We start from the raw sequence: 72,089 nt of genomic DNA on the forward strand, positions 1-72,089 counted from the left end.
CACGTGTTAACAAGGACTAGGTCCTCCTCGGCTCGCTCCAGTTTCCATTTGAGTTCGGAAACTTCTAGAGATTGGGCAGTCGTCGCTAACAACGAAGCATGTTTTAATCTAAATAAAACAGTGTGTTACCACCTGATAATTGATTATTGATCCTCTGCTCGCTTTTCTTTCAAAAACCGAACAGAGTCTCAGGGGCTACTATCTGTGTACAGGCATGTAGTTCACAAAAATGATCAAAAACTTTACATTGTGTACCTCAAAACCTGCGAGCAGGCTAGAGAAGGCTTCATTCAGCCCGCTCTTGGTGGACCGAATCTTCTCTAACACCATGCCCATCAGGGTGCGGTGCTCGTCCAGGATGAGTGCACTTTGAAGTGCACCCGCCATTGTATTTGGCGCCTCCGGATTAGTAGAGGTCACTGCTCCCTCATCGCCCGCAGGAGGTCATTTACTAGACCCAGGGGCCGTGTGGGTCTCCGGTGTAGTCTGCAGCTGGGGGACGGATTGACCGGGGCCCTCGTCGCCGGTCTTCATGAAGACCCCCCCTGCCCTCCGGCAGCCGAGACATTACCCTCTGGCGCCGTTAAATCGCCCCTCCGCGTCTCTTCAAGGCCTCGGGAGGGCCTATGAGACGACACATTGGTGTCATCCGCCCTAGGTGGTGGGGAGGCTAATGGAGGCGACCAACTCTTAGCATCTCCAATGGCAAATCCTCCAAGGACGAAGATAGTGGGGGAAGATCGCGGGCCAGACTAAAAGATAGAACTTAGAGTTACCATCACAGTTCATTAATTGAATAAGTGCGAAAAATACTAGACCACTTACGAGTCGTCTTGGGGCTTAGTCCGGTGCCGGTGCTTCCGGACAACCTCGGCGTATGACTCCGAGTCATCGGGGAGGGTAATTTTGTCCCTCTTTAACGCTTCGGCTTCCAGGTCTTCGAAAGCCGCCCTCTTTTTTCCCCTGCAGGGAGGATCTTCTTCTTCCTCCTCCTCCTCATCACTGTCATCACCCTCGTGAGAGGACTGGGCATTAGCATCTCCAGACATTGCGTCCAAAGTGCTCTCCTCCCTTTTCTTCTTCTCGTCCTTCTCGTCCAAAGTGCGCCTGGTATGGCCCCAGGACCAGCATCCTCATTAGAAGAGGATTGGCTGGGTCTTCGGGGAGCAGAGCCGGACACCGGATCTGCTCCGCCTTCTTAATCCAGACCTGTAAGGGGATGGACTACTTAGAACCTCTCCCTCAGGTTGTTGAAGCCTATTGGTGTTCAGAGTTTTTAGAATTTACCTCGGAAGACGGATGGTTGCAGTCGAGGCCGGTGTCGTCTGAGGACCTTGGCCACGATTTCTACTTCTTAAAAAGAAGCTTCCAGATCCCCTTATGTGTTGTGCCGTAGAACCGTTGTAGGGTCCACGACCCTTCTAGGTTAAACTCCCACATCTTGAGGGGCCGCCTCTGGCAAGGAAGTGCTCGGCGGATTAGCATCACTTTGACTATGTCAGCATGGGTAACGTCCTTCGCTATCATTCTCTTGACGCATTTCTGCATCGGTAGCACCTCAGGGACCGACCCGCAGTCCGGACCCTTGTCGGTCTAGGATGTAAGCCTCAGTGGGGGTCTGGATCTATAGGCTGGTGCGGCTGCCCACTTGGAGCCACGGGGTTCTGTAATATAGAACCATTCTTGTTTCCATATTTTGACGGTGTTCACAAAGACTCCCTTTAGCCAATTGACTTTGGGGAGCTTGCTCACCATGGCGCCACCATAGTCCGCGTGTTGCCCATTGACCACCTTCGGTTTCACATTAAAAATCTTGAGCCATAAGCCGAAGTGTGGAGGGACACAGAGGAAGCCTTCACACACGATGATAAACGCCGAGATGTGAAGGAACGAATTGGGGCCAGATCGTGAAAATCCAAACCGTAGTAGAACATGAGACCCCTTACGAAGGGATGAAGGGAGAATCCAAGTCCATGGAGGAATTGAGGGATAAACACCACCCTCTCACCGGGCTTCGGAGTGGGGATGACCTGCGCCGGATCAGGAAGCCTGTGCTTGATTTCCGTGGTCAAATACCATGCATCCCGCAGCTCCTTGATGTTCTCCTCCGTGATGGAGGAGGGCACCCACTTGCATTGAGAACCTGCCATGGTCGGAGGAGTTGTCGGGAAGGGAAGAGCTTGGAGTTTGGGTGCTAGAGCTCGGGGATGGAGTGGCAAAGAGAATGAGGCGTGGGGTGGAATAGATGGGTTCTATCCACTTATATGGACTACGAATATCAAGCGTACCCCCCTTTTGAGCCTTAAAACTCTCCTGTTCCCAAGGGGTCACACGGACCGCATGGTTAGGTTACCAAAACTCGTATTGATGAGAATCCCGTAATAAGGGGGCACGATCTCTGCTTTGACAAGACATGTCACCAAAGGTTGCGTCTCGAAACGCGAAATGGGAGGCCGAAAGACGGTTTGAAATAATAAAATGGATGGACGTAACATCTCACCGGTGAAATCTTCGGAGGACAGAACTTATCTGTATTCTAATTCAGAGGTATGACTGTTGTACAGAGCTGGATATAGTACTGACGATCAACTGCTTTGGAGAATTCGGAGGAGGAACCCGCCTTGCAACCCCGAAGACAATCTGCGCGCTGGACACATCGTCATTGAAGACTGGTTCAGGGGCTACTGAGGGAGTCCTGGATTATGGGGTCCTCGTGTGTCTGGGCTGAACTAATGGGTCGTGGAGATACAAGACAGAAGACTTTCCCCGTATCCGGATGGGACTCTCCTTAGCGTGGAAGGCAAGCTTAGCATGCGGATATGAAGATTCCTTTCTCTGTAAACCGACTCTATACAATCCTAGCCTCCTCCGGTGTCTATATAAACCGGAGGGTTTAGTCTGTAGAGGCAATCATAATCATACAAGCTAGACAATTAGGGTTTAGCCATTACGATCTCGTCTCGCAGGCGTTCAAGGATATATCACTCGCTTGAGGGTTGCGCTGGCGACGATCGACAAGGAGTTGTGGCCTGAGGATATGCTTCAGAATGACCTCGAGTCAATGATGACTCAGCTCAATGATATCCCAGGTCAGGTGCAAGAATGGAAGAAATCCGCTGCTCGTTGCGGAGCTGACATGCACTACAAAAAAATACACTTCCGTGATGATACATGTTTGTCACAGTAGGTCACATTTTCTGCCATGTATGTACATCCATGACAAATTTATGACAGAATCAAGATAGTCATACATGTGCTATCGTAGAAGTGTTCCATGACATTACCAAAATTATCATCACGGAAGTGTCCACTTCCATGACGATAAATCACGCGTCACATAAGTGCTTTCATCAAGGGTGACCGACACATGGCATCCACCGTAACGGAACGCCGTTAAGCTATCGGGTCCGGTTTTGGATCCGATAAACCGTTAACAGCCCCGACCAATGGGGATTTTCCACGTATAAAATCATCATTGGCTGGAGGAAACACGTGTCAGCTCCGTGTTGGCACAGCTGTCACTCATCCAATGGGCGAGATGCGCCTATGATATGTTAACACGTGGACCAGCCCAAAAGTGGCCCTTCAAGTTTAAATGGGCCGGCCCAACTAAAGGCCCACAAGATTTTGCGGACCATAATGGGACGGCCCAGCTAAAGGCCCACAAGATTTTGCAGGCCATAATGGGCCGGCCCAGGTAAAGGCCCCCAAGATTTTTGCGGGCCATAATGGGCTGACCCAGGTGAAGGGCCACAAGATTTTTGTGGACCATAATGGGCCAGCCCAGCTAAAGGCCCATGAGATTTCGCCAACATTAATGGGCCGGCCCAGCTGTAGGCCCACAAGATTTTGAGGACCCTAGTAGGCCGGCCCATTAACTGGCTGCTATGTTTTGGGCCAAATGCCGGCCCATATTTGATCTGGTCCATTAATGGCCTGCCACGTTCTGGGCCTAATAATGGCCCATGTGAGATTCGACCCGTTAAAAGCCTACCACGTTCTGGGCCAAATTACGGCCCAGATCAGGTTCGACCCTTTAAGAGGCTTTGGGCTAAATTATGGCCCATATCAGATTCGGCCCGTCAACTGCACGCTACGCTTTTGGGCCCATTTGCTAAAGGCCCATTTAGTAATTCAGCCTGATATTAGTTTCGCCTGTTAAGGGCCCGTTTAACATTTTGGCCCTATATTAATTTCGGTTTGTTAAAAGCCCGTCATATAGTTGGGCCTAACTACGGCCCGGTTTGCATCTGGCCTGCTCGCAGCTAATAATCTGATTGGGCCAAACAAGGACCGAGACAATTTTGGCCTGTTATAAGCCCATGATTTGATTGGCACATTCATGGGCCGGAGTCTATTTCGGCTTGCTGCCGGCCCATGAGCTGTTCGGCATGTTTCAGGCCCAACCTACTTTTTAGCCTCCTAAAGGCCCATTGAGTTTTCTTGGAAAAATAGGGCCGGCGGTTTACTCGGCCTATTAAAGGCCTGAATCTACTAGTGGGCAGTTTACATTTAGGCCTGTTAATGGACCAAGATGACGGGGCCCATGATGCGGATCATACATGGTGATTTGCATGACGGCCCGATTATGTACCGTAATTTTACGGTTTGGCTGGTTTACTGCGGAGACACAATATATATACAGTAAAATAACTACAGCATCGTGAATGAGAAAAAAACCTAGACTATACAATAAACAAATTACGGCATATTACATCCACTGGGCATCAAAGTTCGCCACTATGATAATAAAGCACTAGCAGACAACAGATTACATACACTAGGCATCAAAGATCTCCACCAGCGCAACTAAACACGCCGACAAAATAATATACAAAACCGACAACACTTCAATAGAGTTCAAGAAAGGTTAGCCCTGCTCGGGAGCCGTAGCGCAAGCAGCTGAGCAAGCTGGTGAGACTGCACTTGTTTGGCACTTATATCCTCCTCACTCTGAAAGATAAACAAGCAGACAGATGACAGGTTTTGCACATATAAGTATCAATGCTGACAATTCATCACATTTCTTACTGACGAATAAAGTGACACAGTTTAAAATAGCATTAACATAATATGGTATTGTTCAGGTCAAGACACGGTAGGAAATGACAGTGTGAAGGAGTTGGCAGCTTCACGACACCACTGGATTGCAGATTAAGAACTCATAAGTATCAATGGTTAGTGTGCTGTCAATTTATCCCATTTTAGATTGGCAAAATAAGATCACTTGCTCTGTATAGTTTAATTTGCATGGTACGAAGAAGGAACTTGGTTGTACAACTGAAAACTTAAATTTAGAATGACAAACTTTTGTTTATGAACTGGAGTACATAATAAACTTTAAATATGCAATTTGATGCAAACACCAAAAATAAATAGCTGTTGCAGTCATGCCTAACCAAATATACACAACAAAGTTCGAAGGCTTGAGAAGGACAAACTTACATTATTGGTGAAGGCAGGCTCTATAAATCCCTTGTCCATGCTGATGGGGGGGGGGGAATTCTAGAAGTTTACCACAGAATCTTCTTCATAAGCATTGCCTTTATTCTACATTTTGTTAAGAGTAAATATAGATGTGACTATAAGAAAAATGGAGAATATTTAAGATAATATGAAGAGTGATGCTACATAACCAAGTAGATATAAGTACGGCGATACAGGCAAAAGGTACAACCAAGAGCAATGCAGAGCTAAACTTCTTCTGTACCATCGGTGTTATCCAACCTTATGGTAAGAGTAAATAGATCTTATGTGTAGAAAATGGAGGGCAAAGGAAAATAAGCTGCAGAGTGATGGTACATGAACAACTACATGTCAATATAAGTACACTGATAAAGGACAGCAGGTACTTACAAGAACAATGCAGAGCTAAAAAACTTCATTGGCATTGGATATATTCTACACTAATGTAACCATTCATATAGATCAGATAATTTGGAGCGAACAATTGATAAGGAAGCTATCATGCATACTACTGTCACATAATGAACCAGGTATGTATGCAAGTACAGTGATACAGGACAACAGGTACTAACAAGAGCAAAGCAGCGGGCATCATATTTGCGATATCCTGTAGTTCTTTTCAAACCGAAATTCTTTTTCGAGCATATTTCCTGCAGAAAAGATCCATAAGGCACATGAGGAAAAGTAGAAGTTCAAATTGTCATGCGATATCATATACAATACCTCATCCTTAGAACGAGAAGAGTGCATAACAAGGTTTTTCCATTCAATGTCTTCTAAATTTAGCACAGGAGACTTCACCAGAAATTCGTTTACAGACTTGCCATCAAAGTGTGATTTCCTCAGGTAACACCGATACTTCCACAATGCTTCCTTGAAAAGCGCAAGCAAGCTTTGCTCGTCATGACTATCCAGATTGACCCTCGCCTACTTACAACAATGTAATGTAAATCATTGATGTGTTCAATCAGTTGAAAACAGGAAAATAATCACCATGAATAATAGCACTTACACGTAAGTGGGACAGGAAGATGTGAAAATGGTGTTTGTTTTCACTATAATCTCCCCATGATGGGAATATATGCACGTAGTCCCTAACAACATTGAAAGCATTGTCTTTTAAACTGGGAATAACTGGAATGGGGTTCCAATCTACAGGAATTGGCCATCTCTGCAGTTGGGATAGGTCTTCGGCTGGTGGACTTGCTGTACTTTTTGCTGGAGTGGGATTTTTCTGTGGTACGGCTAGTGCTATGGCAACTGAAATCAGCATACCTTTTGCTGGAGTGTAGGTGCTGTGTGGTGCGGCTAGTGGTGTGGCTAGTGAAGTATGTGTACAGTCTGCTGGAGTCGGTCCTACGTTTTGTGTCACTGGTTGTACAACCAATATAAGTGGGGTGCTATCTGATTTCTCCAGCACAACCATGTTTTTCAAGGACTTTGCTGGTGCTCCTTCAGGTTCGGCAATCACCCCCTTCCTTTTTGATGTATGATGCACAAGAACAACATTTGAGTGGAAAAACATGGTATGATGACAGATGGAATATGTATTGATAATGGATGGGCATGGCATCTCGACATATATGATGAGTAAACTAAGCAGATGGCGGTGCAACAAAGTAGAAGAAATGCAAGACAACATATGCAAGATACGTGCAATCAATAAAACCTTGCCAAATTAGAACAGGCACCTTGATGGGTGAACGGGACAGGCCATCTGCCTTTGACTCATCGAGGTTAGAATAGTCATTAGGATCATATTCTGAACAAGAATCAATAGGTGGTGAGCGTATGAGTTTCATTGCATCCAGAATGGCACTCAATGCCTTGGTGCTAATTTTGTAAGTCATTGTAGTGTTTAGCTTCATTCAAGAGTGGACTGCTGCTAGTGCGACACAAAGCAGCTACACAGATGATAGTGTAGATATAACGGGAAAACCGTAAGCATCAGAGTAAAATCAGCAAAGTGGAACTTGCTGGAATATATGTGCTAGTATTACCGGTACGGCTAGACAGCCTTCGGATACCATCTCTCTTCAACTGAAGGTGCGGTACTGTTAATATCAGTGTAACTCTAAAAGGCGACACAGCTCCCCGCATTTCCTTGCTATTCTTATAGGATTCAAGTGGGCAGGCCACTACAAATCCTATTCCCATGTTTACAAAATCCTACGAATCAAAGAGGTCCGACGAGTTCAAAGTATCCATACCAACCGACCGTATAGACCTCGACACTGCAAATGTCCCTGCTCACATTCACTACAAGGAACATACTGTACTACTATCATACTCTCTCCATTCCAAAATATAAGTCTAGGCAGAGATTTCCACTATGGATCACATACAGATGTATCCAGATACATTTTAGAGTGTAGATTCACTCATTTTGCTCCATATGTAGTCCATGGTGGAATCTATACAAAGAGTTGTATTTAGGAATGGAGAGAGTACTTATTAAAGAAGCACGGAAGAGGAACATGCTAAAGAAGAGCGAGCAGATTTTGGATAATAAAATTTTCATTGCGCAGTGCCCACACATGATGAACCAGAGCGCATTAAGAAAGCAACTCCATGTTGTCTCTCTATATGTGGTGCACGTGCTTTTTCGAAAGTAAAGTAGGAACATTAGCTGACCAATTAAATGTTATTTGTTTTAGTAATATCAGCATCATATCAGATTCGTACTTGAGCAACAAGTTTGGAATTATGAGTGGCACATTTTTTAGCTTGATGGATTCAGGAGTAGTGCTAAGCAGGTACGATGATGGTACTGAATATAAAGGCATGTCTGCATTTGGGCCAGCCGACCATTTTAGGCAGTTGGATGAAGATCCTGCGTCTCCTAACCCTTCTTCTTCCTCGTCTATGATTCTTACCATACAGAACATTGCACGGGCCGCCGGCCGGACCATCGGCCCCCACCACCTGTGTTCCTTCGCCACCCCCACCCCCCACCCCCGCCCCCACCCGCGTCGAGTTTTCTTCGTTCGGCGAGGCCCCACCACCACCACCCAACAACCAAAGTCCCCACCCTAGCCCCTTCATTCACACTGGCCAACTCCGACGAGCTCTGGAAAATCGACTGACCCAATTTTGAAATTTAGTCTACTATGATTTAACTAGTGTGGAATATAAAAGGCAAAAACCATAAGCATTGGGAGTATAGTGTTGAGCATGCCATGGCGGATGTGAAGGTGCAAACCAGACAAAGGCAACTTCACAACCAATGTTTGCTCTCAACTAGCAAGTAAGTGATGGACAAGAAATCAGAGTAAAGCAGTGGCGATCTATTTTCTTGCTACGATAAATAAGTTGAGCAGATACGAAAGAGTACCACCTCTGGTGCGGCGCCGTGTATGCATCTGCTGAGAATTTGATGGTGCTGCGGTAGCGATGGCTGTCGGCGGCGTGGAAGCAGATCAAGGATGGTAGACGGTAGCGGCGGGGCAAGGTGGACGAGACGGTCGTAAGAGCAGCGCTGGCAAGGTGGACGACAGCGGGGATGAAGTGAGAGGACGGGATGAAGGATCCCGGTGCGAAGCCGTGGATAAGAGAGGTCGATCTCTTGTAATGGACGGCAGCGTCGGTGTATCAGCTCCGGCATGGTGGAGGAGGACGGCGGTGGATGGTGTGGCGGACAGAGGAGGCTGGGGCGGAGAGGGTGTTTTGGCGCCCACGGAGTACGAATGGGGAAATGGAGGTGGAGAGGAAGGGGGAACCATGTCTTCAGGGCGCGCTTGTCGCAAATGCGAGGAAATTTACAAACTTAGCCCCCGTTTCAAATTTCCTACATCACAGCAATATTAGTCGGTTGGTGATACGACGGTAATCTCGCATACACCGAATATTTGCCGACGAGAGTTTGTTTTTGGCACCCACCGTGTATGAATCGGGGAGGGACTCGATTTCGGCCGAGGACAAACTGTGTTTTGGCGCCCACCGTGTATGAATCCGGGTGAGAGGCGGTTATATCACGTTCGAGTGAAATTACAAACCTACCCCTATCGAAACCTACAGAAATCAAGCAGATAGGCTTTGCGTGGCAGGGATAGGCAGTAGTAATTTCCATCTCGCAGATTTTGGTTTCGGGTGGTTACTGCGACTTTCCCCGCTTTGTTCAAATTTTGCAGAGTGCACGTTTACCGTGCCAACTCAATTCGAATCCCGTTTGTATTCTATTTTTTCGGGTGGGATCCATTTTCAATTGGAATAAAATTCTATATACATCATTTTTTTAATATATACTGTCAAAAGCACAACAAAGAATTCTGCTCCTTTATATGTATAATATGATTTACAAATACAATTATCTCAAAATCATAAGGTTGAATTCAAAAAATTAAACCAAATTATGTTCTACTAAAATGTGTGGATCAGTAATATCTACATATTAAATAACATAGATGCGCGTGAATTCATATGAGTATGCATGTTTGATAGATCAATTTTGGTTCAAGTATGGATTACATGTATCATCATCTCAAATTCAAATATTTGAATCCCTTTTATGTTCACTCCTTGCATGCCCATCTCTCTCGCATGCATGCTCCTTCATGTAGCTATCACTCTCTTTTCTCCAGCTCACCCGCATGCTCACTTCATGTTTCTCCTATCCTCGCAAACATGGTCTCTCGACGTCTCCCTTGAGAAGTGTCACACTCTCCCTATCATTATACATTACACGGTTTTCATTATCTCTCACGTCTCTACCGTTCTCTTGTATCACTAGGTACCTAAGCTTTCTTTTTCACCGCCACACACAGTCTCCACTCGTCTTTCACTTTTTCTTTATCTCTTTGGGATTCTCTCACACACCCTATATGTCTCAAGATATGAATCATACCACTAAAATTACTCTCTCTCTCTCTCCTGTAGACACAACATTTGTTGCGGTCTCCTTTTCGTCTCCATCCCAGACTAGCATTATTCATTTGTTTACCAATCAGACAAACTCCCCCCCTCTCTCTCTCTCACACACACACAACTCCTGCTTCCACTCCCCTTCCTACTACCACCTCTCTCTCACACACACAAAACTCTCGCTTTCGCACCCCTGTCTCGTATTTCTCTCACAAACATTTATCGACTAGCCTCTAGATAGGTTTATACACCCGCACACTCATGCTTCCACTATCGCATACATGTCTCTCTACCGCTCCTTGTATCTATGTAGATTTTTCTTCCCTTCTTGAGACACGCCCTCTCGATCATGCACACACACGCACTATCACCTCATTTTAAGCTGATACATCTCGCACACACACTCTTTGTGTCTTTGTCACACATGCACTCCGTCCTCCTCCTCTCTCCCTCTCTCTCTCACATGGGATTTTTGCAACAACTAGCAAGATACCAATGCGTTGCACGGAACATGAAGATGCATTTGTATGAGTAGTTTATCTTGTGGAGAAAAGGATGAACAAGGGAAGGCCTTATTTGCAAGTGTGGAGAGGGGTGTGGGTATCTTTTTGCAAAATTGCCATAGTTTCCTTCCTATCTGTCAGATATAGATCGGACGGCCTATATTGCAGGATGGGAGGCACACGATCATCACCGACTATGCTTTTTATAAGAGTAGGGATAAAAAACAGAGTTGGTGATGATGTTGGGCCTACCATCCTGCAATATAGGCCGTCCGATTTATATCTGACGGATAGGAACAAAACTATGGCAATTTACCCGCACTCCTCTCCACATTTGTAGATAAGGCCTTCCCTCATTCATCCTTTTCTCTTACAAGATCTTGATGTTCCGTGCAACGCACGGGCATCTTGCTAGTAAGAGTAGAAATTAGACATATACCACTTCTCGAATCTTGAAACCAACAACATTCCTCCCTTATCTCATCAAAACCGCCAAAGGAATATATTTTGGGTGAAACATAACATTTTTTAGTGATATACGTATTTCAAAACTAGACTTTTTTTTCTATCAAATCGGTGAATATGTATTAATCTACTTAGATTGTGTGGCAACGCATTGGCACATTGCTAGTAGTTATTATAATTTTGTGGACACCAGACAAACGATGGAGTACATATACGAAGAGAAGAGGCGCACGCACGCAGTCGGTCTCTCGTTGTCTCGCACACATGAGTGTTACGTAAAGGCAACGTTAACAAATAAACGCTAAAACCCTAGGTGCACGATTGCCGCATTCATGGGTACGTGGTGGAGCGCACCTTTGTAGAAATAGTCAGCTCGCGTGATAATTTGATCCGTAGGAGTTGATGGTCGGGACCACAGGTGAACGACTTGGAGGCGGTGACTCGCCAGTTGCCATAGATCGAGTAGCCACGTTTAAAATATCATTTTTAGCGAGGTTAAGAGTTCCAATTTTCAATGGCGCATTATAAGTACTAAGTAGTTTTTAGAACGATTGGTATGGAGCGAAAATGGAATTCATAGTACTACCTACTATGTACCTACTTGGCGTATGGTTGTATGGCTTTATGTTGCGAGATGTTGAACCTGGTAGTTCTAGGGAAAATACTATGTTTAGATTTAGATGTTGGTTTTCAGTAATGAAAATCGGAAGGGGGAAACACTTCTTTGATTAAAAAACTACTAACTCCATTCTGGTTTACTAGTCCCCATCGTTTTTTGGGTCATAGTTTGTTCATGAATTTTACTTGTAGAATGTGAATGGAAAATGAGATTTTGTTATACACAAACAAAAAAGGACTGGAGGGAGTGATTTCTCTGACACGGACGCGACCTCTCATAGCGCAGGCATTGAACCGGGGTGCCGGCCAAGAGGGCCCCACTCGCTGCAGGCCCGCTGAACACGCCTCCTCGCTGCATGCAACCGGCATCAGACTGCCCCGCCTGCCCTCATTGAATCCGCGTGTGTGCCGACAACACGTCCTTCCGCGAGCCGGCCGGCATTTTAGAACACAAAAAGTGACCAAAATATAATTAATTACTGATACGTGTCCGTCGTATCTACTTTTCCAAACACTTTTGCCCTTGTTTTGGACTCTAATTTGTATGATTTGAATGGAACTAACTCGGACTGACGCTATTTTCAGCAGAATTACCATGGTGTTATTTATGTGCAGAAACAAACGTTCTCGGAATGACCTTAAACTTCACGGAGCAACTTTTCAGAAAATATGAAAAATACCTGCAAAAGATGAAGGCCAGGGGGCCCACCACCTGTCCATGAGGGTGGGGGCGCGCCCCCCTACCTCGTGGGCCCCCTGTTGCCTCTCCGACTCCAACTCCAACTCCATATATTGTGTTTCGGGGAGAAAAAATCAGAGAGAAGAAATCATCGCGTTTTACGATACGGAGCCACCGCTAAGCCCTAAAACCTCTCGGGAGGGCTGATCTGGAGTCCGTTTGGGGCTCCGGAGAGGGGAATCCATCGCCATCGTTATCATCAACCATCCTCCATCACCAATTTCATGATGCTCACCGCCGTGCGTGAGTAATTCCATTGTAGGCTTGCTGGACGGTGATGGGTTGGATGAGATCTATCATGTAATCGAGTTAGTTTTGTTAGGGTTTGATCCCTAGTGTCCACTATGTTCTGAGATTGATGTTACTATGACTTTGCTATGCTTAATGCTTGTCACTAGGGCCCGAGTGCCATGATTTCAGATCTGAACCTATTATGTTTTCATCAATATATGAGTGTTCTTGATCCTATCTTGCAAGTCTATAGTCACCTATTATGTGTTATGATCCGTTAACCCCAAAGTGACAATAATCGGGATACTTACCGGTGATGACCGTAGTTTGAGGAGTTCATGTATTCACTATGTGTTAATGCTTTGTTCCGGTTCTCTATTAAAAGGAGGCCTTAATATCCCTTAGTTTCCATAAGGACCCCGCTGCCACGGGAGGGTAGGACAAAAGATGTCATGCAAGTTCTTTTCCATAAGCACGTATGACTATATTCGGAATACATGCCTACATTACATATATGAACTGGAGCTAGTTCCGTGTCACCCTAGGTTATGACTGTTACATGATGAACCGCATCCGGCATAATTCTCCATCACCAATCCATTTCCTACAAGCTTCCCATATATTGTTCTCCGCTTATTTACTTTTCCATTGCTATTGCTATCATCACTACAAAATACCAAAAACACTACCTTTGCTATCGTTACCACTACTATCATATTACTTTGCTACTAAACACTTTGCTACAGATATTAAGTTTCCAGGTGTGGTTGAATTGACAACTCAGCTGCTAATACTTGAGAATATTCTTCGGCTCCCCTTTTGTTGAATCAATAAATTTGGGTTGAATACTCTACCCTCGAAAACTGTTGTGATCCCCTATACTTGTGGGTTATCAAGACTATTTTCTGGCGCCGTTGCCGGGGAGCATAGCTCTATTCTTTGAGTCACTCGGGATTTATATCTGCTTATCATTATGAACAACTTGAAAGATCCAAGAACCAAGATCTATCCCTCAACTACGAGGGGAGGTAAGGAACTGCCATCTAGCTCTGCACTTGAATCACCTTCTGTTTTGACTAAGCTTGCGACACCTACACCTGCTTCTGCTATTCGTTCTGATATGTCGCATGTTATTGATGATGCCACATTTGCTATGCATGATACTTATGATGAAACTACTTCTATGCTTGATACTACTGTGCCACTTGGTAAATTTCTTGATGAACAACTTGCTAGAGCTAGAGAAATTGAAAATATTGAATCTGATGATATTGATGAAAGTGATTGTCGGTGTCAAAACCGGCGGATCTCGGGTAGGGGGTCCCGAACTATGTGTCTAGGCCAGATGGTAACAGGAGGCAGGGGAAACGAAGTTTTACCCAGGTTCAGGCCCTCTCGATGGAGGTAAAACCCTATGTCCTGCTTGATTAATATTGATGGTATGGGTATTACAAGAGTTGATCTACCACGAGATCAGAGAGGCTAAACCCTAGAAGCTAGCCTATGGTATGATTGTTGATGTGTATGTTGTCCTACGGACTAAAACCCTCCGGTTTATATAGACACCGGATAGGGTTAGGGTTACATAGAGTCGGTTAAAATGGTAGGAGATCTGAACATCCGTATCGCCAAGCTTGCCTTTCACGCTAAGGAAAGTCCCTTCCGGACACGGGACGAAGTCTTCAATCTTGTATCTTCATAGTCCAGGAGTCCGGCTTGAAGGTATAGTTCGGCTATCCGAACACCCCCTAATCCAGGACTCCCTCAGTAGCCCCCGAACCAGGCTTCAATGACGATGAGTCCGGTGCGCAGATTGTCTTTGGCATTGCAAGGCGGGTTCTCCTCCAAATTCGGTGTACCTGTTCGAATAAAGTCCGATTTCGTGTAGATGTTGCGCTCCTTGGCTTCTACGCCCAATAATGGCCGTTTTCCACGTGTCAAACGAATATGAAAAGTCTGAGTGCTTTTATGTTCACACCCCTAGCTGCGTGAATGAGTTGCCCTTTTTAAGGGGACGAGGATTTAGATCCAATCCACACCTTCTCCCCTCCACGAGTGTTCATCAGAGCGCATTCGACAAAAGTACATTCCACCATGGCCAGCCGCCGCAACTCCTCCTCTCGTCCTTCTAGCCCTAAGCCTGGATATTGGGAGAGATGTTCTACTCTGCACAGCGAGCTAGTGACGCTTCAGACCAAAGGATTTCTCCCCCCGGCCTATATGGTCCCGGTCCGAGCCGGTCTCGCCGTCTACAACGGCGGAGAGCAAGCAGAGAATGCCCCTAATCCATCTAAAGGAGAGCGGGTGTGCCTTGTTCCTTACTTAATAAGGGGGCTCGGATTTCCCATCCACCCTTTTCTCTGGGGGTTGCTGGAGTTCTACGGCCTCCAGCTACATCATCTCACGCCTGCCTCAGTATTGCATATTGCGGGCTTTGTAGCCCTCTGCGAGCTGTTTCTGGGTATCAAAGATCATTTCGAACTATGGAAGGAGCTATTTTGCCTCGTGCCCCGTTCCAAGAAAGGGTCAATGTATCAAGTGGGCGGAGCCGAACTATGGCGCATCGCCGGGACTGGATATCTTTCCGGAACCCCAAAGAAGGCGTTCGAAGACTAGCCCTCGGAATGGTTCTATATAGAAGACGTCCCACTGCCGGATCCTGTCCGGATCGGCCTCCCAGAGTTCGATAGTGCTCCTTTAAAAAAGCCCCTAAGCTGGCGTCCACGGAGCCCTCAATGGGAAAGCGACAGGGACATCGTTTATCTTATGGGCCGAATAAGATTGTTAGCCCATTCCGGACAAACCATGATCAGAGTTATGTCCGAATGCGTCATGCGGGGGGTGCAGCCGCTTCAGTACAGAAGCCACCCCATGTGGGATTTCAACGGGGAGGACGACGCCACCCGCTACGGCCGTAAAGGGCCAGATTCAGTTGCCGCTCTATTAAAGATCTTGTCCACTTTGTACAAGGGGGAAGAGGAGGAATTTCTCCGCGTTAACCCACAGGGTGGATTCTCTATGCACAATCCCCCAAGCTGGGTAAGTGGTCGCTTTTACTTGCTCATCCCTTTAGTGTTCCCATTGTTAAATACTTAGTTTGATGACTTCAACGCAGGAACTGCCCCGGGCCGTAAAGGACATAAGCAGCCCGCCTCCACAACCTGAGGACTCAGGACGGTCTCTCAACCCGGCCTCTCAGGAGGATCCGGACATATCTGTGGAGTTGATTGATGGAGTGTTCTATAAATTGAGCGAGGACAGCGCCTTGGTGGCCATTACGGCCGATTACCCAGGGTTAATCCGAACACCCCAGGTACCTTAGACCGAAGTCCTTGTACCCCGGACAGGGATCCGTCCACGCGTGTTTAATTTCCTGATTGCAACCGAACTTTGCAGGGGAGGTTTCTGAGGCAGAAGGCCGAACCTGCAGCGACAAACCAACCAGGGGCCGCAGGGCCCCATGGGCAGAAAAGAGGTGCAGTTCGGACCAAGGCGTCAACATGAAGGTATGGCGCGCCCCTTTATCCCAGTCGTTATACCTTCTAGGCACACTTGACACTCGTGCCCTTTTCAGGACGAAGAGACCTCGCCGGGCTATATCTGGAGAGGCTGCTAATCGTGCCTCCACCAGCCAGGCTCCAAGGCCTGGACCGGGGGCGGAAGTGAATGCAAGGCGTGTGCCGGACGTTCCTCCGACGGAAGATGCGGACGGGTTATCTGCCACCAACTCAGAGGTGGAAAGTGCCATGAACCACAGGCGTCGCCGGACAATTCTTCGCGACGCTTGCTTCTCCCAAGAGGCATTAGATGCCTTCAATTCGGGAGATGCACACCTCCGTGCCACTCAAAATGGTCTAGCCAGAGCCACGGAGCAATATGTAAAAGACATACGGGTAAGAAATTTTTGATGAATATATATGTAGCAGTAGCCCCCGAGACTGAAAACAGTTAGAATAACTGGTTTAAGGATCATTTGAAATGCAGGTTCTTACAGAAAAGAATTCCCTACTGACCCAGGAGCTGGAAGAGTGCAAAGCCCAACTGGGGGCCGCACTAGCCGCAGCAGGGGAGCCTAAGGAGACCCCCTATGGTAATATTCATTTCGAAAGATAAGTATGTGGTGAAGCACGGCTTGTGTGCGAATCTGACAAATAAAATCGCAGATGGTGCCAGATTGAATCCGGAAAAGCAACACCTTGAACGCCAACTAAAGGCTGGTGAGAGGGTGCTGTTAAAGGTGATGGGGGAGAAGAACGTTCTCCAAGATGCCAACACCTGGCTGGGCGTTGAGCTAAAAGATGTTCGTGCCCAGCTGTCAGACTCCGTGAAGGAGAATCAGCGGCTTCGGCACGACATATTTAGTAAGTGCTTGAGCGAACCTTTTAAAAGAAAGTTCGGTGGTGCCGTTGATTAACAGAGCAATATCCGTAGGTATGTTAACAGGTCGTCCTACAGAGGAGATGCCCGGTTCTATGGGTGACCTTCTTCCCGAGCTCTTGCAATTGCTCATGTGGCCATCCGTCTCCACACCCGAAGGTCTGGGAGAGCTTGCGGAGAAGCTGAGGGGAGCACGGCGGCGATTCCAGTTGTGCAATATATCAGCTTGCCGTCAAGGCGCTAGGGAGGCCTGGGCTATGGTGAAGACGCGATATTCACAGGCCAACCCCAACCATATGGCCGAGTTTGGTCCTGTAGGGCCCGATGGGAAGGAGATCCCTGTGAGCTTAGTATACGTCCAAGTGGAGTTGGCCGCAAAGTATTCCCAGCAGGACTGTAAATTAGACAGCCTGTTAGATGGTATTGAGGAGGAGTACAGTCAGTCAAAATGACTATGTAATTTTAATTGACATTTATAATGCCTTCTAGCCGGATTGTAGATCATTTGTCATGGCCGACCTTTTCTCTTCAGCCTCGTGACCTGACGGTCCGGAGTGTGTCCGAATTCCCATGCGGTTATATAGGAACCGGGGAATGCGTGGAGACCAGGCGTAGGGGTCATTTTGGTGTGAACAGACAAGTGCCCGACTAGTTATGTTATATTACATGGTTAGTAAGAAACATCTTCCAGGGAGAATAGTTCCGTTAGGGGTTCCTTTCCCTGGGAGGCATGCCCTAAAGTGCATGTCCATGCTGCAAAGAGAAACGCAGAAAAAACATCTGGGGGCACGTGGAAAAAATAAAAAAGATCATCTTTAGTTCACCGATCGAATATTCCCTTAAGAACGCTAGCTTTCGGCTTCACCCAGTCTGAGGTACACGTCCGGCTGACCCGGTAGTAACAATCGCAGAGGTGCTCCCTTTACCGCCTAGCCGAACAATCGGGAACATAGGGGTAAGCACAGGAGCCAAGCAACCCAGCTTGGCCAAAACTTAACTCATATCGATGCATATAGTGGTGAATAAAAGGTACATGTGGAAGTTTGACACATGTGTTGGGCGTGAAGCCCGTAGAAGTAAGCTTCTATTGAAAGAAGCCCCCAGGTTTGCTAAGCGCGGATAGCGCGTCACTTTGTGAGCCTCTAAAGGCTATAAGAGGGGTGGAGAGAGAGAAGGAGAGAAATGTACGGCAGAAGGTATATATAAAAAATGGACAGAGTAAGGAGACGAACACGGGATCCGGCGCTAGGCATAGAATCTTCGGAGGCGGGTGACGTTCCATGGGTTCGGCTCGAGTCGGTTATCCGATGCACTTCGCAGGCGGTATGCACCACCAGTCAGGACTTGGTCGATGATGAAGGGACCTTCCCACATGGGCTTGAGTTTGTCCTTTTTCTTGTCCGGCAGGCGTAGAACTAGTTCGCCAACGTTGTAATTTTTGGCCCGTACTTCTCTGCTTTGATATCTTCGAGCCTGCTCTTGATAAAATGCGGAACGGGCCTTTGCCACGTCACGCTCCTCCTCTAATGCGTCCAAACTGTCCTGCCGATCGAGCTCGGCTTCTCTTTCTTCGTACAAGCGCACTCGAGGTGAGTCATGAATTATGTCGCAAGGCAAAACTGCCTCAGCACCGTATACCATGAAGAATGGTGTGTATCCGGTGGTGCGATTCAGCGTGGTCCGCAGCCCCCAGAGTATGGAGTCGATTTCCTCTACCTAGTGCATGTTAGATTCCTTGAGGGACCGCACTAACCTGGGTTGATGCCGCTCATGATAAGACCATTTGCATGTTCGACCTGGCCGTTGGTTTGTGGGTGATAGACGGAAGCATAATCGAGCTTGATGCCCATGTTTTTCCACCAGAGTTTTACCTCGTCGGCCATGAAGTTCATGCCGTTATCGGTGATGATGCTGTGGGGGACGCTGTAACGGTGTACAACCCCGGATATAAAGTCTATCACAGGTCCGGATTCGGCCGTCTTAATAGACTTGGCTTCTATCCATTTGGTGAACTTATCCACCATGACCAGTAAGTATTTGTGCTTGTGGGTTCCGCCTTTAAGCGGTCCAGCCATGTCAAGCCCCCAGACCGCGAAAGGCCAAGTGACGGGGATGGTTTGGAGGGTGGTAGGTGGCATATGGCTTTGGTTTGCAAAGAGCTGGCAACCGGTGCATTTTTGGACTAAGTCCTGGGCATCTGCCCGAGCCGTCAGCCAATAAAAGCCTGTACGGAAGGCCTTGCTTACAAGGGACCGAGCTGCAGCATGATGACCACCGAGTTCGGCATGAATTTCAGCCAGGAGGTCCCGCCCTTCCTCTTCGGAGATGCACCTTTGAAGGACTCCGGTAGTGCTTTTCTTATAAAGCTCTACTTCATGGACTTTGTAGGCTTTGGGTCGCCGCACTATGCAGCGTGCCTCATTTTGGTCCTCGGGGAGTTCCTGCCTAGTAAGGTAGGCGAGGAATGGTTCTGTCCACGGGGCTATGACGGCCATTATTACGTGGGCTGAGGGTGTTATTTCATTGGCAGAGCCACCAATTGTGTCAGAATGTTCGATGTCGGGCAGTGCGGTTGGGTCCGGGCTGTTGTTGTGCAGCTCCCCTTCCCATACTACGGATGGCTTGAACAGCCTTTCCAAGAAGATGTTGGGGGGGGGGGACTACATCGCGTTTTGCGCCGATGCGTGCCAGGACATCTGCCGCCTGATTATTTTCCCGGGCTATGTGGTGAAATTCAAGCCCTTCGAACCGAGCTGACATTTTTAGGATGGCGTTACGGTAAGCTGCCATCTTTGGATCTTTGGCGTCGAAGTCTCCATTTATTTGGGATATTGCGAGGTTCGAGTCCCCGCGCACCTCTAGGCGTTGAATGCCCATGGTTACTGCCATCCGGAGACCATGTAAAAGGGTCTCATATTCGGCTACATTGTTGGAGTCTGTGTACATAATCTTTAGTACGTATTGAACTGTGTCTCCTGTGGGGGACGTCAAAACGACACCAGCCCCCAGTCCGGCCAACATCTTGGAGCCGTCGAAATGCATGATCCAATTTGAATATGTGTCGTACTCTTTAGGGAGTTCGGCCTCCGTCGATTCTGCGACGAAATCGGCCAAAACTTGTGACTTGATGGCTCGTCGTGGCTTGTAAGTTATGTCGAACGGGAGGAGCTCGATGGCCCATTTCGCGATCCGGCCCATTGCGTCACGGTTGTTAATAATGTCATTAAGTGGTACTTCCGAGGCTACTGTTATTGAACACTCTTGGAAGTAGTGTCATAGCTTTCGGGATGCCATGAATACCGCATACACAATCTTTTGATAATGCGGGTACCGTGATTTGCAGGGAGTGAGGACAGTGGACACATAATAGACAGGCCTTTGAAGGGGGAATTTGTGTCCGTCCGCTTCTCGTTCGACGACGAGCACTGCGCTTACAACCTGATGTGTTGCTGCGACGTACAATCGCATTGGTTCGCCGATGTTTGGCGCGGCCAGGAGTGGGTTCATTGCCAGTATGGCTTTTATTTCGTTGAGTCTGGCTGTGGCTGCATCCGTCCATTTGAAGTGTTCGGTGCACCGAAGGAGGCGGTAAAGGGGGAGGGCCTTTTCTCCCAGGCGGGAGATAAAGCGGCTTAGAGCCGCCACACATCCGGTTAACTTTTGTATTTATTTGAGGTCCTTTGGGATATCCAATTGTGACAAAGCTCGGATCTTGGCTGGATTGGCTTCAATTCCTCTACTAGATACAATGAAACCCAAGAGCTTTCCGGCTGGAACACCGAAGACGCATTTTTCCGGGTTGAGCTTGATGTCGTATGTTCAGAGATTATCAAATGTGAGCCTCAAGTCGTCTACTAGAGATTCAACATGTCTTGTTTTGACGACCACATCATCTACGTATGCCTCCACTGTTTTACCGATCTGGCTTGCCAGACATGTCTGAATCATGCGCTGATATGTTGCGCCGGCGTTTTTGAGCCCGAAGGGCATTGTGTTGAAGCAGAATGGCCCGTATGGTGTGATAAATGCCGTTGCGGCTTGGTCTGATTCTGCCATCTTGATTTGATGGTAGCCGGAATATGCGTCGAGGAAACACAACGAATCGTGTCCTGCGGTCGCATCGATAATTTGATCGATGCGGGGGAGAGGGAAGGGATCCTTTGGGCAAGCCTTGTTGAGGTCTTTAAAATCGACACACATGCGCCAGGATTTGTCCTTCTTTGGTACCATCACCAGGTTTGCTAGCCAGTCCAGATGTTTTATATCTCTGATGAATCCGGCTTCCAATAGCTTTGCTATCTCCTCTCCCATAGCCTGTCTCTTAGGTTCGGAAAAACGCCGAAGAGCCTGTTTGACAGGTTTGAATCCTGTTTGGATATTTAAGTTGTGCTCGGCCAGCCTACGTGGGATTCCTGGCATGTCCGAAGGATGCCACACGAAAATGTCCCAGTTCTCCTCTAGGAACTCTCGCAATGCGGTGTCGACATCAGGGTTTAACTGTGCCCCGATGGAAGCTGTTTTGTTGGGGTCCGTTGGATGGACTTGGAATTTGACTATTTCGTCCGCTGGTTTAAAGGAGGTGGCCTTGGATCTTTTATTGAGTACCACGTCGTCCCTATTCACGGTAGAGCACAGCGCAGTCAGTTCCTCGGCTGCTAGGGCTTCAGATAGTGCCTCGAGGGCCAGTGCGGTTGTCTTGTTTTCGGCGCGGAGTGCTACATCCGAATCACTAGCGAGAGTGATGATCCCGTTAGGCCCGGGCATCTTGAGCTTCATGTACCCGTAATGGGGTATTGCTTGGAAGATTGTGAATGCTTCCCACCCTAGCAAAGCGTGATAACCACTGCTGAACGGGGCCACGTGGGACGTGACTTCTTCGGACCTGTAATTGTCCGGCGTGCCGAACACCACATCTAGTGTGATTTTTCCTGTACAGCGCGCTTCCCAACTGGGGATTATTCCTCCAAAGGTTGTGCTGCTTCGCGTGATGCGGTTCCAGTCGATATCCATTTTTGGAGGGTTTCCTCATAGATGAGGTTCAATCCGCTGCCGCCGTCCATGAGTACCTTGGTGAGACGAAAGCCGTCCACTATTGGACTGAGGACCAATGCGGCTAGTGCTCGGGCTGTTCGGAGTTTAGGTTCATCATTGGCATTGATGGTAATGGCCATGTCACTCCACGGGTTTACTGTTGCTACTTGGTAGACTTCGGCAAGGCTGCGGAGTGTCCTTTTTCACATATTATTTGATGCGAAGGTCTCGAAGACTGTTAGTACCGTATTGGAGTCTCTGGGGTGGCTTTCTGTGGTCTCTGTGATTAGGAGGTTCTCGCCGATCTTGGCCACCTACCGGAGTATCCAACATGCTTTAAGGCTGTGAGTTGGTATGGCGTCCTCTGTGCTATGAATTTTACAGGGTCCATTAAGCCATCCTTCCAGTACGGTTCCATGCCCTGGAGAGGGTTTTTGATTTTTGGTGTTTGACCCGGGTGTCTGGCGATGATGCACCCTCTTGTTTCGGACTGGGCTGGCATTAAGGGCCGGATTGTCCCAAAATTTTGTTTCGGTTTTCTGGGCGCTTTCCATCGCATAGTACTTTCGTACTATGGATGCTAAGTCGGCGAAGCGTGTAATATCACGACGACCTATGGCGTTGAGTATTCCCTTGTCCGTGCAATTATTGCAGAAGGATAGAATTGCGTCTTCCTCGCGGCAGCCCTTTATCCTGTGCATAACCAGGAGGAATCTGGCCCAGTAATGATGTACTGTTTCGTTGGGCTCTTGCCTGATTTGGGATAGATCGCTAATGTTCGGGTGGGTGGGTGGAATTAAGTCCGAAGCCTTACCCCTTCTGAGGCTCAGAGGCCGAGGAATTTCCGAACTCGAAAATTTGAATTCCTGGATGTCGTCCAATGAATCCAGTCCGTCGCCTGATTCTAGGTTCAGGTCTTGAGTGATATCCTCCCCTCCACGGACATCCGGCTTGGAGGGGTCGGGAATCCGGATGTAGCAAGTCCTTAGGATAGATGAAGGGTCGCCGCACTGTCCCTCTACCACGGCGATGTGGTGGGTGGCTTGGGGAGAGTTAATCTTTCTCAGATCGGTTTTAGGCCCGATCTGGTCGTAATCCGTAGCGACTCCCAGGGCGGCGAAGCGGTCCAAGAGCTCGTTTATGGAGGAAAGCTCTATTGGATCTAACTGCTCGGCAAGTTCTGAGTTGACATGAAGATTGTTTTCGATGGCTCGAGAGGTCATCGTCGGTGTAGAAGTCGAACAGGTGGTCATAAGAAAACCACCTAGCTGGAGGGTTTGGCCGACAGCCAAAACTCCCTTAGCAATGGTGCCGTCTTTAAAGATGGGGCGAGGCATCCTTCCTGATGGCGGCGACACAGAGGAACTCTCAATGAAAGCACCAATGTCGGTGTCAAAACTGGCGGATCTCGGGTAGGGGGTCCCGAACTGTGCGTCTAGGCCGGATGGTAACAGGAGGCAGGGGACACAAAGTTTTACCCAGGTTTGGGCCCTCTCGATGGAGGTAAAACCCTACGTCCGGCTTGATTAATATTGATGGTATGGGTATTACAAGAGTTGATCTACCACGAGATCAGAGAGGCTAAACCCTAGAAGCTAGCCTATGGTATGATTGTTGATGTGTATGTTGTCCTACGGACAAAAACCCTCCGGTTTATATAGACACCGGATAGGGTTAGGGTTACATAGAGTCGGTTACAATGGTAGGAGATCTGAACATCCGTATCGCCAAGCTTGCCTTCCACGCCATGGAAAGTCCCTTCCGGACACGGGACGGAGTCTTCAATCTTGTATCTTCATAGTCCAGGAGTCCGGCTTGAAGGTATAGTTCGGCTATCCAAACACCCCCTAATCCAGGACTCCCTCAGTGATGATGAAGAATCACTTGTTATTCCTAAGGGTTATGTTTTTGATCAAGAAGCTCCTTTAGCTATTTTAGCTTGCAAAAATAGAAATGAACTCAAAAGGTTATTAGCTAAATGGAGTAAGCAATCTCTAAATGCTAGAATGAAACCTGACCCTGCTTTTGCTACTTCACCTATCTTTGTTACTGATAAGGATTATGAATTCTCTGTTGATCCTGCTATAATTACTTTGGTTGAATCTGATCCTTTTCATGGTAATGAATCTGACACTGTTGTGGCACATGTTACTAAATTGAATGATATAGCCACCCTGTTCACTAAAGATGAGAGAACTCGTTACTTTTACATCCTTAAAATATTTCCGTTCTCATTAAAGGGTGATGCTAAGATATGATTTAATTCTCTTCATCCTGGTTGTGTGCGTAGTCCCCCGGATATGATTTATTACTTCTCTGCTAAATATTTCCCTGCTCATAAGAAACAAACTGCTTTAAGGTATATATAATTTTGTGCAAATTGAAGAAGAGAGTCTCCCACAAGCTTGGGGGAGGCTTCTCCAATTACTTAATGCTTTGCCTAATCATCCTCTTAAGAAAAATGAAATACTTGATATCTTTTATAATGGACTAACCGATGCCTCCAGAGATTACCTGGATAGTTGTGCTGGTTCTGTTTTCAGGGAAAAAACACCAGATGAAGCTGAAATTCTATTGAATAATATGTTGGCAAATGAAAATAATTGGACACCTCCGGAGCCAATTCCTGAGCCTATTCCTAAACCAACTTCGAAGAAGAGGGGTATTCTATTTCTCAGTCCTGAAGATATGCAAGAGGCAAAGAAATATATGAAAGAAAAAGGTATTAAAGCTGAAGATGTTAAGAATTTACCTCCTATTGAAGAAATACAGGGTCTTAATTTACCACCTGTTGAAGAAACATATAATCTTAATCCATTACCTATTGAAGAAACTCATGGTCTTGATAGCCCGACACAGGTAGTAAAGGTAAATTCTCTCTATAGATATGATAAAGCTGAAATCCCATTTACTAAGTTTGCTAGCCCATGCTTAGCTGAGTTTGATAAATTTATGGCTAAGAAAGAAGATTTTAATGCTTATTTTGGTAGACAATTGAAATACAATTCAAATATGCTTGAACACTTTGGTGATTATATGGCAAATGTTAAAGGTGAATTTCAACTTATTAGTAAACATGCTTCTATGGTTACCACTCAAGTAGAACAAGTACTTAAAGCTCAAAATGATTTGCTCAATGAATTGAATAGTAAGGATAATGATAATGTTGTAAGAGTTATGACTAGAGGTGGTAAAATGACTCAGGAACCTTTGTATCCTGAAGGCCATCCTAAGAGAATTGAGAAAGATTCTCAGAGAAATAATATAGATGCACCTAGTCCTTCTAAAAGGAAGAAAAAGAAAAATGATAGGACTTTGCATGCTTCTAGTGAACCTATTACTGAAACACCTGAGATCCAAATGATATTTCTATTTCTGATGTTGAAACACAATCAGGTAATGAACCTGAAACTAGTGATAATGTTAACAATAATATTCATAGTGATGCTCAACCTAGTAATGATAATGACATAGAAATTGAACCTGTTGTTGACCTTGATAACCCACAATCAAAGAATCAACGTTATGATAAGAAAGACTTTGTTGCTAGGAAACATGGTAAAGAAAGAGAACCATGGTTTCAGAAACCCATGCCTTTTCCTCCCAAACCATCCAAGAAAAAGGATGATGAGGATTTTGAGCGCTTTGCTGAAATGATTAGACCTATCTTTTTGCATATGCGATTAACTGATATGCTCAAAACCAATCCTTATGCTAAGTACATGAAAGATATAATTACAAATAAAAGAAAGATACCGGAAGCTGAAAATTTTCCACCATGCTTGCTAATTATACTTTTAAGGGTGGAATACCAAAGAAACTTGGAGATCCAGGTGTACCAACTATACCATGCTCCATTAAAAGAAACTATGTTAAAACTGCTTTATGTGATCTTGGAGCCGGTGTTAGTGTTATGCCTCTCCATTTATATCATAGACTTGATTTGAATAAGTTGGCACCTACTGAAATATCTTTGCAAATGGCTAATAAATCAACTGCTATACATGTCGGTATTTGTGAGGATGTGCCTGTTGTAGTTGCAAACGTTACTATTTTAATAGACTTTGTTATTCTTGATATTCCCGAGGACGATAGTATGTCTATTATTCTTGGAAGACCCTTTTTGAATACTGCAGGGGGTGTTATTGATTGCACTAAAGGCAATGTCACTTTTCATGTTAATGGTAATGAGCATACGGTACACTTTCCGAGGAAACAACCTCAAGTTCATAGTATCAACTCTATTGGAATAATGCCATCGATTATATTTGGAGGTTTTGAATTTCCTCTTCCTGCTATCAAGAAGAAATATGATATTCTTATTATTGGGGATGTGCATATCCCCGTTGAGGTAACATAGTGTTATTCAAAATTTCTCCAGTTCCATGTTATTCGGAATGAGTTCGTTAACAAGATTTGATCAACCTTGTTAGTGGATTCCTTTTGATGATCATGAGATGGATGAAACTAGAAGGCACAACCTTCTGTACCCCACTTTTAATTTTTGTTATTTATACTAAATAAAATAAAAACAAATATTTTTCTGTCTATTATCTGATTATCCATGCAATATAAAAATACCTCGAAAATAAAAGTTCTCCAAATGCCCTGAAATTTAAATATGAATTTTTCCAGAATATTTGAGAATATTTGGCACTGAGAACGCAACAGGGGGGTCAACCACTTGGCCAGGAGGGTGGAGGGCGCGCCCCCTGCCTCGTGGGCCCACGGTGGCCCTCCTCCACTTATCCTTTCACCCATACACTCCTTCTTCCTCCCCCAAACACGAATATCCAGCTCAAGCATGAGCTCTAGCTCACTTTGCTGCCATTTTCGATCTCCTTTCTCAAAGCACCTCTCACAAAACTGCTTGGGGAGATTGTTCCTTGGTATGTGACTCCTCCATTGATCCAATTAGTTTTTGTTCTAGTGCTTTATTCATTGCAAATTTTTGCTGCTTAGGTGACCCTGTTCTTGAGCTTGCATGTCAAATTTATATGGTCAAAAGTAGTTTTGATGCATGATATAGGCTCTAGGCACTTGTAGGAGTATTTGCTATCAATATTATTGAGTTTGGTTTACTTTTATTTTGAAGTTACTAAAAATTTCAGAATTTTTCAGAAAATGATGAGGAGACTTTTGAGGGGCTCATCGAGCCAAAGCTCGAAGGAAAAGGCAGCGAAGCCTAAGTATAATCTGCCGCGCACCGCGGAGGTTCGAGCGTGTGAATGGTCTTCCGAGGATTTCTTGAGAGCAGCCGGGATTTATGAAGATTTTCATGAATTGGCTAAGAATGTAGGACTCACCGCTTTCCTCCACGACCAATGCAATCAGTATCTCTTACTCACAAATATCTTTGTGCAAAACTTTCATTTCCATTCTAGGAGCTCACCACCTCCGGTGGAGTTTTATTTATATGATGAGCATAAGGAGATGTCACTTTATGATTTTTGTCAGGTTTGTTTAGTCCCTTTTGAGGGCAAGACAGAAGAACCACATCACGATGATGTGGAGGGGTTTATAGATACTATCACTGTAGGGGAAACAAGGAAGGTTTCCGATGCACGAATCACTAGCATACATTTTCCTGTTTTGCGTTATTTTGCATTATTTGCTAGTCGTTGCTTAATTGGTCGCGGAAAGTGTGGAAACCTTAGTATCCCTGTTATTATTATTTTGCTCCATGGTTTATATGGTGATAACTCTGTTAGTATGGGCGACATTATTGCCAAACGGTTAAGTTTGAACCGTACAAAGGGCCCCATCTTTGGAGGCATCTATGCTTCACGCCTAGCTGCACATTTTAACATACCTATTAGGCATTATGAGAAGGAAGAAAAGGTGCTGCCTCGTGTTTATCTAGATTATAAAAGTATGGTGGCACATGATTTTATTGTTAAGAATAGGGAAGGAGAGCTTAAATACCAATTGTTCTTTAATAAACATCATCCTGAGACTATTACCCTGATTGCTCCTTCTTTGTTTGATTTATCTGTAGGCCAGTACCTTGTTCTGTTAAAGGCTATTCACGCCTACCAGAACCCTGCACCAGCCATGGAGCCAAATCCGGAACCACAGGTTGATCCTGCACGACAGTCTAATTACCAGTGGGATCCGGAGATGATTGTCAACCAGTGGCAATCGGAGTCTTCCTCTTCTTCTTCTCAGTACGAGCCCAACTACTATTATGGATATCCGCCAGGCCAGCGGTGGCCATAGACCAACTTAGGCCAAAAGCCTAAGCTTGGGGGAGTACGTATTTCCCACCGACATTACATTTATGCTCACACACTCATTGCTAGATGTCGGTGCTCATACTTTTTCATTGTATCATCCATGCTAGTTTATTTTCCTTTTTATGCTTTCTTCTTGTGTGTTTAATAAACCTTAAGAAAAACCAAAAAAAATTAGTTGTAGCTTTTAATCAGTTTAATTTCCATGCTTGTAGTAGTAATTAAAAAGAAAACCCAAAAAGATTTCCTATTCTTCTTTTGCTTGTTGGGAGCTTTCCCGTGTAAATAGTTTTATCTCTTTTCTTTTCTTTGGGGGTCGATAGGAGAAGACCATAATTAAATTGTTGAAGTGGCTCTTATATGCATTATTGTTTATCTGACAAAAGAGCCCATATTGCCTTTTCTTCTCCTATTTATTGAATGCCTGCAGATTCCAGCTTAGTCCAATGCACATGCATTATTATTATTATTCACATCATTCGATCGTGCAAGTGAAAGGAAATTATGATGATATATGATGGACTGGCTGAGATGAGAAAAGCTGGTATGAACTCGACCTCTTTTGTTTTTGTAAATATGATTAGTTCATCGTTCCTGATTCAGCCTATTATGAATAAACATGTTTGCAATGACAAGTAGAGATCATAGTTTCTTGTGCCAGGCTTGATTAGCTATGAGTTATAATGTTTTACCTTGCATGCCAACATGCTATTGAGATAGTTGTGATGTGGTATGATAGGGTGGTATTCTCGTCTGAATGATTTAAGTGACTTGACTTGGCACATGTTCACGCATGAAGTTGAAACAAAATCAACATAGCCTTCACGATATTTATGTTCATGGTGGATTATATCCTACTCATGCTTGCATTCGGTGTTGATTAATTTTAATGCATGTTAATGACTGTTGTCGCTCTCTAGCTGGTCGCTTCCCAGTCTTTTGCTAGCCTTCACCTATACTAAGCGGGAATACTGCTTGTGCATCCAAATCCATAAACCCCAAAGTTATTCCAAATGAGTCCACTATACCTACCTATATACGGTATCTACCTGCCGTTCCAAGTAAATTTGTATGTGCCAAACTCTAAACCTTCAAATAAATATCCTGTTTTGTATGCTCAAATAGCTCATGTATCAACTAGGGATGTCTGTATCTTCCATGTTAGGTGGGTTATTCTCAAGAGGAGTGGACTCCGCTCCTCACTCACGAGATAAATGGCTGGTCACCAGGATGCCCAGTCCCATGCTTTATGCAAACTAAATCAAAATAATTGCAAACAAAACTCCCCCTGGGACTCTTGTTAGTTGGAGGCACTCGCTGTTTCAAGCAAGCCATGGATTGATGCTTATTGGTGGAAGGGGGAGTATAAACTTTACCATTCTGTTTGGGAACCGCCTATAATGTGTGTAGCATGGAAGATATCGCCATCTCTTGGTTGTTATGTTGACAATGAAAGTATACTGCTCAAAATATTATTCACCTCTATTTCAAAACCGAGCTCTGGCACCTCTACAAATCCCTGCTTCCCTCTGCGAAGGGCCTATCTATTTACTTTTATGTTGAGTCATCCTCCTCTAATTAAAAAGCACCAGTTGGAGAGCACCGATGTCATTTGCATTCATTACTGTTAGTTTACATTGGGTATGACTTGACTGGATCTATTTTACCATGAATTACAATGTCTAGTCAGTCCTTGGTCTTTAAAGGTGCTCTATATTTCTGTTTTGCGGTCTCAGAAAGGGCTAGCGAGATACCACCTTGTTATATCATATTATGATTGTTTTGAGAAAGTGTTGTCATCCGAGATTTATTATTATGGCTCGCTAGTTGATTATGCTATTGATATGAGTAAACTTGAGACCTATGCGTTATTGCGAATGTGGTTAGTTATAATCTTTGCTGAAAACTTGAATGCTGGCTTTACATATTTACAACAACAACAGCAAACAGAGTTTGTAAAAGATTTTCTTTATCACTTTCAGCTTGTCAACTGAATTGCTTGAGGACAAGCAAAGGTTTAAGCTTGGGGGAGTTGATACGTCTCCGTCGTATCTACTTTTCCAAACACTTTTTCCCTTGTTTTGGACTCTAACTTGCATGATTTGAATGGAACTAACCCGGACTGACATTGTTTCAGCAGAATTACCATGGTGTTATTTATGTGCAGAAACAAACGTTCTCGGAATGACCTAAAACTTCAGGGAGCAACTTTTCAGAAAATATGAAAAATACCTGCAAAAGATGAAGGCCAGGGGGCCCACCACCTATCCACGAGGGTGGGGGCGCGCCTGTGTAACACCCTCGATGTGACTATATCTCCCACGTGTCGAGGCACGACTTAGAGGCATAATTGCATTGAAGGAATATGTCGCAAGTTAGGCAATCTTCACAACATCCCATGTAATAAGATAATAAAAGGGAGGATAACATAGTTGGCTTACACTCGCCACGTCAATCAAGTACATAAATAACATTACATCAACCAAACACTCATGGCCCGACTACGGCGCCAAAATAAAAGATAATCCAACATGCGACAACGGTCCCGTTCACCCCCAACTGGGCACCACTACTGATCATCAGGAAGGAAACATAGTAACGTTGAGAGTCTTCGTCGAAGTCCCACTTGAGCTCAAGCGTGTCACCTGGAGTGGAATCATCAGGCCCTACGTCTGGTGTAAGAGTAATCTGTGAGCCATAGGGACTCACCAGTCTCGCACCCTCGCGATCAAGACTATTTAAGCTTATAGGCAAGGTAAGGTAAATATGTGGAGCTACAGCAAGCGACTAGCAAAATATGGTGGCTAACTAATTCGCAAAAGAGAGCGAGAAGAGGAGGCAAAGTGTGAGCGAGAAACTAGAGAACAACATGCGCAAACATTACTCCAACACCGTGTCCACTTCCCGGACTCCGCCGAGAAGAGGCCATCACGGTAACACACTCAGTTGATTCATTTTAATTAAATTAAGGTTCAAGTTATCTACAACCGGACATTAACAAATTCCCATCTGCCCATAACCGCGGGCACGGCTTTCGAAAGTTCAAATCCCTGCAAGGGAGTCCCAACTTAGCCCATGACAAGCTCTCACGGTCAACAAAGGAATAGACCTCCTCCCAAGATGTTCTGATCAGACTCGGTATCTCGGTTCTTCAAGACACTTCGACAGGTTAAAACAAGACCAGAAACACCGCCCAAATGTGCCGACAAATCCCGATAGGAGCTGCACATATCTCTTTCTCAGGGCACACTCAGATTGTCCTAGGTACGGGTAGGCTAGCCCAGAGTTGCCCCTGGTAGCCACCGGCAGCTAACAGGTGGACCAACACTCAGAGGAGCACTGGCCCGGGGGGGTTTAAAATAAGATGACCCTTGAGTCTGCAGAACCCAAGGGAAAGAAAAGGCTAGGTGGCAAATGGTAAAACCAAGGTTGGGCATTGCTGGAAAAGCTTTAATCAAGGCGAACTATCAAGGGGTTCCCATTATAACCCAACCGCGTAAGGAACGCAAAATCCGGGAACATAACACCGATATGACGGAAACTAGGGCGGCAAGAGTGGAACAAAAAAATAGGCGAGAGGTCGAGCCTTCCACCCTTTACCAAGTGTATAGATGCATTAAGATAACATGGAAGTATAATGATATCCCAACAAGTAAATAAATGTTCCAACAAGGAACGACCTCCAATCTTCACCTGCAACTAGCAACGCTATAAGAGGGGCTGAGCAAAGCGGTAACATAGCCAATCAACGGTTTGCTAGGACATGGTGGGTTAGAGGTTTGACATGGCAATTCGGGAGGCTTGAAATCAAGTGGTAGGCATCGTAGCATTGGTATAGCAAAAGAGCGAGCAAACTAGCATAGCAAAAATAGTAGTGATTTCGAGGGTATGATCATCTTGCCTGCACAGTTGTCAGAGTTGACTGGATCCTCGAAAGAAAACTCAATAGGCTCCTCGTTAGCAAACTCGTCTCCCGGATCTACCCAAACAAGACAAAGAAGCAACAAGGACACAATCAACCACGTGCAAGAATCAATCAATATGATGTAAAGATGATATGCTATGCGGGATGCGATGCGGGATGCATATGCAAGATGTGACAGGAAATACAAGAACCTGGCCTCAACTTGGGAATCCAAGTGTGCCACTGGAAAGATGAGATGAAATCGCTTGAAAACGATATAAAGAACACCGGAAGCGGAGTTACGGTTTGGAAATGGCAAGTGATTCAAATATGACACCGGTCTGCGATTTACAGCAAGTAGCCATCTAAATGCAATGAGATGGACATGCTACAGCACCCAAACATGACAACAAAATACATGGCAGGGATGCATACAAGATGCTTAACAAAAGTCTAGCACTGAGCTACGGCCAATTCATCCATTAACAGGTTCAAACAAGCATGGCAAAAATGCATATGACAAACAGATTTCAGACTTAGAGAAATTAACACTTGTCTGGAATTTCAGATCAGGTAGCTCTCTTCGGAGCAACAAAACTACATGCTACAGGACCTGAACATGGCAAAGTAAAGTATGGCATGGAGCTACTCAAAGATCTTAACAAAAGTCCCTTAGTGACCTTGAGCCAAAAGGGATCAGAAAATACAATTGCAAGCATGTGAACATAGCAAAAACATAATCAGATCACAGACTTAGTGAAAACTGGCACATGCTGAAACATAATTCAAGTAGGCATGTTTACGAGCTCGATGCACTCACTACGGTGCAAGTCATGAGAAGCTAAGTATACATCTATCAAGAACACACAAAATTCAAGCTAGACATGGCAAGAACAATAGCATAGCATGCACGGATCAACTACAACAACATCGGCAAAATTGCAAACAAGTTGACAATCTGCCCAGATTCACAAAGTAGCAAAAGTAGAGATCGATTGACTCAAGCTAGGGTGCTCCATAATTGCAAACAAAGACATGGATGGATATAGCACTACAAGATTAATAAAACTCCCTGACTGATCATCCTCAAAAAAGGCACGGATCACTAGGAAACAACATGAACATATGGCATCATGAGATAAACAGATCAAGGACTTAGTGGAAATGCTAAGTCCCTGAAATCAGAATTAACAAGTGCACCACTTTCCAAGCTTGCACTAGTCACCACACACATCACAAAAATACATGGGTTGCACCTCTGGAAAGATGACAAAACCCTTAACAAAACATATGTAGAACATCAGGGCATATCATGCACACAATAATCATGGCAAAAATGACAAAAAGCTAAATGGAGCAGCAGATCTGACAATTAACTCAAGTAGCCCTCTTCTAACATCATTTCGGGCATCAATATGAGCTGAAATGAAAATGATTCAATGGAATGAAATGATGTACTCTCTGAGATGAACATTTTGATATGCTATATGCATGCATTAGAGCTACGGATGCAAAGTTACGAGGCTATGAACAAGAGCACTTGGATCTGGAATTTCTGGGACTTAGAAGAAAAACAACCTCCGGATCTAGGGTTTACTGTTCATCGGATCTGGATGGGGGCACCCAGATCGAGGACCGTCGGGGCTCTCGCCGGAGCTGCGGGCCGCGGTGGCCGGAGAGGGGCGCGGGAGGCGGTGCGGCGGCGGGCGGCGCGCGCGCGCCGGCGGGGAGGCGGCGGCGATGGCGCACGGTGGCGGCGGCGAGGCTTCCGGGCAGCGCGGCGGGCGAGGCGGCGGAGGTGGCGGGGCCGGCAAGCACGGCGGGCGGGGGGCGAGGCGGCGGGCGGCGGCTCGGGCGGCCGGGCTGGAGGAGGATGGCGGCGGGGTTGCGGAGGAGGCGGCGGCCGGCATCGGGCCCGCAGGGGCTCTCCCCGGGCCGAGTGGGCCGGTGCGGATGCGGGCGGCGGCGCGCCACATGGCGCCATGCCACTGGCTGCGGGCGGCGGCGGCGATGCGTCCGGTCGGGGCGGACGTGTCCGGCCGGCGCGGGTAGAATTTTAGGGTTTGCCCGAAAATTTCGGGGAGTGGTCTTTAAATAGAGGTGGAGGGAGCTAGGAGAGTCCAAATGAGGTGCGGTTTTCGGCCACGCGATCGTGATCGAATGATCTAGATGATGGAGAAGGCTTAGGTGGGTTTTGGGCCAAATTGGAGGGGTGTTGGGCTGCAACACACACGAGGCCTTTTTGGTCCCTTGGTTAATCGTTGGAGTATCAAACGAAGTCCAAATGATACGAAACTTGACAGGCAGTCTACCGGTAGTAAACCAAGGCCGCTTGGCAAGTCTCGGTCCAATCCGGAAATGTTTAATCCCCACACACGAAAGAAAGGTAGAATTGACCACCGGAGGAGAATGAAGTGCCGGGATGCAAAACGGACAACGGGGAAAATGCTCGAATGCATGAGACGAACACGTATGCAAATGCAATGCACATGATGACATGATATGAGATGCGTGACAACGACAACAACACATGGAGACAAAAACCCGAACCCGAGAAAATAAAATAACTTAACGCCGAAAACGGCAAGAGTTGGAGTACAATTTGGGAAAGTTACATCCGGGGTGTTACAACCTGCCCCCCTAGGGCGCGCCCCCTACCTCGTGGGTCCCCTGTTGCCTCTCCGACTCCAACTCCATATATTGTGTTTCGGGGAGAAAAAATCAGAGAATAAATCATCACGTTTTACGATACGGAGCCGCCACCAACTCCTAAAACCTCTCGGGAGGGTTGATCTGGAGTCCGTTTGGGGCTTTGGAGAGGGGAATCCGTCGCCATCGTCATCATCAACCATCCTCCATCACCAATTTCATGATGCTCACCGCCGTGCGTGAGTAATTCAATCATAGGCTTGCTGGACGGTGATGGGTTGGATGAGATCTATCATGTAATCGAGTTAGTTTTGTTAGGGTTTGATCCCTAGTGTCCACTATGTTCTGAGATTGATGTTGCTATGACTTTGCTATGCTTAATGCTTGTCACTAGGGCCTGTGTGCCATGATTTCAGATCTGAACCTATTATGTTTTCATCAATATATGAGTGTTCTTGATCCTATCTCGCAAGTCTACACTACAAAAAAAATATACTTCCGTGATGATACGTGTTTGTCACAGTAGGTCGCTTTTTTTGTCATGCATGTACATCCATGACAAATTTATGACAGAATCAAGATAGTCATACATGTGTTGTCGTAGAAGTGTTCCATGACATTACCAAAATTATCATCACGAAAGTGTGCACTTCCATGACGATAAATCGCGCGTCACAGAAGTGCTTTCGTCAAGGGTGACCGACACGTGGCATCCACCGTAACGGAACGCCGTTAAGCTATCGGGTCAGGTTTTGGATCCGATAACCCGTTAACAGCCCCGGCCAATGGGAAATTTCCATGTGTAAAATTCTTATTGGCCGGACGAAACACGTGTCAGCTCGTCAGTGGGTCAGATAGGCGCCTATGATACGTTGACACGTGGCACGGCCCAACAGAGGCCCATTCCTGTGTAAATGTCGGCCCGCTAGACTTGGTCAAAAGCTGGCGGGCCGGCCCATGGAAAGCCTGTTAACGGCCTGTTCGAATATAGCCCATTTATAGCCCGCTAACCCAAGGCCCATTACACCTTATCCGAATTAGGCCCAGTAGCGTCATCTGGGCCATCCAATATGATTCCAGCCCGTTTTCACTTCTGGCCCATGTATGGCCCATGATGTCTTTCGGCCCATATGAGGCCCTATGTAACTCTTGGCCTATTAACGGCCCGTGGTGAAACTGGCCCGTAATGAACAGTGTATCACTTTACACCCGTTAACGGCCCGTGGTGAAACTGGCCCGTGACGAACAGTGTATCACTTTATACCCATTAACGGCCCGTTATATCGTTGGGCTGTTTCCAGCCCATGTTATCTTTCGGCCTTCTTCAGAGCCCATTTATTCTTGGGCTCATTTCCAGCATTCATTTACTTACGGCCCATTACTATCATTTTTTGCTTGTGGGCCAAATTCAGCCCGTGGTTACAGTCGGCCCGTTTGTGGTCCGTTAATACGTTGGGCCGTTTCCATAGCGTCATCAAATACGGCCTATTAACGATGGCCCGTTATGGTCGGCCCATGAACGGACGATTCCAACTCTAGCCCGTTTACGGCCAGAATGCGGTCTGTTCGGCCCATGTTTGGCCAATCGATCATACGACCCGTATAAGGCCCATTGATGATACATCCCGTAGAAGGCCCATTGATGATACGCCCTGTAGAATGCCCATTGTTTCTACGGCCCGTAGAAGGCCCACTGCTTCTACGGCCTATAGAAGGCCCACTGTTTATATGGCCTGTAGAAGGCCCACAGTTTCTACAGCCCGTAGGAGGCCCAGTGTCACTAAAGTAAATATTAGCCCATGGTTATTGTGGCCTAGTTTTAAAAAATAGGTTATTGCAGCCACTAGCAAACCGCAGAAAAAGAACTGCACTGACTATAAGCAAACAAATAAACAAGACAACAAGGAAATAAATAAGCAAGCAACTTACACTAGGCTATCACGGCTATTACACATATTACATCCACTGGGCATCAAAGTTCGCCACCAGTGCAAATATAGGGAACACAGCAGCATATAAACGCCACATCAAAACAAGTCCAGAACTAAAACCACTTCAGAAGAGCTCAAGAAACAATATCCTGGGTACCCATAATGCTGGCAAGTTGCTTAGCAAGCTTATTAACTTTCTCTTGTTTGGCGCTTAAGTCCTCCAGCGCTTGCTGTTGCACCAGAAAGTATGCATTTGAATTCTGCAAGGACTTCCTTAGTCCTTCGGCTTCCTGTCGCATAACATTTGATCGATGTCTTTCAACTTGAAGTTGAGACTCAAGAAGCCGAACTGATTCAGGCAACGAGTTCGAAGAGCTAGTGCCAGCAGTGGTAGCCAGTAACTCGAACACTACATCAAGACATGACTTTGGGGTTGTCTCAGTGTCTTCAATATAGTTTTTATCAGCTTTCTTAGAGACCAACAGGGATGTCTCACTATCTTGAACCTTATCTGCATTACTTCCTTTACCATTGCATAATAGGGTACTCTTCTCCAATATTTTATCTGCGTTCTAAAAGAGAAACAAACAAACACATCTCAGGTTTACTAGTTCAGTAGTAAGGTGGACAGGATAACATCATGAAACAAACATATATCTATGTAGTATGGTCACTGTATGGTCTATATCATTCTAGTTTATGTTGCCAAATCAAGATAGATATAGTTCGAATCATATCTATTTAAGACAAAGCAGCATAGACATAATATAAGTGTGGGAAACTACACAACAATAACAACACTTGTAATGTGCATGGCATGAGAACATAACTGTTTATTCAATTGAAACTGAAATCAACATAGAGCAAGTTACAACAGAAAACAGCCAAACACATTGAAGAAACGGGTTTAAAACATACCTGAAGCGCGATTGGAGTTTCAATTGCATCCTTCAAATTTGAAATTAGTTGGTATCAGTAAATACAGTGATGCAAGAGCAAAGTAGTATGAACCATAGCTACGGAACCTGACATGAGAACAATTCTTCTTCTTCTTTAAGCGTTGACTTCGGGTTCGGAGTGGTGGTCCTCGTGATTTGGGCACTGCAGTTGCCTTACTAACTGCTCGTGTTTGGGTGCTCTGTGGTGGAGACGGTGCTGTGTCAACAGGAACTGGGCGTCTATCTGCTGGGGTTGGGGTTAGAAGGGGTGTAGCTGGTTCTCTGTCCAACTGGGTAGGGGTACAATCTGCATGAGTGTGGGTTATGTGTGGTGGGGCTGGTTCTTGGGCAAGTACAACCGTGGTTCTACCTGCATCGACAGGTAGCATGATCTTTTCTAAAGACCATGATTTTACTCCCACAGATACTGCCATCACTCCCTCCAATTGAAATGGCTGATAAACAAGAAAAGTAATTGAATGTACATACATTGTAAGATAGACAGGTGCAATGGATAGTAGGGAAGAAAACAGGGCATGAAACAATTCACATTTATGTTGTCTAAGCAAACAGAATCGAAGGACATAATTTCACATATATGATGGCTAATTAAACAGGATGGCATGACACATTTTCACATGTATGATGGCTAACTAAACATGATGGAATGACATACTTCAAAATATGATGACTATGTAAACAGGATGACATGATATAACTATACGATGTGGCTATTAAAGTGGTTAGCATGCCATAAATCACAAACATGCCGTCGACGGAAACATGATGACATGATATAATTCACAGATAGAATGACATAATTTAAATATGATGACTATGTAAACAGGATGAGATGATATAACTATATTATGTCTTTAGAGAATGGGTTGGCATGCCATAATTCAGATACATGCTGTCTATGTAAACATCATAGCATGACATAATTCAAATATATGATTTATATACTAAGGAAGTGAGCAGAGGGCAATCGCATATATGATGTGTCAACTAAGGAGATGGCATTCAATATTGTGTATATGATGTAAAATCTAAGCATTGCAATACAACATATGCATTATATGAGTAATATAACCCTGCCAAGTTTGAGCATACACCTCAGGGGGATAATAGGACCGGTCATCTGCCTCTGAATCCTCCTCTGAAGAGCTATCTGTAACCAACAAGATATCTGCTTCAGCAGGTAGCATTGTCTGCTCTGAAGACCTTGTTTTCACTCCAGATTTCTCCATCACCAATTCAAATGGCTGATGCACAGGAAGAGCAGTTGAATATACAAACATTGTCGACAAAAGCAATGAGAAATACAAAAAAGGACGGCATGATATAATTCACATATATGACGCTTGCCTAAACAGCATGGCATTGCATAATTCACATACATAATGCCTTGCAACAAGATAACATTTCATAATTCACATATATAATGTCTTGCAACAAGATGGCATTGCATAATTCACATATATGGTAATTAGACACTAAACGGGTGACATTCACACAAAGCATGTCTAAACTAAGCAAATGACATAGCAATGCAAGATACCATACACACGATATGAGCAACATAACCCTGCCAAGTTAGGGCATGCACCTCGGGGGGGGGGGGAATATGACTGGTCATCTGTCTCTGAATCCTCCTCTAAGGAGCTACCGGTAACCAGCAAGACATACGCTTCGTCAGATAGCATTGTCTGCTCTGAAGACCTTGTTTCCACTCCAGATTTTTCCATGACCGTGCCAAATGGCTGATGCACAGGAAGAGTAATTGAATGTACTAAACTTGTTGACAAATTTAACACGTAATAAAAAAATGATGGCATGATATAATTCACATATAAGATGACTGGCTAACCAGGGTGGCATTGCAAAATTCACATATATGATGCCTGGCTAGACAAGATGGCATTGCCTGATTCACATATACGATAAAGAAACTAAACAGATGGCATTGACACAAAGCATGTCTAAACTAAGCATATGACATCTTTAATGTATACAGTAAGCAATGCAAGGCACCATATGCATGATATTACCAACACCGGCATGCCAAGTTAGAGCGAAGACCTCATGGGGTAAATAGGATTGGTCTTCTCCTTCTGAATCCCCCTCATAACAATTATCTTCCTCTTGATTACGATCCGAAATGGGTGGAGGGGGGGCTGCCTTTGCGCCCACCATGGAACGACGTCTGCATGAAATTTTATTGCCACGCAAGGCTCGTCTATTTTGCTCTACATGATCAGTTCCATTGTGTACAATAACTGGCATGCATAGGAATAAAACATAGTGAGATTATGTAAGGAGTGCATGCACAAATCCAGAGTGATGGTAGCAAACTGTGGATAGACCCAAAACCAATGATAGCAGGCGGATAATAGCTTTAGTTAAAAAATACAGATAATGGCTCCTTTAATGTTTGTTTGCACCCAACATGAAACTCATAGTAGACACCAGAGATTAACCAGATAGTAGACAGATAGTACTGATTGCTGCCCCAATATGTACCCCACAACCATTTAAAAACTCAAGTTTCAGCATTAGTTTGGAACTGACTCGGAGTCTAATAGGTGAACACGATGATAATGTAGCATGTCATCATATTAAGCGACGCATAACGTAAGCAGACACGGAAGAGTGCGACCTCTCTTGTGGACCCATGTAGTCCTCAAGGTCATCTGCTCAGTTGATGATGGTAATGCAGTTGCCGTGGCTGCTGACGGCGGGGAAGAAGATCTGAGGCGGCGAAAGACAGTCTAGAGAGCGGTTCCCTGCTGTGGTGAACCCTTCCGTTGTTGGAGCAGCTGAGCTGGGGTGGAACACAGCGCCGCAGGAGCAGGACAAACCACAGAAGGTTTTCTTTGACACATATCTGTAATAGAAGTAATTGAGTAAGGGCTTGTTTGAATTTGAGGATTCTAACAATGCAGGGATAGGAAATAGATAGGAATAGGATAGGAATGCACGTGCAAAACAGAGAATTTAAAAACGCAGGATTTCTGGCAATCTGGGTGTTTGATTCACAACAATTGGAAGATCACAGGATGCAAAAAAGCATGGTGAGATTAAGTCAAACCACAAGAAAATGTACGGTTATAATGCTATTATGCTACTATCTCTTAGTCTTGTGCTTGATGAATAGGAATATGAAAAGGAGGAGAAGTGGAAATTAGAATTCCTATGGTTTTTCTTTCAAGGAGACACTAAAGGAACAAATCCTACAGTTTTCCTTTGCTCCATTCCTTTGCACCAAATTCATGAAAAGTAGTACCATAGGAAACTTTCCAATTCCGATGTTTTTCATTCACTTTTCCTTTCAAGCACTGGTGATTCTAGTAGGCAGGCTTGAGCAAGGATAATCCTACACTAAAAAAATGTTTTTGTGCTACTTCTATTACTTTGGACCCAGGCCATTGCCATACTAGCTCAACTCCCAGGCCCATCGACAAATGCACAGCTGAAACGCGCAGAGATAAATAATGATGGCGTTCAAGAGAGTCCACCATGGATAGCTAAGTTGCCTAGTACCTCACTGCTTGTCATATAGTAGGATAAAATAATCGTATTTCCCGTTACTACGAGTGCTCAGTGGAAAATATATATAACATGTAGAGTAAAAAAGAGATGCAACAAGTGTAGAACCTCTTTGGCGAAGCCATGTCGATCTCAGCATGATTAGGTTGGCCGGTGAGGATGCTCCGGCTGACTTGGCTGTCGGAGGAGGGGAAGAAGATCTTAGGCATCTGGAGATGGAGCCCGAGGTACTGCTCCGCTGTGATGGAGGGTTTCGTCGTTGGAGTAGCTCCGGTGAGTTGTACGACGCCAAGGCTGAAGCAAGACAAGAGAGACAACGAACAACGTTAACCTGGGTGGAATTCTAATAGCATCTCCAATACATGACGTAAAATACATGACCACAAAGTGCTAGATGTAAAATACATCAGCCGCTCATCTCTGAACTTAACTGTCAAAACTGAACTTAACTATCTAAACTGAACTTAACTGCCAAAACTGAACTTAGCTGTCGAAACTGAATTTTGCTGTCGAAACTGAATTTTGCTGTCGAAACTGAATGCACTAGCAACGTGAGGCTACACGTCGGTCGACTGACTTTTTCATCTCTAGTCAGTCGATTTTGCAGCAGTTGGATACGAAATCAAGGGCATGCGGTTCATCTTCAACCTCCACCCCCCTGAGCTGGCCAAACAGCAGCCCCCCGCCGCCGGCGGTGCGCCGCCCCGCCCGCCCCGAAAACACTCCCCACCGCCGGTCCGCCGCCGCCCTGGCCATCCCTCTAGGCCACCCCATGCCGAGCTTTTTCTCCGGCGATCCCCACGCCACCGCCCCGCCAATGCCCCGCCACCGCCGGCGACCACCGCCCCCATCCTGAACCCTAAGATAGATAGTGGGGTATCTCTCCGGTGAGCCCCCTCCCCACTGCGGCTAGTTCTTCCTTCACCTCGGCGAGCCCCCCACCACCTGAAAATCGACTGACCCAAAAGTTGATTCAGTTGACTGAAGTGTAGCTAAATCGGAGCAGCATCGCAAACAAGAGCAAGAGCGAGAGCAGCAGCGCGAGCAAGAGCAATAGCAAGAGCAGACCTGGCAGGGGACCGAGAGCAAGAGCAGAGCAGCAGCGCGAGCGAGAGCTAAAGTAGCAGCAGGTCCTACTGATGTGGACGTCGCCGCCGAGGGAGCGACGCCATGGAGGAAGTGGCCGGCGACGCCGCCGTGGATGGAGCCGCAGCGTGTCGGCTCGGGACCGAGCACCGGCAGCACCGTGATATCGAATCAAGAAGAAAATGCGGCGATTAGTGTACAACCTCTTTGGTGGCACCGATTAGGCCGCAGCTTCATCCGAGGAAATGGTGATGATGATGCTCTTCTGGTGGTGCAGGTGAAGACGGCGGTGTGGGAATGGAGGTGGTGCGAAAAACGAGGGGAACATCGGGGTAGCTCCTTGGAGGTGGAGGACGGGGTGGCTGAACCGGCGGGACGATGAGATCGACGAGGGATCCTCATCCGGTACGGTGGATGAGGGATGTCGAGGTGTTGCTGTGGACGACGTCGTCGAGGAAGAGGGTTTTCGCGGCGGACGGAACAGGGTGTGGGGTTTCGTCGCGGGTTTTCGCGGCCTCGGTGTACGAATGGGTGGGCGGATGGGATGGCAGTGGGGAACCATGGCTTGGAGACGCACTTGTCTGAAATGTGGGGTAAGTTACAAAAGTACCCCCACCGATTTGAGGCAGTTCTTTCGGTTCAGGGGTACCACGGGCATTTCGCGTGTCTGGATTTCACAGGAGGTGGGAGTTTTCGCGCGCGTTGTAATTTCGGAATAGCAAGGCGCAGGTTGACATGGAGGGAGTTGTCAGAGCACAACGAGACAAAGATATATCTTAAATATTTCGGGCTAACAAGGCGCGGGTTGAAGAGGCGGGAGTTTCGCAGCATGATAGACAGAGACGCTAGCTTGAATTTTCGGCATAACAAGGCGCGACTTGAAATTTTGGAAGAACAAGCTTAATGTGTACCCAAAAAATACAATTTGCACCTCAACACGCACAACACACACACAAACACCATTTAGACTAGAGTAAGGTACACGTGCATTACACGCATGAGATTTGGCAACCAAATTATGAATAAATAACACATTATAGCATGCAAGCTTTGAGTCATATATGCATGATGTAGATGTTCGTTTAATTCTTATAGTTCATTTCATTCAAAATCATCTAGTTTTTATAAGAAAGCTAATCTATTTTAAGATTCATGGAATTGTGCGTCGTAAGACATAAAGTAAAAACAAATAATGGCAAATCATGTAGAAAAACATTTGGGCAATTCTGATACGGAAGATTCTAGAACAAAAAAGAAGTGCTTGTGTTTTGATGTTTGTGCATTATGCTTAAGTTCAACCATGGAGTCTTCTAGATTATACATGTGGCAAAATCTGGTGGAATCTAGATGATATCCAACGGCCAGTAGTGCTCAAATTTGCCATCTTTGGACCATCGGATTCGCCTCATCCAACGACCATCTTTCAAAGTTAAAGTTACTCGCACACAATATAAAAAAAATATAATATATATAGGGGTATAGATATAAATATGTGATGCAAAAGCCGCCCATCATCTCCAATTAGAATAGTGTGTCCATGCACGGATGCGACGCGGCCAAATGATGTGTGCCATCGGTATCTCAAATTCAAATTAGTCTGACCTTGTTCAATGTGTATACATTACAACATGCTCATTTCCAAACCACACCGCGCAGATCTCCGTTATATTCATGCATGCATGGGTTTCAAACATCAGGATCTCTTATTCAAATATTTGAATTCAACTTTACATTGATTGTGACCTCACCTATTCAGCTATTCTTTTACACCCACACAATAGTCTTCTCTTTATAATTGTACCACTAACTTTCTCTCGTGCATGCATGCACACACACTACCAGTCGGCATTATCCATCGCACGCATGCAATCTTTTTCTTCAGGTCGGTCTCCCATGAAGGCACACACCTGAAGGAAATATGCCCTAGAGGCAATAATAATGTTATTATTTTATTTCCTTATATCATGATAAATGTTTATTATTCATGCTAGAATTGTATTAACCGGAAACTTGATACATGTGTGAATACATAGACAAAAAAAAGTGTCCCTAGTATAATATGCCCTAGAGGCAATAATAATGTTATTATTTTATTTCCTTATATCATGATAAATGTTTATTATTCATGCTAGAATTGTATTATCCGGAAACATAATACTTGTGTGAATACATAGACAAACTAAACGTCACTAGTATGCCTCTACTTGACTAGCTCGTTAATCAAAGATGGTTATGTTTCCTAACCATAGACATGTGTTGTCATTTGATTAATGGGATCACATTATTAGGAGAATGATGTGATTGACATGACCCATTCCATTAGCTTAGCACCCGATCATTTAGTATGTTGTTATTGCTTTCTTCATGACTTATACATGTTCCTATGACTATGAGATTATGCAACTCCCGTTTGCCGGAGGAACACTTTGTGTGCTACCAAACGTCACAACGTAACTGGGTGATTATAAAGGAGCTCTATAGGTGTCTCCAAAGGTAAATGTTGGGTTGGTGTATTTCGAGATTAGGATTTGTCACTCCGATTGTCGGAGAGGTATCTCTGGGCCCTCTCGGTAATGCACAGCACATTAGCCTTGCAAGCATTGTAACTAATGAGTTAGTTGCAGGATGATGTATTACGGAATGAGTAAAGAGACTTGCACTACTAGGAAAAAGCCTACTAATGGCGCACCAGTTTTTCCTACTAATGGCGCATCACTGGTGCGCCATTAGTATCACGCCACTAGTATTTTTTACTAATGGCGCACCACCCAGTGCGCCATTAGTATATAACACCATGCGCCATTAGTATGCCTCCCAGGGGCCATATTTAACCATGTGCTTTGGCACACTAATGGCGCATTGCGGATGGATGCGCCATTAGTATACTTGGCATACTAATGGCGTAATCTTTGGTGATGCGCCATTAGTATACTTTGGCATACTAATGGCACACTCTGTAGTGATGCGCCATGAGTATGAATATTAGGTTTTCTTTACTTTTCTGATTTTTGCACAGGTTACAAAATATATTATTTGACAGAATATAGACAGTAGCACACAGCAACAGCAGATTCATCGAATACAATAGAAGATTAGTCTCCGAATACAATTCATCTTATTAGTCTCCAAATTCAAAAGACCGAACAAAGATAAAACATTACAAGTCTCAAGACCGTGAGTATCGAGTTTGTCTTCACATTACAAGTCGATATCGATCATCTAAACAACCATCACATAGAAGAGAGCTGCGGTCATCACGATGAGCCTCATCGCGATGAAACTGGTCTTCATCCGGTTCCTCCAACACTCCCTCCTCTCTCCCGCTAGATAGCGGGCGTATCTAGATTCCGCCTCCGCCCTAGTGGTGTACCCTTTGTAACTGTTACCGCTGAAATGGTGAACCTGTCTCCGACATTCCTCCCAGTCATCGTAGACTCCGGGAACCTTACCCTTGTACACGACATACGACGGCATCTCTATGCACAAGCCAAACAACAAACAATACATACATAAGCAATATATAAGTATGCAATAAAAGGATCGGAAGAGAAAGTAAGACATTAATAGCACGATTCATGGTCCTACTAATAAATAGCATCGATTACATCTAAGTTGAACGACTGTCCAAACCAAAGAGACATACAATTCATTAAAGTTTAATTACAACATGAGCCAATTAATGTTTCAGAACTACACATCACTACTTTCGACTCGACTCATGGACAGGAGCGTGGATGAAGCCGCCGTCTGTCGTGATGGTCATGAAATCGCGGGCGTTGTCAGCCTGCATTTGTAGCATTCTGTCTATCTCAATGTTGGACGGTTGATATCTGAGGAATAACTGCCCCGAGGTATGAAGGACATCTTGATGGATGATGTCCGCAAACTCCGACTGGATGCGAAAGAATTCTTGTCTGATGTCCGCGTCCTGGATTGCCGACAAGCTCGCGGCCCAATCTTTGAGATTATTTGGTAGCAGAAGGTGATGATGGTCCCTTACGATCGCCTGCATGTGATGGAGGGCGTAGTAGGCATCCTTCTGACCGCCAGGCGGTTGCTTGACGCAGCAGAACGTTATATTGTGGGCGAACACGTGCTTGCCGTCCTTACGAACTGCCCTGATGTAGCCGGGGAGAACACCATCAAGAACTTTCTTGATATTTGTGTAGTCTATCTTAAGTTACAGTTCGGGTCGAAATGCGTGGCTATGGAATATTTCGGGCTTAAGAGGATGAGTGTGCAATGTGTGTCACTGCAAAGAACACGGAATGTTAGAAGAAAAAAAGAACGATCGAAATCTAAGAAATCATATGTTACGGGGCGGTTAAGGGATGACTTACTCGGGAAAGTAAGCCACAAGGAAGTTATCCTTACCTGGGTTTGCCAGAATGACGTCTTCGAGGTGTGAACTCGCGACTTGGCGGTCCCCAGCGCTGCTCAGGAGCTTGGCATGCATGTAGAAGGGGTCGACGATCACGATGTCCGGGGTCTTGTCTCTAATGATCCGCATCTCCATACTCAGCGAAAACAGCCGAACGAAGGTGTAGTGGAGCGGATGAAGGTTGAACATAGAAAAGATGTCATGAAACCGCAGGACGATCGTACCCCCGATGACGCCATCCACAAAGCCCTTGCCCTCTGGCACCTTGCCCATGAAAACCGGGTATGCAACATCATTCTCTCTGAGACGCCGCTTCTCCAAAGAAAGAACACTGTCGTGCAGACTCCACATAGCACCGGTTGCAGCATTGAGCATATTTGTCGGTAGCATCGCCCTACCCGCCACATGCACCCTCCTTGAGATATCCTTAGGTGAAGGTGGCCCGTCCTGAGCACAGATCGTACTCGGTGCCGGCTGGCTCGCACCGGCAGCCTTTTTAGTCGGCCGTTTCCGGCCCTTCTTCTTGATCTGCTGTAATGGGACCGGGTTCTGCTCACAGACTGCCTTCTTGAGTGTGTTGGGGCTGATAATATTTGGCACCTCCACTATCTGAGGCTCGGTGAAGGCGGCAGCTGGAGGCGTCTCCTGAGAACTGAACGCCAGACGACGCCTGTTGCAATTGGGTTTCTCCACTGTACCAGCTAGATCGCGGTCATCTTGTTTGGGTTCTTGAGAAGGAGGCCCGCAGAACTTGTCACCGTACCCATGTTCGGCAAAGTACTTATTGACGTTGGTAAATGTACCATCGTCGTTGTCGTCGTCGTCTGGATCCTGTGCCATATGCATGTCCAGATCCTGTGCCATAGGGATGTCCGGCATGTCTGGTAGCATTGCGGTGTTCTTGCCATGGCTTGGCGCCGGCACGACTGGCGGTCTTGTCTGTGGGGTGGTGTCCCCCGCCCCCAAACGAATCTGGCTCTTCGGCCAAAGCAGGAGCCAGCTTACATAGGCGCTGAGGGTCATCTCATCTTCTTCGTCGGCCCTAGCGGGTCGAATCGGAGGTAACAGCTCGTCGCAGCCTGGCAGCACCCGAACCACTTCAACCCTATACATTGTGGGTGGCATCGGATTATCGTGGAACTCGGGGTTTCCCGGTTGAACGATTTTGCCCTTGGCGACATCGACCAACTCGCCGCCCACGAAGTGCGGGAGAGTGCAAGGAACGTCGGCGGCGCCCTGTGAAAACATGTAGGGCGTTAGGGATGCCCAGTCAAAGGCAAGGAGATGAAGTCCTCGGCCGAGAGGCTTAGTTATCGTGATGCCGTCGAGCTCGGCTAATGTCGAGGCACCGCCAACGGCGGGCGTGCAACTGACGGAGGGGCCGCTTGCTGGCGAGGTGCCGGCCGGCGTACACCCGGGTGCATTAAGCTCCAATGCCGGCGCCGGAGACACCAATACCGCCGCCGCCGGAGACACCAATGCCACCGCCGCCGCCGGAGACACCAATGGCGCCGCCGCCATAGACACCAATACCGCCGCCGCCGGAGACACCAATGGCGCCGCCTGCGCGATGTGCGAGTTGCTGGCCGTGAAGCTGGGAATCGGGGGCTGCCCCTGTTGGCCACCCGCAATCCATGTCATCATCCCATGAATCAAGGTAGGCATAATGCCAGTGAGCATCGATCCCAGTTGTTGTTGCACTTGCTCTTGGACCATCTCCGGAATCCGCGCCACTTGCGCCTTGAGTGCTTCAACCTCGCGCGACTGGCTGGCGCCTTGAGTGCTTCAACCTCGCGAGACTGGCTTTCCGAGCTGGTCTTTTTCTCCTTTCGCCCGCCAGCGGCATAGTATGACGACCATTTTGTGGACAAGGCTTTGACGGCCACACGACCAGCTGACGTCGGCTTATTGAGCTTATCCCTGTTTTTCATTACGTTCAACGCCCTATTCAAAGGGGTGTCAAAAGGGGAGCTCTGAGACGACCCCGCGCTACTGCTTTCTTTGTCCTGTGGAAGGAACGTGAACCATTTAGAAATATTGGGGATTAATTAGAATGCAACCATATGGAGATAATTACGCGGGGGTGTATTCCTTACCAGAACAAGCTCAAGCTCCTTGGTCTTCGGATCCGTGGTAAGCTCCTTTGTTACCGGGTCCTCCTTGTACCGGGCCCTGAGAAAGTTCATGGTCTGCTTGTCACTTTATTTCTCTAAGCGGGGTGGTAGGCCTTGTTCGGCACGCTCCGCGTCCTCCTTGTCCCATACAGGCTCCGCCACTCTGTAACTGCCGGGACCGAGTTGGTGGACCCCTATGTTCAACTGCCGCATTTCTTTCCCCCACTGACTTGATTCGGAGGTTGCGGGGCTCTCGCACTTGATCTTGAACTCCTTGTAGTCATCTTCGCTCATCAAAGGATATTTCGCCTTGATCTTCTCATAACTATCACCTTTGTCAATCATTGCCTTCACCGTGCTTTTCCAAGTAGACAGGGCCGTGCTCATCGTCGTGAGGGCGGCACCTTTCACTTTATTACCCGAGAGGCGTGTGTTTGCGAACTCAGTGGGAACTTGTATCGTTCGTGCAGCTTCGTGCAGAGGAGGCTGCGCAAATTCCCTCGGTCCTTATGCCTTAGGTTCTCGGTGTTGATCAAGGTGGTGCTCCGGAGAATGCACCCGATCTGAATCGAGTACCCCTTGACTACGTGTTTGGGCACCGTCGGATGCCCGTCGGAGTTCACTTCAGTAAATTCCTCCCTGACGGTGCCGAGCATGTTCGGGCGCCGGTCCTTCCGTTGCCTCTTTGTTTGGCTGCCATCAGTGCGTGCATCTCCGTCATCAGTGGTGGCATCCGCGGCGCCATCATCAGTGGTGTCATCCCCGACGTCACTAGGGGTTGTGTAGTCAGGATCGGTGTCTTCCGCGGCGTCCTCGTAGCGGTGAGGTTCTTCCTCCAACTCCTGGGACAGCTCCTAGAATTGCTTGCCGCCCAAACCGCCGGCCTCATCGTTGTGGGCCATGTTTCGCTCTAAATAGGAAAAAAGTTTGGTCAAAAAGTTGGTTATTGTCAAGGAACAAGATCATGGTCTCATCATTTAGGGTTTGTCGACACCGAGGCATCCTAAAAGCTAAGCTTTTATCATTTAGGGTTTGTCGATGCCGAGTCACCCTAAAATCCTAAGCGTACATCATTTAGGTTCTCATCGACACCGAGGCACCCTATAGAAGCCAAGTTAAGTTTTCATCATTTAGGGTTTATCGATGCCGAGGCACCCTAGGTTGGGCCTAATCACTTGGCACTAATCACTTGGCTCTATTGCCACCTATGTTGGGTTTATCATCTAGGGTTTATCGATGCTAAGGAGAATTCTAAGTTGGGCCTAATCACTTGGCTCTATTGCCACCTATGGTTTAATGCAACAAGAATGGCGGGGCAGTTGATCCTACTTAACTAAGTACTAAGATATCATGGCCCATGCATTAGTCGCAAGTACCCCACATGTCCTATTTTTAGCAAAGTCATGCTAAAATTCACGGAAAATTTCAGCATGACCTTTGCTGAAAATAGGACATATGGAGTACCCGAATTTGCCGGAACGGAAGTTAATCGAGATTCCGGCAAACTCAAGGGCCTCTCGGGGTACCTGCAATATCAGTATCCCCGCGTAATGAAGTCGCCAATGGGTCATTTCAGAAGATCACAAGTAGCATCATCACAAGTACAACATCTTCTATAGCTTTATATTAACTAAGCATCAACACATATACAAAAGACCACTTATGCCAACAGTATGATTTATATCAGATTCAGAGTTAGAAACAGGAAAAACCGGTGCTTCAAAGCCTACTGGACACAATTTACATCTATCAGTACGGGATGTCCTGACTAATTTCAAGTGTTCACAGGTGAACTTGTACCATGGATGAGCCTAGTGCTTCATTAGTCAACTGAACAGAGATAACAGGGCATAACACCATACATAAAGTGATGAGCATACATACTACTGTCCAAGGAAATTAACTGAATAGTATTGTGTCAAGTTCAGTTTAAAAATTCAGTTACCGCTTGAGTGATTTGACACCAAAAATTACTCCCAAAAATTACAATGACTGTATATATTCACTGTACAGGCTGTCAAGTTCTATTTCAGCTCAAGTTTCATTATGACACAAACACTGTAATTCATCTGCTCACAGAAAAATTAATAATCAAAATCAAATTACAATAGGGGTCCCAGGTTTGACCCCATGATACGTGCTATCCTGGGATTATTCCTCTTCTGAACAAACCATCATGCATCATTTTCTAACCAAGGCATAGCTCAGGAAAACCACTTGCTTTGACCAGAACTAGCTGATTACCCCAAATCTCATGGTAAAATTAGCAAGGCAAAGCATTTCTCTTACATGACCATAGCAAGAATGACACACTACATATAATCTGGTGAGATAGCAGCAGCAATCTCAAAAAAAGCAGAGACATCATACATACCACCTGAGCATCGCCCACAGACATCCAGGTACATCACCCACTATTATTGCCTGTAAAAAGGCCTAATATCCACTAGTATTGCCTATTGATCATATACTACCTACTCATATTTTATTCAGTCATTTTACCAGTTGTTTAACCACAGATTAGGGTCTGTCTAGGAGGTTAGTTAATGTAAAAATTAAAAAGCTAACTAGCAGTACAATAAGCAGCATCAGTATTAACATAGTAAGAGGGCAAGAGCTTCAACAGAAGCAGCTCAGGCAGGCGCAGGGGCGCGCGCGGGATGGCAAGCAGGGCCGGCACAGCTAGGTGCGTGCGCGGGTGTGCAAGGCAGCGAGCGGCCGCCGGAGGCAGCAGCGGCAGCAGGCCGCCGGAGGCAGCAATGGCAGCAGGCCGCCGGAGGCAGCAGCGCCAGCAGGCCACTACGGGAGGCCCGGAGCTGCGGCGGACGCGACTGCTCGCGCGCGAGGCACCGCAGTAGCAGCGCGTAGCAGCAAGCGGTTGGTGAAGAGAGGGGAGAGAGGGAGGGAATGGGGAATGGTGGAGAGAGGGAGAAAGGAGGAAGGAGGAGAGGTACCTGGTCGCCGGAGGGGTCGGGGTCGGGGTAGGCGAAGGGGTCGGGGTCCGAGCTCGTCCGGGTCCTCGCTCGCCGCGGTCGAAGGAGAGCAGGGGCCAGTGGCGGAGGACAGCAGGGGTAGGCGGGGTGGGTGCGTCGGGGCCGCACTCGCCGGCTGCTGCAGGGGCCGGAGGAGGCCCTCGCTCGTCGGAGGGAGGAGGAGAGGAGAGGAGCGGGCGGCTCGCGCTCGGCCGATCCCGCTCGAGGGGCGCGGGGGCGGCGGGGGTGGAGTCCCGTGGGGGTCGGGGCGGCGGCGTCGGGGCAGCGCAAGACCACAGCGGCGTCGGCAGCGCCGACGGCGTGCAGACGCGACGGACCGAGGGGGCTGAGCAAGGGGGCGGCGGCGTACGTTTGGGGTCGAGTGGGGGATCTGGCGAGGGAGGGAGGCCACAGTGCAAGGGGAATAGGTGGAGTGGGGGAGGGTTAGCAATGGCGCACCTCCCCCTAGTGCGCCATAAGTTCGACGATTCTAATGGCGCACCTCCCCCTGGTGCGCCATTAGAATTTTGTTTTAATTACTAGCCCGACTGGTCAGGTTATATTCCACCTAACCCTATCTCCATTAGAACACGCCCACTAGCCCGACTGGTCAGCACACAGCACACACACTAGGAGGTCCTGGGTTCGATTCCCAAGCTCCCCAATTTTTGTTTTTATGCATTTAAAATGTTGTTTGATATTTATTTGTGTTTAAATATGTTCAAACTTGTTTAAATCATAACAGTAATATTTTTTATAAAAAAAGTAATAATTTTTTAAAATATATCATCAAATTTGTTATTTGAAAATATTTATGAATATGAAAAAGTATAATCAAATTTGTTTTTTTTTTTGCAATTTTAGTTGCATTCATTTGTGATGGTGGAGCAGCCGGAGAGGGTGCGGTGGGTCGTCGGCGACGGTGGAGTGGGGGAGGGTGCGCGCCGGCGGCGGCGGCGGCCGGTGGAGCGGGGGAGGGTGCGGTGGGTCGTCGGTGGCGGTGGAGTGGGGGAGGGTGCGGGGGGTCAGCGGCGGCGGCCGGTGGAGCGGGGGAGATGGTGCGGGGGGTGCTCGGCGGCGAGGGGGACCGGATCTGGCGAGGTGGGATAGCGATCGAGATGAGGTGAGGAGGAGGAGGCAGCCGACAAGCTTAGAGAAGGAGGTGGGGGAATGAAGTGGGGAAAGTGAGTGTGTAGGTGTGGCTGTCCAAAAATATCTAGCTGGTCCCAGGTTACTAATGGCGCACCACAGAGACATGCGCCATTTGTAACCCAACCTACTAATGGCGCACCACACAGACATGCGCCATTAGTAGTTTTGCAAAAAAGTAAAAAATAATAATTTCTATACTAATGGCGCACCGTGGCACAGTGCGCCATTACTAGTTTAAACTAGTAATGGCGCACTATGCAACAGTGCGCCATTAGTAGTTTTGCAAAAAAGTAAAAAAAATACAGTAGTGGCGCACTCTGCGGCTGGTGCATCATTAGTAGTTCTAACTACTAATGGCGCACTCTGCCTGGATGCGCCATTAGTATGTTTGAAAAAATGAAAAAATATATTTTGTTACTAGTGGCGCACCGTGTGCCTGGTACGCCATTAGTGTCTTCCACACTAATGGCGCACCAACAGACGGTGCGCCATTAGTATATAGTAATGGCGCACCACATGTCTGGTGCACCATTAGTGTCAATTCCATCTATAGACCATTTCCTAGTAGTGTTGCCGGTAATGAGATTGAACTAGGTATTGAGATACCGACGATTGAATCTCGGGCAAGTAACATGCCGATGACAAAGGGAACACCATATGTTGTTATGCGGTCTGACCGATAAAGATCTTCGTAGAATATGTGGGAGCCAATATGAGCATCCAGGTTCTGCTACTGGTTATTGACCGGAGACGTGTCTCGGTCATGTCTACATTGTTCTCGAACCCGTAGGGTCCGCACGCTTAAGGTTTCGATGACAGTTATATTATGAGTTTATGAGTTTTGATGTACCAAAGTTTGTTCGGAGTCCCGGATGTGATCACGGACATGACGAGGAGTCTCGAAATGGTCGAGACATAAAGATTGATATATTGGAAGCCTATGTTTGGACATCGGAAGTGTTCCGGGTGAAATCGGCATTTTACCGGAGTACCGGGAGGTTACCGGAACCCCCCGGTAACCTAATGGGCCTTAATGGGCCTAGTGGAGAAAGAGGAGAGGTGGCCTAGGAACCCCCCGGTAAACTTGATGTCATATGCACGAGTAGAACACAAGTGAGTTGTGGGCGATATAAGTCATACTGCTTACCAGCATGTCATACTTTGGTTCGGCGGTATTGTTGGACGAAGCGGCCCGGAGCGACATTACGCGTACGCTTACGCGAGACTGGTTCTCCCGACGTGCTTTGCATAAAGGTGGCTAGCGGGTGTCAGTTTCTCCAACTTTAGTTGAACCGAGTGTGGCTACGCTCGGTCCTTGCGAAGGTTAAAACAACACCAACTTGACAAACTATCGTTGTGGTTTTGATGCGTAGGTAAGAACGGTTCTTGCTAAGCCCGTAGCAGCCACGTAAAACTTGCAACAACAATGTAGAGGACGTCTAACTTGTTTTTGCAGGGCATGTTGTGATGTGATATGGTCAAGACATGATGCTAAATTTTATTGTATGAGATGATCATGTTTTGTAACTGAGTTATCGGCAACTGGCAGGAGCCATATGGTTGTCGCTTTATTGTATGCAATGCAATTGCGCTGTAATGCTTTACTTTATCACTAAGCGGAAGCAATAGTCGTGGAAGCATAAGATTGGCGAGATGACAATGATGCTACGATGATGATCAAGGTGTCGCGCCGGTGACGATGGTGATCATGACGGTGCTTTGAAGATGGAGATCACAAGCACAAGATGATGATGGCCATATCATATCACTTATATTGATTGCATGTGATGTTTATCTTTTATGCATCTTATATTGCTTCGATTGACGGTGGCATTTTAAGATGATCTCTCACTAATTATCAAGAAGTGTTCTCCCTGAGTATGCACCGTTGCAAAAGTTCTTCGTGCTGAGACACCGCGTGATGATCGGGTGTGATAGGCTCTACGTTCAAATACAACGGGTGCAAAACAGTTGCACACACGGAATACTCAGGTTATACTTGACGAGCCAAGCATATGCAGATATGGCCTCGGAACACGGAGACCGAAAGGTCGAGCGTGAATCATATAGTAGATATGATCAGCATAGTGATGTTCACCAATGAAACTACTCCATCTCACGTGATGATCGGACATGGTTTAGTTGATTTGGATCACGTGATCACTTAGAGGATTAGAGAGATGTCTATCTAAGTGGGAGTTCTTTAGTAATATGATTAATTGAACTTAAATTTATCATGAACTTAGTACCTGATAGTATCTTGCTTGTTTATGTTTGATTGTAGATAGATGGCCCGTGCTGTTGTTCCGTTGAATTTTAATGCGTTCCTTGAGAAAGCAAAGTTGAAAGATGATGGTAGCAATTATACGGACTGGGTCCGTAACTTGAGGATTATCCTCATTGCTGCACAGAAGAATGACGTCCTGGAAGCACCGCTGGGTGCTAGGCCTGCTGCTGGAGCAACACCAGATGTTATGAACGTCTAGCAGAGAAAGCTGATGACTACTCGATAGTTCAGTGTGCCATGCTTTACGGCTTAGAATCGGGACTTCAACGACGTTTTGAACGTCATGGAGCATATGAGATGTTCTAGGAGTTGAAGTTAATATTTCAAGCAAATGCCCGGATTGAGAGATATGAAGTCTCCAATAAGTTCTATAGCTGCAAGATGGAGGAGAACAGTTCTGTCAGTGAGCATATACTCAAAATGTGTGGGTATAATTATCACTTGATTCAATTGGGAGTTAATCTTCCAGATGATTGCGTCATTGACAGAATTCTCCAATCACTTCCACCTAGCTACAAGAGCTTCATGATGAACTATAATATGCAAGGGATGAATAAGACTATTCCTGAGCTCTTCGCAATGCTGAAAGCTGCGGAGGTAGAAATCAAGAAGGAGCATCAAGTGTTGATGGTCAATAAGACCACTAGTTTCAAGAAAAAGGGCAAATGGAAGAAGAAGGGGAACTTCAAAAAGAACAGGAAGCAAGTTGTTGCTCAAGAGAAGAAACCCAAATCTGGACCTAAGCCTGAAACTGAGTGCTTCTACTGCAAGCAGACTGGTCACTGGAAGCGGAACTGGCCCAAGTATTTGGCGGATAAGAAGGATGGCAAGGTGAACAAAGGTATATGCGATATACATGTTATTGATGTGTACCTTACTAATGCTCGCAGTAGAACCTGGGTATTTGATACTGGTTCTGTTGCTAACATTTGCAACTCGAAACAGGGACTATGGATTAAGCAAAGATTGGCTAAGGACGAGGTGACGATGCGCGTGGGAAATGGTTCCAAAGTCGATGTGATCGCGGTCGGCACGCTACCTCTACATCTACCTTCGGGATTAGTATTAGACCTAAATAATTGTTATTTGGTGCCAGCGTTGAGCATGAACATTATATCTGGATCTTGTTTGATGCGAGACAGTTATTCATTTAAATCAGAGAATAATGGTTGTTCTATTTATATGAGTAAAATCTTTTATGGTCATGCACCCATGAAGAATGGTCTATTCTTATTAAATGTCGATAGTAGTGACACACACATTCATAATGTTGAAGCCAAAAGATGCAGAGTTGATAATGATAGTGCAACTTATTTGTGGCACTACCATTTAGGTCATATCGGTGTAAAGCGCATGAAGAAACTCCATACTGATGGACTTTTGGAACCACTTGATTATGAATCACTTGGTACTTGCGAACCGTGCCTTATGGGTAAGATGACAAAAACACCGTTCTCTGGTACTATGGAGAGAGCAACAGATTTGTTGGAAATCATACATACAGATGTATGTGGTCTGATGAATATTGAGGCTCGTGGCGGATATCGTTATTTTCTCACCTTCACAGATGACTTAAGCAGATATGGGTATATCTACTTAATGAAACATAAGTCTAAAACATTTGAAAAGTTCAAAGAATTTCAGAGTGAAGATGAAAATCATCGTAACAAGAAAATAAAATTCCTACGATCTGATCATGGAGGAGAATATTTGAGTTATGAGTTTGGTGTACATTTGAAACAATACGGAATAGTTTCGCAACTCACGCCACCCGGAACACCACAGCGTAATGGTGTGTCCGAACGTCGTAATCATACTTTACTAGATATGGTGCGATCTATGATGTCTCTTACTGATTTACCGCTATCGTTTTGGGGTTATGCTTTAGAGACGGCCGCATTCACGTTAAATAGGGCACCATCAAAATCCGTTGAGATGACACCTTATGAACTGTGGTTTGGCAAGAAACCAAAGTTGTTGTTTCTGAAAGTATGGGGCTGCGATGCTTACGTGAAAAAGCTTCAACCTGATAAGCTCGAACCCAAATCGGAGAAATGTGTCTTCATAGGATATCCAAAGGAAACTATTGGATACACCTTCTATCACAGATCCGAAGGCAAGACTTTTGTTGCTAAATTCGGAAGCTTTCTAGAGAAGGAGTTTCTCTCGAAAGAATTGAGTGGGAGGAAAGTAGAACTTGATGAGGTTACTGTACCTGCTCCCTTATTGGAAAGTAGTACATCACATAAACCAGTTTTTGTGACACCTACACCAATTAGTGAGGAAGCTAATGATGATGATCATGAAACTTCAGAACAAGATACTACTGAACCTCGTAGATCCGCACCAGAGTGTTACGGTAATCCTGTTCTGGAAATCATGCTACTAGATCATGATGAACCTATGAACTATGAAGAAGCGATGGTGAGCCCAGACTCCGCAAAATGGCTTGAAGCCATGAAATCTGAGATGGGATCCATGTATGAGAACAAATTATGGACTTTGGTTGACTTGCCCAATGATCGGCAAGCAATTGAAAATAAATGGATCTTCAAGAAGAAGACTGACGCTGACGGAAATGTTACTGTCTACAAAAACTCAACTTGTCGCAAAAGGTTTTCGACAAGTTCAAGGGCTTGACTATGATGAGACCTTCTCACCCGTAGCGATGCTTAAGTCTGTCCGAATCATGTTAGCAATTGCCGCATTTTATGATTATGAAATTTGGCAGATGGATGTCAAAACTGCATTCCTGAATGGATTTCTGGAAGAAGAGTTGTATATGATGCAGCCGGGAGGTTTTGTCGATCCAAAGGGAGCTAACAAAGTGTGCAAGCTCCAGCGATCCATTTATGGACTGGTGCAAGCCTCTCGTAGTTGGAATAAACACTTTGATAGTGTGATCAAAGCATTTGGTTTTGTACAGACTTTGGAGAAGCCTGTATTTACAAGAAAGTGAGTGGAAGCTCTGTAGCATTTCTGATATTATATGTAGATGACATATTACTAATCGGAAATGATATAGAATTTCTGGATAGCATAAAGGTATACTTGAATAAGAGTTTTTCAATGAAAGACCTCGGTGAAGCTGCTTACATATTGGGCATTAAGATCTATGGAGATAGATCAAGACGCTTAATTGGACTTTCACAAAGCACATACCTTGACAAAATTTTGAAGAAGTTCAAAATGGATCAAGCAAAGAAAGGATTCTTGCTTGTGTTACAAGGTGTGAAATTGAGTAAGATTCAATGCCCGACCAATGCAGAAGATAGAGAGAAAATGAAAGGTGTTCCCTATGATTCAGCCATAGGCTCTATCATGTATGCAATGCTGTGTACCAGACCTGATGTGTGTCTTGCTATAAGTCTAGCACGGAGGTACCAAAGTAATCCAGGAGTGGATCACTGGACAGTGGTCAAGAACATCCTGAAATACCTGAAAAGGACTAAGGATATGTTTCTCATATATGAAGGTGACAAAGAGCTCATCGTAAATGGTTACGTTGATGCAAGCTTTGACACTGATCCGGACGATTCTAAATCGCAAACCGGATACATGTTTACATTAAACGGCGAAGCTGTCAGTTGGTGCTGTTCTAAACAAAGCGTTTTGGCGGGATCTACATGTGAAGCAGAGTACATAGCTGCTTCGGAAGTAGCAAACGAAGGAGTCTGGATGAAGGAGTTCATATCCGATCTAGGTGTCATACCTAGTGCATTAGCTTAGCACCCGATCATTTAGTATGTTGCTATTGCTTTCTTCATGACTTATACATGTTCCTATGACTATGAGATTATGCAAGTCCCGTTTGCCGGAGGAACACTTTGTGTGCTACCAAACGTCACAACATAACTGGGTGATTATAAAGGAGCTCTACAGGTGTCTACAAAGGTAAATGTTGGGTTGGCGTATTTCGAGATTAGGATTTGTCACTCCGATTGTCGGAGAGGTATCTCTAGGCCCTCTCGGTAATGCACATCACATAAGCCTTGCAAGCATTGTAACTAATGAGTTAGTTGCAAGATGATGTATTACGGAACAAGTAAAGAGACATGCCGGTAACGATATTGAATTAGGTATTGAGATACCGATGGTCGAATCTCGGGCAAGTAACATACCGATGACAAAGGGAACAACGTATGTTGTTATGCGGTCTGACCGATAAAGATCTTCGTAGAATATGTGGGAGCCAATATGAGCATCCAGGTTCCGCTATTGGTTATTGGCCGGAGACGTGACTCGGTCATGTCTACATTGTTCTCGAACCCGTAGGGTCCGCACGCTTAAGGTTTCGATGACAGTTAAATTATGAGTTTATGAGTTTTGATGTACCGAAGTTAGTTCGGAGTCCCGGATGTGATCACGGACATGACGAGGAGTCTCGAAATGGTCGAGACATAAAGATTGATATATTGGAAGCCTATGTTTGGACATCGGAAGTGTTCTGGGTGAAATCAGCATTTTACTGGGGTACCGGGAGGTTACCGGAACCCCCCGGTAACCTAATGGGCCTTAATGGGCCTAGTGGAGAAAGAGGAGAGGAGGCCTAGGGGCTGCCGCGCGCCCCTCCCCCCAAGTCCGAATTGGACAAGGAGGGGGGGCGCCCCCCCTTTCCTTTCTTCCTTCTCCTCCTTCCCCCCAAGTCCTAATCCAACTAGGGAAAGGGAGGGGAGTCCTACTCCCGGTAGGAGTAGGACCCCTCCTGCGCGCCTCCTCCTAGGGCCGGCCGCACCCCCCCTTGGCTCCTTTATATACGGGGGCAGGGGGCACCCCTAGGCACACAAGTTGATCTCTAAGATCGTTCTCTTAGCCGTGTGCGGTGCCCCCTTCCACCATAGTCCTCGATAATATTGTAGTGGTGCTTAGGCGAAGCCCTGCGACAGTTGAACATCAAGATCGTCACCACGCCGTCGTGCTGACGGAACTCTTCCCCGACACTTTGCTGGATCGGAGTCCGGGAATCGTCATCGAGCTGAACGTGTGCTAGAACTCAGAGGTGCCGTAGTTTTGGTGCTTGATCGGTCGGGCCGTGAAGACGTACGACTACATCAACCGCGTTGTCATAACGCTTCTGCTATCGGTCTACAAGGGTACGTAGATCACATTCTCCCCTCTCGTTGCTATGCATCACCATGATCTTGTGTGTGCGTAGGACTTTTTTTGAAATTACTATGTTCCCCAACAACACCAACACACATCCCCCTCTCCATCATATCGGGCATTCTTTATCTCTCACGCGTGCATGTGCAACGATCGATGTTCCTCTATGTATGTGTGTATATAGCTAGGTCTTTCATAGTTTTCCACACAAATCGATCAATCGATATATCGAGTGAGGTCGCACCCTCTTTCCCACGTCCACATCGATCAATCTATATCTCTCTATATAGGATTAACATATATAGCTAATACACCCACATTAACTATGTACCCAACGTCCCCCTCTCATCACCCATACCTTCCTCTTCATCTCTCAGACGCGTGCACAATGGCGAAGACAGGGGGCAGTAAGGGCCCTGCCCGCTCCCCGCTGACATCACTATATATCAAGGCTAATATGAATGTGATCATTAGACAATTGCTGCTAAAATGGTTTAAGTTCATGAATTGACCCTCCTTGTTAAGGATTAGCAATGCTTGGCCCCTTAGCTCATTTATTTTTCATGGCTCCGCCACTGCGCGCATCAGCGCACGTGTTCGCCCCCTCTCTCTAAATATTGATCTCCACTTGTGCATTCCTTCATAGTCTCCCTCCACTCGGCCCCTCGCACCATCTTCTAGCCCACCCACCGGATTTTGCCACATGTACAATCTAGCAGACTCCATGGTTGAACTTAAGCATAATGCACAAACCTCAAAACAATAGTGGTTCTCTTTTGTTCTAGATTCTTCCGTATCATAACTGCCCAAACTTTTCTTCTAGCTGAATTGCCATTATTTGTTTTTACTTTATGCTTTACAACACACAATTCCATGAATCATAAAATATATTAAGGGCTTCTTTGATTCAAAGGATTCTTAAAGGAATTTTGGAGGATTCTAATCATTAGGAATTTTTCCTATCTTGGTTGTTTGATTCATAGGATTGTAAACCATAGGAATTTTTCCATATGATTCATTTGCACTAGATTTCATAGGAAACATCCCATCCACTCAAACCTCTTTCAAAGAATTCTGCGTTTTTTCTATGCACAATCAAACACTCGTACAATCCTGTAGGATTCAAGACGACATTCCACTATAATCCCATGTTTTTCCTATTCCTGCGTTCTTAGCTTTTTTATAAAAACTAATTGATTTTGAATGAGATGAACTATAAGAATTAAACGAAGGGCTACATCAGGCATATATGACTCAGAGCTTACATGCTATAGTGTGGTATTTATTATTAATTTGGTTGCAAAATTTGATGCGTGCAATGCACGTGTACCTTACTAGTATTTCGAGTTTGTGCAAAACACGTAAACTAGAATACCAATGGCACGCTACACAGTGTCTCTCTTACAGTTCATGATGCCATGTGGCACATGTGTAGGCGTTGTCGCGACCTCCTTGCGTGGATTGATCACAGTGACGTGCTGCTAGTTCCAGAAGAATGTACTCGTCCTCCCTGAGCCATACTGGCGGTACATGCACGAGGCGAAGATGTGCACGCATGCCATGCATGCACTCATTCCTCGCACGCACGCCATGTACAGGGGTGGATGCAATTTTTTACCAAGATCCACCCCATGTGATAATTTGACGCGTCTAAAGTCGTTCACTTCATTGATGGTCGATTAATACAGCGCATGAAAATTGAGTGTACATGAGGGCGGAAGAAAGACATTATTACTCCACTGCGCGCATGCGAGTAGTTAAATCGTGGGTTGCTAGTAGGACTTCCATTGGTCTCCTTCGTATTTTGTGCCAAGTTTTGTCAGTAACATACTACTCAATATTTACGCATTTGAGCAGTGTAGTACTTGAAATTTATGTTCCGCTAAACTCATCGGGAGCCGTTTCGGGCCTCGAAACCAAAACCATCAATTAATCTTTACCTTGTTCCCATCACATTCGAAAGCCTGCTCACACCTATTAGTAGTATGTACCAATCCTGAATGTGTTCCCACTACGCAGGTATTAGTACTAGTGCTAGTACTTAGGTTATAAAAAGGGGAACTACCTAACGGAAAATCACTCTACCTTTCCTCCTCATAAGTGCTTCTTCTTCGTCCGTCATTGCCATGGCCGGTGAGTGGAGCTCTAGGTCGAGAACTACTCGTAACAAGGGAGTGGCAACCAAGGCTACGGAAAAAAAGAGGGCTCGCCGCCATGCAGAGACCTCGAAAGATCTCTCATGGGCAGGCGATGGCTCCCAGGAGCGCCCTAGCCGCGGAGGCGAACATGCCGAGCCGGCGGAGCTGGAGTCATTATCCCTCGACGGCATGCCCGATCAGCTCAATAAGCAGAAGGAGTTCATCCAAGGCTTGATGGAGTTGCTGAAGGAGAGCCTCGACGACATGCCCGCTGAGCTCAATCAGCAGGGGGAGTTGACCACCGGCTTGGTGATGCTGCTGAAGAAGAGCATTGCCTCAGAGAAGAAGGCGACTAGCGAAATCCTGCGACTTCAGGAGGACAATGCGAAGCTCTGCCACGAGATCGACCTTTTGAAGGAGAAGAACGTCGGCTGGAAGAAGCTGCATGAGAATAGTAGTTCCTCTATGAAGATGCTGCAGGCCCTCGCCATGGAACAGAAGGAAGAGTTGGCGAAGCTCCGCATCGAGCACCCGGCTGCTGTCAAGGTACGTAATATGGCCGTGGAACAGATGATGAAGGCTCGCGTCGAGAAATGCCGCGTCATGGACACAATGATGAAGATGGAGGAGGAGACGCGCAAGGAGATGGAGGTCGTGCGGGCGATGAAGACACAGTTATGACTCCACGGCGAATTAGATCATTTGGGGTGATAATCTTCCTTCTTCTTTTGCTCCTGTGTTTCATCTTTTGCTTCGGGTGTTTTGCCGCACGTGTCACGTTCTCTGCGAGGCATGAATAGAACAATGTTTTTTTGAGGGAATGAATAGAACAATGCTAACAATGAGATGACTAGCAAATTAGATCATTTTTATCGCCATATGGCACTGGGCTGCCGTGTTTCGTGCTCCTCCGTCGCAGTACTACTCCAGTGGAAAACTTGAGTATACCGCATGGTTCTTTGCTCCACCTCAATCAGGTCGTCGGCGCATTTATACGAGCAGTCAAATCACAAGGCCCCGCCTTCCAGCAGTAATGAGCCGTCAAATCACAAAGGCCCTCGCCTCTCGTGAAATCGACCAAGCTAGACTGCCCCGCCCTCTAGCCTTTTAAAAAATGTATACTTTTGTACAGCAGTAGTATCGATGGATTGCGCCATGGAGCAAAACTTGAAATTAAAAAAAGGTGGTACATATAGAGAGCGCTCGTCGCCAAATTATGCATATAGTACTATTAAAAAGGCTAGTCACAATAATGGTGTCCAGCACAACCCACCCCTCAAATAAAACTAAGAGGGTGCTTGGATACGTTTTAGTCCCATGACTAAAAGTAGTGGGACTAAAACATGCTAGCCTCACCCATGCTTGGATCCAAATACTAAAAAGGCTAAAATCAAGTTAATGAGCATTTATTATCCTCCAAACCCTCCAATCCAGAACTCGCCTGTGTTAAAGGAGAGGAGTTAAATGAGTAGAGAGAGGACTAATCCACATTTTAGTAGGGGTACCCCTGACTAAAAAAATTTAGTCTCAAGACTAGTTTTAGCCCCTCTTTAGTCAGGGGTGCTTGGAACTTTAGCCTCTTAAAGAGACTATTTTTAGTCAGACTAAAATAAGTCCCTTGGATCCAAGCACCCTCTAAGCATCCTGGAATTCTTTGACAAAACTAAGCACCCTGAAATTCTTTGACAACTAAACTGCTGGCTATATGATGTTGGCCATATATATTGTACGTATATAATGTGAAGAAACGAGTGGTAGTACTATACCAACTAAAAGATGAAATGTAAGAAATACTAGTATGTACGTACTGAAGAGTTAAAGTAACGAGAAGAAACATAACATAGTTCTGCTGGGGGCTCAGCACAACACACCCCTCAAATTAAATTAAGCACACCTGAAATTAAACTTTGCAACTGTTCCGGTAGACACTGCATTAGAACCACCATGAGCAACGACACTGCCACCTTACTCGGAGTCCTCGTCCACGTCCTCGACTTCGTCCTTGTCCCTCTTCCTCTTGGCCGATACTTCTTTGCTTGAACCGCACACTTGGCTATTGCTCTTCATCCAACCCTTGTAGATATTGAAGCAAAGGTAGCCATCCATTGCAGCATACTGGATGTGGTCTATATCTAGTACATTCCACTGCCATGCATGACGATGAAACGTGTATGGAGGTTTCACCAGTTTACCGTACGAAGGATGAACCATGGCTCCTGCCAGGGTCAGCATTGAAGGCTGACGAGAGGGCACCAGCCGATTCTTCTGGAGGTCGAAGGGGTTGCCTACAACGAGGCCTATCCGACCCAGGATTTCTTTGTCGTTACCAAAGTCTATAGTAACGAATTTGACTAGGTTGCTCCTGAGGAAGTCCTTAAAATCCTGGCACTCAACGTCGGCATGGCTTATGTGGTAGACCAAGCATAAGTCATGCACGCAAACCTGGATCACGGCGGGCTTCTTCCTCTCTTCGTCCTTTAGATCCTTCTCTCGTCCCAGGACTGTGGTGTACTCAACATCTAGCCCAGCGACCCACTCATCATCTGAGTTTTCGAACATGCGTCTGAAGCGAGAAAGGCATCCTTTCACCGTCGCAGAAGAACGGGTGTAGATGACGTCGAACTCATCGCCGGTGATGGTTCTAACCTTGTACTCACCGCCGATCATGGAGATTTCGGACGCCATGGATTTGGGAGGAGGGTTAGGATTAGTGGAACTGCCGTAATGTGAATGGACGGGACGACTAGGAGCGAACCGCCGTAGTATTGAAGGACGTGCGGGGACGAGTAGGAGCGAACTGCCAGCGTGCGAACGGCAGGGTAGTGGCTTTCCATTCTCCCATGATACGGGCTTCCGAGAGCCCTTGGATCTGAGATCGAACGGTTGCATGGCGTGATTCTAGACCTATGGGTGAATATCCTATCCTGGAGGGTTATTCTGCAAATTTTCAGCAACTTAGCATGCGACCGTTTGATCTCAGATCCAAGGGCTGCCAGCAGCCCGTATCATGGTCGCGCCTACCACGACCGTCGCGTCGCTCGCGCGGTCGCGCCCTTGGAGATTTAACACGGTGCGTTAGGCTATCTGATGTTGGCATGTCATACATAGTCATCACTTAGTCACTCATACTACAACAAGGTTGGCTATAAGTGTATTTTTTGTTACTCCTCTCTATCTCTTTCTTCGTACTCAAGGAAGAAACGGTGCTAGTAAGCGCGTGTATTTATTGCATTTGCCAAGGAGTGACCTCTTCCAATGAAATGGTGTTGCTAAGTTTGCTTCATTTAATTAGCTATAGACTCAAAATTGTCTTTTCACCTAGGTACACGCGCTTAGCACCGTTTCTTCCTTGGGTCACCAAACTAGTCTCTCTCTTCTTGATTAACTTGCCACATCAGACTTTATGCCTATGTGGCAAGCTTAAGCACCTGTAGGAGCAAGTAAAAGTAAGTACAATAGTGCGCTTTACATGGCATTTTTGCATATGTGGAGGAAAGAGAGGCAAGGAAAAAGTGGAGAAGTGGGCTCTCATGCAAGAGCCAGCCTCTACTACATGGTGGAGCATTGGGAGAGGCACCTGTATGGAGGTGGTCAGGAATCTGGGAGACTCACGCCGGTCGTAGCGCCGCAGTTAAAATGATAATGGCAAGTCAAATCACGGGGCCCCACCTGTCCAGCAGTAACTCGCTGTCAAATCACACAGCCCTACGTTTGCAGCAGCCTACTCCCTCGTCTTCTCGCGTCTCTGTCGAACCGACTAGGCGGAACTGCCCCGCCGCCTACCGCGCAGGAAAAGCCCCGCCCTCGACTTTTAAATAGTATACAGTATACTAATTTTGTATCCATGGATTGCGCCCGCGCCATGGAGCAAAGCGTCTAGAAAACGGAGGAGACACGGTGGTCTTGCAATAGAGAAGAGGGAGAGGCGAGACGGTGGTTTTGGAATGGAGATGATGGAGAGGAGAGGAGGTGGTTTTGCAATGGAGAAGAGGGAGAGGAGCGTGCGGCAGCGATTTAGGATTGGACGAGAGGGCCGGCGCGCTCTGACTGGATCAAAATAAAAATCAATTTACCCTTCAATTAAGAAAGCGACCCCACATTAACTAGTCTCCCAATCTAAATGCAGCGCCGCTCCTCTCCTCTTCCATTTCAAAACCACCGCCCCTCCTCTCCTGTTCCAGTCCAAAACCAGCGTCGCTCCTCTCCCGTTCTAATCCAAAACCAGCGCTGCTCCTCTCCTCTTCCATTCAAAAACCACCGCCGGCGAGTGAAGGTGCTGTGGAGAAGTAGATCGATGGAGGAGTACAACCGATACGTGAGGATCGCAGACGGCGACCCTGTGAAGCTAGCTAGGATGTTGGAGATACAGTCTTGGTTTGACAACAAGGACCAACTAGCGGCGACGGCGACATCCATGGCCAAATATCTGCAACAGAGCGAAAAGGCGGCGATACTCCCGGAGGGAGTCGCGCCGGAGTACATAGAGCTGCTCCTCTGGGCCATGGAGCAAACAGATTCACCGAATCCGATCGTGAGGGAGCGGTGGTGGGAGTATCGATCCCAGATGGAGCATCCACCAGAGATTGAAGGATCGAGCATCTACAGGGTGCCGTTTGTGAGGGTGTCCTGCCAGAGCGAGCCGGTGGAGTCTTCGTCGACCGAACCCAACTGCAAGAGGAGAAAAGCAGTTGGCCCGACGACGCTTCCCCGCCATCGTCTCCCTCGCCGTTCACATCGTCTCACGGGGCGGCTGTCTGCCGCCGAGGAATAGGAGGGGGCTGCCCCCCCAGCCCAATAGTCGGGCAGGTTGTGAATTGTCAGGAGGAGCTTAGGGTTGTCAGTATTTGCAGGTTGTGAATTGTGTTTTGTGTTGTGTATTTTGAGAGTACTTTCAGATATGAATGTCTTTTGAATTTCAGATTTGCAGTATTGAGCATATGAAGTATTTTATGAATTCTAGAGATCTATTTTTAGCACTTAAAAAATGTAGTTTCATAGGAGTATAAAAGTGCAGACAATGTGATTCTCAGAGAAGAAACTGCAAGTTTCAGTTTCAGATTAGAAACTGCAAGTTCAGTTTCAGATAAGAAACTGCAACTTTCAGAGGCAGAGCATTTATATTAACACGGCCTTTTCAAACAGGGTTAACATCATGTTGGAAGTTTTATTCATGGTCGAAAATGGAACTACCAGCCAGTTAACATCATGCTGATCAACATTCATGCATAGCACATCTTCATATGATGCACAGTCAAAATGCCCACACAATGTCGAGTGTGCGAAACACAGAGAAAACGAGGGACGAAGTTTTGGCAAGTGTTGGACGTGGTTTTGGGCTGCCCCGTCTAGGCTTTCATTTTTAACATGCGCAGCCCACGACCTCGGATGGGAGGTCCATAGGCCTGTTTGTATTTTCTTAGGGCCGTCATGTATCGACCGGCCTATGGACCTCCCATCCGAGGTTTTATTTTTGGCAGCCCAATTTATGTATTTTTTTGAAGAAAACGCAGAGGTATGTTCTATTTTTCTATATAAGAATAGGAACGCCAGGTCCAACTTATGTTTCCCTTCTAACTATATTATATATATTTAAATTATTTTATATGTTGACTGTTTAGTTCACATACTCCCTCCTTTTCGGTTTATAGGGCTTATCTCAAAATTTTAGTTTTTCAATTTTATAAGGCTCAATTTGGTTGTTTTCCATCACATGTTCAGATTCCAAGGTGCATTAAATCATTGCATGCAAGTATTAAGAGAAAATTGACCAATGCATGTACTTTATGCATGCATGCATTGCAATTTATGCATTGATAAACATAATTTTTTGAGGAAAACAAGTGCATTAATTAGGTGCTTTTGCAAACTACAAAAAGTATTCCACCATTCATCATCTACCTTGGTTGGTGAGATTTTTGAATTGAGCCCTATAAACCGAAAAGGAGGGAGTAATTGGCAAATAGATCTCGCCGCCACCCCCCGCCTCCTGACTCCGGGCGCGCCTGCCCCCCTCAGCAAGTCCGCTCACGCGCCCCATGGAGTCGCCGGCCATATCCAGGGGGAATGGCTGGAAGACAGGCAGATGTACAAGATGCATCTCCCACATGTCTACAAAGCCTTCCCGCAGATGCTCCAGCCGCTCGACTCCGTCGCGCCGGCGGTGCTGCGGGAGACTCGAGGGAGGAGATGGAGGGAGCGGGCGATGCGGATCCGCGACGACGCTCTCTCCTGGACCCAGTGCACGCGCGAATGGAGGGAAGCAGAGGAGGAAGCTGCGAGGGAGGAAGCCGAGGAGGGACTGAATCCGTTCTCTCACTCGCGCAGGTATGCTCGGATGTGCAAGGATCATGTGGATTGGGAGCTGCTGAATCTAGCCCTGCGGATCTACTTCGAAGGAGATTTCTCGGAGAAGCACAGGATGCCCCACCCCAGTGAGCCGCCGATTGCGTTCGTTCGATGGGCGAAAGGAGAAGTGAATTCAGGAGATCCACGCCGTGCTGCACGATGGGAATGCTTGACTAGACTCCTGCCCACCAGCACGCCACCGGAGCCGGAGCAGGTGGATCCCCTACCTTACCTCTCCCCCAAACCTGCAGAAGATTGAAATTAGGCTTGCAATCTGCTTCAATTGAGCTGTCTGGTGGTTATTTCTGCTTCCTGAGAGACAACATCTGGCTGGAGGATGAGCAGGAACCAGGAACTCCGATGAATTTCCCCTATCACAATGGGGGGGAGCGCCGGTTGGGCAGTGGTACGGCCCACCTCCGCCCCAAATGGGGGCACAATCTGGGCAGGCTCCTGTAATTGCCCAAGATCAATCTGCTGGTGGTTCTGACTCTCAGATCAGTGGGAAATCTCAAGGCAAGAATCAGCAAAAGAAGAGATAGGACATCCAGAAAACTGCTCCTGCCCCTGCTTCGGGCCTTATGGCATACTCTGAGGTGATCTGCTACAACTGTGGGGAACCAGGGCATCATTTGGATAAATGTGTCAAGCCCAAGAGTTGTTTTATCTGCAAAATGGTTACCCATAAAGTTGAGAATTGCCCTGTCAGAAGGAAAACCCACAGTTCTGCTAGATATGTTGGAAGTGATAGAAATACTGCTTACTTCCATGCAGTAGCTAACCAGAGGAGGAGGAAAACCCTCATTCACTCCCTTGATGGCCCTAATGGCCCTGTTACTGAGGTAGATGAGATGCTGAAAGTGGCTAGTGACTTCTACAAAGACCTGTTTAAGAAAGAAAACCCTTCTGGGTTCTCTTTACAAAACAATTTTTTCTCTGCTTCTGAAAAAGTCTCTCCTGCTGAAAATGAGCTGCTAGAAGCCCCTTTTTCAGAGACAGAGGTGAAGGAAGCCATTTTTAGCTCTTATCCTGATGGGGCTCCTGGTCCTGATGTGATTCCCTTCTTGTTTTACCAGCATTTTAGGGACTTGGTGAAAAATGATCTCTTAGATCTTTTCCAAGCCTTTCATAGAGGAGAGTTGGATCCATCAACTTACTAATGGGGGGGTCTGTTGTGGTCAAGTTAAATAACTGTGAAAGTGATTTTTTCCTTACTGGTAGAGGCCTTAGGCAAGGTGACCCCATCTCCCCGCTTTTGTTTAATTTAGTAGTGGACGTTCTTACTAAAATGCTGAGCAAAGCTGCTGATCATAGTCTGATTGCAGGGCTCTGTCCTGAGGTCTGCCCTGGTGGCATCATCTGCCTTCAATATGCAGATGATACCATCCTTTTCTTAGACAATGACTCCACACATGCTAGCAATCTGAAAACTGTTGTAACCTGGTTTGAACAAGTCTCAGGCATGAGAATCAACTACTCTAAAAGTGAACTCATCCCTATCAACATGGATGATCAGGAGTTAGCTGACTTCCTCTCTATTCTAGTCTGTAATAAACGTAACTTCCCCATTAAGTACCTAGGTATCCCTCTCCACTATGATAAACTGAGGAGAGAGGATATCCAACCCCTTCTGGATAAAATCATTAAAAGGATTGCTGGGTGGAGGGGCAAACTTCTCTCTTACAGAGGTAGATTGATCCTCATACAAGCTTGTTTGGCTAGCATTCCAGTGTATCTCCTCTCCTTCTTCAAGTTCCCTAAATGGGCAGTGAACCTCATCAATTCTCAGATGTCTCATTGCTTGTGGAATGATTTTGAGGGAAATAGGAAGCTACACCTTGCTAATTGGGCCCTAGTCTCTATGAAAAAAGATTTTGGAGGCCTAGGCATACCTAACCTCCAAGAAATTAACATCTGTCTTCTAGGGTCTTGGATTAAAAGATTCTATGAGGAAGACCTGAAACCCTGGAAGCTTCTTATTGCCCATAAATACCTAGGAAATAAACCTAATATTTTTGTCCCTTCCTCCAACCCTAAGACCTCTAGATTCTGGAAAGGATTAAAATCTATTATGCATGCTGTGAAATTTGGCTACAGATGGAACATAGGGGATGGGAGCAGAACCAGGTTCTGGGAAGATAGTTGGTTTGGCACATCCCCCCTAGCAGTCCAATTTTGGCCTATTTACTCTGTCCGCAATGAGCTTAACAAAAGTGTCAATGAAGTTTGGGACGGTCAATGCCTAAAACTCTCTTTAACAAAAGCATTACCTTTACTGCCGAGCCGGATGCCCTGATTTGGCAGCTGGACAATAAGGGGAAGTATTCCTCCAGCTCCCTCTATCATGTTATCAACTTTAGAGGGGTTCAACCCGTGTTTATCCCTGCTGTCTGGAAATTGAGAGTTCCCCCTAAAATTCATGTATTTCTCTGGCTTCTCTCCAAAAACAAATTGATGACTAGGGATAACCTTAGGAAGAGACACATCATCAAACCCCTTGATTGTGTTTACTGCTTGGAACAAGAGTCTTGTTCTCACCTATTTTTTGAATGTATAGTTGCTAAACATCTCTGGGCCCACATTGAGGAATATTTCTCTAGTCAGATTGGCTCATCCTTCGAATCTGTCGCCAGATTCTGGATTGCTACCAAAAAGTGCTCAGTTTTAAACACTGTTAGCTCAGCTGTCCTTTGGTGCCTCTGGAAATATAGAAATGCTATGATTTTCAGTAACACCTCCTGGATTTCCATTCCGCAGGTCTTGAGGTTGATCAGGAACATGGTGAGGAACTGGGCGATTCTCTCCTCCGGATCGGACAAGGACAAGTTGATGAGCTTCGTGGAAACCCTAACAAGATCCCTCCAGAAACCGTTGGCGATCACTTGTGGCTGAACAAGGCTCGACCTGCTCTGGGGCTGGACCCGTGGGCTCGTCTCAAGATCTCTGATGAAGATGATGGGCACCTGGCGCCGAAAAAGAGGGACATCCACCATGCTACGCCTTCCAGCCCGGTCTCT

Source organism: Triticum aestivum, chromosome 1A, assembly GCF_018294505.1.
Source record: "Triticum aestivum cultivar Chinese Spring chromosome 1A, IWGSC CS RefSeq v2.1, whole genome shotgun sequence".
In the NCBI taxonomy this organism is placed as follows: Eukaryota; Viridiplantae; Streptophyta; class Magnoliopsida; order Poales; family Poaceae; genus Triticum; species Triticum aestivum.